At 45.2% G+C, this 70,614-nt stretch overlaps 2 protein-coding genes across 4 annotated transcripts; both read left to right on the top strand.

Moving 5' to 3' along the window:
- Nucleotides 1-2,697: 2,697 nt before the first annotated feature.
- CLSPN (claspin) lies at nucleotides 2,698-40,159 on the top strand. Of its 2 annotated transcripts, none has more exons than XM_007979433.3 (25): nucleotides 2,698-2,859; nucleotides 7,402-7,510; nucleotides 8,014-8,462; nucleotides 9,391-9,552; nucleotides 10,265-10,342; nucleotides 10,680-10,752; nucleotides 11,544-11,652; nucleotides 11,846-12,423; nucleotides 20,190-20,381; nucleotides 22,940-23,199; nucleotides 24,626-24,804; nucleotides 24,906-24,970; nucleotides 26,152-26,351; nucleotides 26,695-26,849; nucleotides 27,450-27,676; nucleotides 28,851-28,962; nucleotides 30,797-30,872; nucleotides 31,086-31,189; nucleotides 35,018-35,182; nucleotides 35,285-35,406; nucleotides 35,969-36,096; nucleotides 36,399-36,501; nucleotides 37,070-37,152; nucleotides 37,400-37,561; nucleotides 37,866-40,159. In XM_007979433.3, exons 1-25 carry the CDS (start codon nucleotides 2,836-2,838, stop codon nucleotides 37,974-37,976), a joined length of 4,026 nt encoding a protein of 1,341 aa, XP_007977624.3. In that variant the 5' UTR covers nucleotides 2,698-2,835; the 3' UTR covers nucleotides 37,977-40,159. The 2 variants fall into 2 exon arrangements, with proteins under 2 accessions (XP_007977624.3, XP_007977625.3); XM_007979434.3 differs by having other exon boundaries at nucleotides 2,699-2,859; nucleotides 22,940-23,172.
- A 15,592-nt stretch (nucleotides 40,160-55,751) lies between these two features.
- C20H1orf216 (chromosome 20 C1orf216 homolog) lies at nucleotides 55,752-60,994 on the top strand. Of its 2 annotated transcripts, XM_073007491.1 has the most exons (4): nucleotides 55,752-56,180; nucleotides 58,183-58,356; nucleotides 58,531-59,227; nucleotides 60,604-60,994. In XM_073007491.1, exon 3 carries the CDS (start codon nucleotides 58,536-58,538, stop codon nucleotides 59,223-59,225), a length of 690 nt encoding a protein of 229 aa, XP_072863592.1. In that variant the 5' UTR covers nucleotides 55,752-56,180; nucleotides 58,183-58,356; nucleotides 58,531-58,535; the 3' UTR covers nucleotides 59,226-59,227; nucleotides 60,604-60,994. The 2 variants fall into 2 exon arrangements, with proteins under 2 accessions (XP_072863592.1, XP_007977627.3); XM_007979436.3 differs by lacking the exon at nucleotides 58,183-58,356 and having other exon boundaries at nucleotides 55,757-56,180; nucleotides 58,531-60,994.
- The last annotated feature ends 9,620 nt before the right edge of the window (nucleotides 60,995-70,614 follow it).

Consider the following 70,614-nt stretch of genomic DNA (forward strand, 5'->3'; position numbering starts at 1 on the left):
AAAAAAAAGTTGTCAAGTTGTTAAGTGAATGAATTAATTAGTTCAACAAATATTCATCAGTTTTCCTACCTTGAACCTGGGATGTTCTAAGCCCTTTGTTCTCAAAGTGTGGTCTCCAGATGAGCAACACCAGCATCACCAGGGAATTTGTTAGAAATATACATTCCTGTGGGGCATGGTGGTTCATGCCCATAATCCCAGCACTTTGCGAGGCTGAGACATGCAGATTGCTTGAGTCCAAGAGTCTGAGACCAGCTTGGGCAACATGGTAACACCCCTTCTCTACAAAATAAAAAATTAGCTGGGCATGGTGGTGGACACCTATAGTCCCAGCCACTTGGGAGGCTGAGGTGGAAGCGCTGCTTGAGCCTGGGAGGTTGAGGCTGCAATGAGCTGTGATCATTCTACTGCACTCAGTGAGAAAAAAAGGAAAGAAAGAAGTATACATTCCTGGACCCCACTTCAGATATACTGAATCAGAAACTTTGGCACTAGGACCCAACAATCGCTGTTTTTACCAGCCTTTCAGATTATTCTGATGCATGCTCAAGTTTAAGAAAGATAATTCTAGGTTGCAATGATACAGAGGCAAAGAAAACAAAGTGCCTGTCCTCTTGGAATAACAACAGACAAATAGATATAAATAAAATTTCAGGCAAAGGGAAGTGTTAGCAGGGAAAGCAGCACAAGAGAAGGAGGGAGAACACAGAGGATGCTCAGGCAGGGTCTCTCTGAGGGGTATGAACTCTGAAGTCGCCTCAAGTCTGAAAATTGGCTCCACCAGTTTCTAGCCTTTTAAAAGTTTGGTTTTCTCATCTTCTAAGAAAGAGATAATAATATTACCTACAAGTTTACTCTGAAAATTAAATAAGATAACACTTATAAAATCCTTGCAACTGTTTCTGTCACTGAGTAAGGCTTCAAAAAACATTAGCCCTCCACATATGATGGGGAGTGCCATAGATGTATATTTGGGAGTCATTGATGTAGAAATTAATAGTAAAGTGGATGAAAAGGTGGATAAACCAGGACACAAAAGGAGAAGAGGATGGATGATGGGCTGTTTTTGGTGGCGGGGGCAGAAATGGGTTGAGAGATGGTGGGGAGGTAAAGAAATGAAGATGTGGAAAGGGAGCTTTTTTCTGAACCCAGCTAAAGCTGGAAATTTGGAAGAGGAGGCCAGTGGATTGGGTGATGAACCAACTACTTGGTATGCCTGTGACTGAGGAGGTTCTCAGGATGCAGGACTTTCAGTGCTAAAACTAGGAAAGTCCTGGGCAAGCTGGGCTGGCAGTGGATATGACCATGGAGGGTGAAGTGAGCAATAAATACTCTGACCTTTCTTTCCTGGTGGTCTCTCATCTCCTTACAGTCACCTTATAAAGTGCCTTTACAGGGGTCTGACCCAACCAGAAGCCAGAGGGCAAGGGAGCTGGGATAATACAGTCTAGAGAGGTCAGCCTTGTCTTAACACAAAACAGGGTAAAGGAAGGACAGAGAATTAACCTGGAAGGGCAAAAAATAATGGCCAGCACAGTGGCAAAACTGGGATTAGAATTGTTTGGGATAGGCCAGGTGCGTTGGCTCACGCCTATAATCCCAGTACTTTGGGAGGCTGAGACGGGCGGATCACGAGGTCAGGAGTTCAAGATCAGCCTGGCCAACACGGTGAAACCTCATCTCTACTAAAGATAAAAAAAAAATAGCTGGGTGTGGCGGCATACACCTGTAATTCCAGCTACTCAGGAGGCTGAGGCAGGAGAATGGCTTGAACCCGGGAGGCGGAGGTTGCGGTGAGCCAATATCAGGTCATTGCACTTTAGTTTTTAAAGACTAAAGGTCTTTAATAAATAAAAGTGGGCCAGGTGCGGTGACTCACGCCTGTAATCCCAGCACTTTGGGAGGCCGAGGCGGGGCAGATCATTTGAGGTCAGGAGTTCGAGACCAGCCTGGCCAACATGGTGAAACCCCGTCTCTACTAAAAATACAAAAATTAGTCAGGCATTGGTGGCGGGTGCCTGTAATCCTAGCTATTCGGGAGGCTGAGGCACGAGAATCTCTTGAACCCGGGAGGCCGAGGTTGCAGTGAGCCGAGATCGCGCCATTGCATTCCATCCTGGCTAACAGAGGGAGGCTCCGTCTCAAAAAAAAACAAAACAAAAAAAAAAAAACAGTGTGTGTGTGTATACATATATATGTGCGTGTGTGCATATATACGTGTGTACATATATATGTGTGTGTCTATGTGTGTATATGTGTGAGAGTGTATATGTGTGTGTGTGTGTGTGTGTATATATATTCAGTGGTAAGTGTCGTGTACAAAAGGCAGACAGGATCTAGCTGCTCCAGAAATGAAGTCAGTGGAGAAAATCCCACGGGGACCTTGGAATCCCTTTAAAAAGGTTCAGGTACAGGACACTCCCAGGTGCCCAGGAACCGTTTCCCAGCTCACTTCCCCCAGAAGACTCACCCCTCCAACTGCACTTCCTGCTTTGGCAAGTGTCAATGGTCAAAGACCACTGCTCGCCTGGTACCTATTGCCCGCCCCAGTGTACCTCCAGCTCCCCGAGGCGCCGCTACCAGCAGCTGCGACCCAGCCTGGGTTATTTGAGGTCGGCGGGAGGCGCTGCGTGATTGGTGGGTCGGAATGGGGCGGGGACTCGCTGGAAAGTCCCCTCTGGATTGGTGCAAACCATGGGGGTGGGACCTCCACTCTGGCTGGGCGGGAAAGCTCGAACAGCGCTGCCGGGCTGGAGACGGCGGGAGCCGCTGCTCTCCGGCTGAGGGAACCAGAGACAGCTCCGTCCCTAACGGAGCACCGGGGAGGCAGGAGTCATGACGGGCGAGGTGGGTTCTGAGGTGAGTTTACGCACACGCCCCCCCACCGGGGCTGCGAAGGCCCGGCACCGAGGGGTTAGGTGGGGCCGGGGTAGCCCCCGCTGACCCGGGGCGCCCGGGCGGGAGGACTGCGGCTACCGGCGTTCACCGCGTCGGCTCCCGCAGCCTCGAGACTCGGTCGGGATGGGTTCCGACCGGGCGTCCCGTCCCGCCGCCAGGCTTCCCGCGCTTCGGGCTCCGTGGCCGGGGAGCTCCAGGTCTCTGCGGCGCGCGCTGCCGGCAGCCCAGCCCCTCCTCAGCCGGTTCCTGCCGCCAGCCCTCCCCTTTGGCGCGTTTCCTGTCGCGGAAGCTCCTCCCCTCAGGGTGCCCTGAAAGCCAGCAGGCTCTGGCCGAACCGGGCTGCAGGGGTGCGGGGCGGGATTCTCCGCAAATACAGGACGAGGGTGTTAGGGAATTCCACATTGGGCCTGGGAGGGGCCCTGGAGGTCATCGCGCAGAGGCCCTTTGCGTTTTCCTACGGGGCCCCGAGTGGGAAGTCACCGTTGGGGCTCCTGGCTGGTGGCTCCTAGCTCCCTGGCGAAATTGGGCGTAGAAAACAGATGTTTCCAGACCTGTGTCCTTTCTGGGGCCGGATTCGGGCAAGGCACTCTCGCCTTAGGAGCAAAATTTAAAGGGGCGCCAAAACACTCAATCATCAAACTCATATTTTAATGCAGTTTTTTTTAAAAAACCGAAATTAATGCAAAAAAATTTTATGATTTGATATTGAACAAAATATCAGACGTTTAAACAGAGACAAGATCTGACCAGTCATTTGCACGACCTTGCCTTGCCTTACTCACCTCACCCTAATCCCGTCCCTGGTTCCAATAAACTTTATCTACAAAAGCGGGTGTATTATTTACCTCATGAGCCGTAGATTATTGATTTAATTTTTTAAAAAATATCGCATTAATATGTTATTTATTTTGATTACTGAATTTTTTGAGACCTCACCCCACCCCAACGTCAAATGTCACCCTGCCCTTTGACGTTGCTGCAAATTGCCTAGAAGAGAATCGTCATTCAAAGCAGCCCTATTCCTTGAGCTGTCTGGTTACCTAAATTCGGTTTCCACATTCACAAACAGAAGTAATAGTTTCACTGCTTTGGATTGTTGAGAGGATCGTCAGTGCATACATATTAATTCTCAGCAATCCCAGCACTTTGGGAGGCCAAGGCCAGCAGATTGCTTGAGCTCAAGATTTGGAAACCAGCCTGCGTAGAAAACATGGCAAAACCCCACCTCTACAGAAAAAAAAAAAAATACAAAAATTAGCCGGGTGTCGCCCGTAGTCCCAGCTACTCGGGAGGCTGAGGTGAGAGGATCCTTTGGGCCTGGAGGTCAAGGCTGCAGTGAGCCATGATCCTGCCACTGCACTCTAGCCTGGGTGACAGAGTGAGATGCTGTATCAAAAAAAAAAAAAAAAAAAAAAATTGTGCCAAGCATCCAAATCAATTTTATATATATATATATATAGATACGTTTTTTTTTTTCCGAGATGGAGTCTCGCTCTGTTGCCCAGGCTGGAGTGCAGTGGCGCAATCTCGGCTCACTGCAACCTCTGTCTCCCGGGTTCAAGTGATTCTCCTGCCTCGGCCTCCTGAGCAGCCGGGACTACAGGCACACACCACCATGCCCAGCTAATTTTTGTATTTGTAGTAGAGATGGGGTTTCACCATATTGGCCAGGCTGGTCTCGAACTCCTGACCTCGTGATCCACCTGCCTTGGCCTCCCAAAGTGCTGGGATTACAGGCGTGAGCCACCATGCCTGGCCAATTTAATGATTTTTTGAAGAACCACTCGGGTGAGGCCTTGTACCCTGTTACATTATTGATGTTCATATTTCTCCCTTTATTAATAAGTTGATTCAGAGCCCTGAGAACTCCAAGGAGGTAGACTTGGCATCTAGGATTAGCTTGGTTACTAACTGATCAAGTCATCTAACACACCTCTCCTCCTTAGGTTTTTATTTGCGACTTTTTAAACTGTCTTATTTAGAAATTTTCAAACCTATACAACTGTAGAAAGGATGGTATAATAAACCCATCACCTTACTTCAACTACAGTTTGAATATGTCTCGTCTGAAATGCTTGGGATCAGAAGGGTTTTGAATTTCAGATTCATTTTGGGTTTTGGAATATTTGCATACACTTAATGAGATGTCTTGGGGGAGGGACCCAAGTCTAAACATGAAGTTCAGTTATATTTCATATATACCTTACACACATAGTCTGAAGGTAATTTTTATAGCATTTTAAAATAATTCCGTGCATGAAGCAAAGGTTTTATTGCAGCTCATCATATGAGGCCAGGTGTGGAATTTTCATCTAGTGGCATCATGTCAGTGCTAAAATATTTTGGATTTGGGAGCATTTCAGGTTCAGATTAGAGATGTTCAACCTGTATTATCAAATCATGGCCAATCTTGTTTCATTCATACTACTACCCATTTTTCCTCTCACGGGATTATTTGGAGGAAAATCCCAGATATCATATTATTTGAGCCATAAATATTTTAGTGTGCCTATCTAACAGACAAGGGCTTTCCAAAAAAAGATAACTACAATATTATTACCACACCTAAGAAGTATCTAGTCAGTGTTCAGATTTCTTTGACTCATAGATATTTCATTTATTTTTATATGTCACTTTAGCATAATTATTTACATTTTTTTGAATCATCAGAAGTTGCATATTGCAATTGTTTATATTATATATATGTATATATACATATATAAAGCATACTTATATATGTGTATATACATATATGTATGTATTTTAAGATATACATATATAAAGCATACATTTATGTATATAGAAATATACAGGGCCAGGTGTGGTGGCTTATGCCTGTGATTCCAGCATTTTGGGAGGCTGAGGCAGGCGGATCACCTGAGGTCAGGAGTTCGACACCAGCCTGGCTAACATGGTGAAACCCCATTTCTTTTTTTTTTTTTTTTTTTGAGATGGAGTCTCGCTCTGTTGCCCAGGCTGGAGTGCAGTGCCGGATCTCAGCTCACTGCAAGCTCTGCCTCCCAGGTTCACGCCATTCTTCTGCCTCAGCCTCCCGAGTAGCTGGGACTACAGGCACCTGCCACCTCGCCTGGCTAGTTTTTTGTATTTTTTAGTAGAGACGGGGTTTCACCATGTTAGCCAGGATGGTCTCGATCTCCTGACCTCATGATCCACCCGTCTCGGCCTCCCAAAGTGCTGGGATTACAGGCTTGAGCCACCGCGCCCGGCCCCATTTCTACTAAAACTACAAAAAATTAGCCGGGCATGGTGGCACGCACCTGTAATCCCAGCTACTCGGGAGGCTGAGGCAGGAGAATCGCTTGAACCCAGGAGGCGGAGGTTGTAGGGAGCCAAGATCATGCCATTGCACTCCAGCTTGGGCAACAAGAGCAAAACTCCGTCTCGAAAAAAAGAAAAAGAAAAAGAAAGATAGCATATAGAAATATACATACATGTATAAATATATGGAAATATACATACGTACACACGTATATTCATTTACTTATGTATTAACTAACTTTATAGGTTTCTCTCCCTCTCTTTTTTTTTCTTTGCAATATATTGCAAAGGCCAGGCGCAGTTGCTCATACCTGTAATCCCAGCACTTTGAGAGGCCAAGGCGGGCGGACCACCTGAGGTCAGGAGTTTGCAACCAGCCTGGCCAGCATGGGGAAAACTTGTCTCTATTAAAATACAAAAAATTAGCTAGGCATGGTGGTGTGCGCTTGTAATCCCAGCTACTTAGGAGGAGAATCGCTTGAACCCAGGAGGCAGAGGTTGCAGTGAGCAGAGATTGTGCCACTGCACTCCAGCCTGGGTGACAGAGCAAGATCCTATCTGAAAAAAAGAAAGAAAGAAAGAAACCACCCAGTTTGACTTGTGGAGTTTCCCACATCTAGGTTGCATCTCTGTGGTATTATTCAACATGTTCCCCTATTCACTCTATTTCCTGTAACTTGGTAGTTAGATCTAGAGACTTGATAGGATTCAAATTTGATTGTTCTGTCAGGAATACTTTATAGCTAGTATTGGGTACTTCTATTAGGCAGCACATAATGTCTGGTTGTTTCTCTTTTGGTGATGTTAGCAGCCATTAATGATAGTTGCCGAGGTCTGTTATTTAATTGAGGGTTGATAAAACTGTGATAATCTAATTCTATCATTTGTTAATTCATTAGGATATTTCTCGAAATAGAAACTTCCCCTTATCAATCATATGGATATATGGGGAACAGTTCACACAGAAAAGGCATAATAAGTGCTTGATTCTTTTCATTCTTTTACCATTACTAAAGGAGTTGGTTCTGTTAGCATCCTTCAAAGGTGAAAAATGAACTTTTGTTTGTTTGTTGTCCAGTAATTCTAAATGTCATCCCTTCAAGGAACCATTGTATTTGGTTCTTTCCTTAGTTCAGGTTGATGATCCCATGATTTGTGTGTCATTATGTACTTGGAGCTTTCGGTCACCTGCTGGTTAATACAAAGTATGTTGTCATTTTCTAGGTTCACCTGGAAATCAATGATCCAAAAGTCATTTCACAAGAGGAAGCAGATAGTCCTTCAGATAGTGGACAGGGCAGCTGTGAAACAATTGGACCCTTGAGTGAAGGAGGTTTGTAATAGTAATTTTATTTTTAGGAATAGTATGCAGGAGCCTCAGTTGTAAGTAGATTGGATTAATTTCATTATTCTCTTGATTTATTACATTAATGCCCCATCCTTATTGTTTGTTTTATTATAAAAGCAAAATAACAGTGCTTGTACCTTTTTGAAACTATGTTACATTGTTGAATGTCTAATAGCTACCACATTGCCTGGTTAATTGCATCCATCCTATAATAAAAGGAATTTTAACACCTGCCAGAGGATTAGAACAACTTCACACATTGTAAATATACATAAAATTACATTTCCCAGTAAGAGACATTTTTCCTAGGGAAAATGTTTTTCAAAATGTATTTTTAGATTTGCTTTGCTACAATCAGTTCTTAATAGTAGTTATATAATTTCACAATGTAATATATCATTTGTATAACTGAATATATTTTTGAGGAGTAGTGGGACTAGGAGGAAGATCAAATGATGGTATAATTAAAAGAAAATTGTTTCTTCCAGATTCAGATGAAGAGATATTTGTAAGTAAGAAGCTGAAAAACAGGAAGTTTCTACAAGACAGTGATTCCGAAACAGAGGACACAAATGCCTCTCCAGAGAAAACTACCTATGACAGTGCCGAGGAGGAAAATAAAGAGAATTTTTATGCTGGGAAAAATACAAAAATCAAAAGGATTTACAAAACTCTGGCAGACAGTGATGAAAGTTACATGGAGAAGTCTTTGTATCAGGAAAATCTCGAAGCGCAAGTGAAACCTTGCTTAGAGCTGAGTCTTCAGTCTGGAAACTCTACGGACTTTACCATTGACAGAAAGAGTTCCAAAAAGCACACAAATGATAAAGAAGGAACTGCAGGAAAAGCAAAAGTAAAATCGAAAAGAAGACTTGAGAAAGAGGAGAGAAAAATGGAAAAAATTAGACAGCTGAAAAAGAAGGAAACAAAAAACCAGGTACATTTTAAAGAATAATTTGCTATTGCTTGGGTAGGTTAACATTTTAGAAAAGATTGCTGTTAGTACTTGAGGTTCTTTCTGCTTTCCAAATATTGCTTTGAATTGACTATTTTGTGTTGAGAATAATAGGGTATGTTATTTAAAACTAACTGGTCTTGGCCAGGTGCAGTGGTGCATACCTCTAATCCCAGCACTTTGGGAGGCTGAGGCCAGAGGGTCACTTAAGCCCAGGAGTTCAAGACCAGCCTAGGCAATAGAGTGAGATCCCGTCTCTACAAAAAACTTAAAAATTAGTTGGGTGTGGTGGCCGTAGTCCCAACTGTAGTCTCAGCTACTTGAGAGGGTGAGGTAGGAGAATCACTTGAGCCCAGGAGGTCGAGGCTGCAATAAGCTGTAATTGTACAACTGCATTCCAACAGGGATGACAGAGTGAGACCCTGTCTCAAAAAACAAAACAAAAAAATAAAACTTATTGGTCTTATTCTATTTTGGGTATGCAGAGGACATTTCCAAATAAATGGGTTTCTTATTTTCTTTATGAGCACATGGAGTAATTCTTTGCTGTCTCTGAGCTGATGAATATTAACTGAAAGAAGGCTTTTTAATGCATCTGTCAGTCAGAAGTCTTGTTTGCTAACTAGAAAAACCATCCTCAGATTTATAAACTAGTTGCTTAACAAGTATTTGACTTTTCAAAAAAAATTTACTGCTTATTAAGTTAGTTTTAGACAGTTGCATAAAACCACAACTTGGACTTCAAAGGATAAGTGTGAGTTAGGAACCAGTGAGAATGTTCTAGATTTTATATGCTTGTCTGTTGATGAAACATGGGCTTTTTCTGGCCTGACCCAAATTGCCATATGATGTTGTGAAATACTGGATTTTTAAATGATTGGATTATGCTTTTTGTTTATGTATTATCTAGGAAGATGATGTAGAACAGCCACTTAATGACAGTGGCTGTCTTATTATGGATAAAGACCTTTTTGAAACTGGGTTGGAGGATGAAAATAACTCTCCATTGGAAGATGAAGAGTCAATAGAATCAATAAGAGCAGCTGTAAAAAACAAAGTAAAAAAGCACAAGGCAAGTAAAACATGATTGCAATAAGAGTTAACCAACTGCCTCTGACCTTTGCTATATTTTTAATTTACTGTTGGTAAATTAATTTTTAATTTACTGTTGGAACCTTAATTTTTTCTTTTTTTAACTGAAGAAAAACGTGTCAATTGACTTAAGTTTTCAGCTGTTAATTTTGGAGACTTGCAGTACAAGTGATAGACGTGCTAACTTATTTGGAAACTAGTTCTTTGTTATTACCCTTTTAGGAATGCTGAAAAAAAAGACTAAGATACTTGACGGTGTAGTAAGATGCAGGTAAATAATAGGGAAGAGATGTAAATTTTGCAGTCCTATAGCCTTTGAGAAATGAACCCTATAGCGTTTCAGGAAGGGTATCAAAGAGAGGCATCAGTCAAAACATTGTTGTCCCGAGTATTTGGAAGCATAATTTTTCTTCCTAAGATTTTTTTTTTTAGCTTCCTGCGAGTTATTATCCCTCTTTAGGGAAAGATGTAAGCAGAGGTAAAAGAAATAAGGGTCCAAACTCCATTTGAGGTATCTAATTTGTTTTCTAAGCATAATAGGATGCTGTGTGTTTAATAATTTCTATTCGATGATTATTGATTTATTAATGTAGCATGATGTGGTGTTGGACGACAAAAGTAGACTTCAACTAAATCATCCTCTTATTTGAATTTTGTTTTTGTCCTAATAATCAACATGCCATTTCTTTTAGAAAACAGAACCATCTTTGGAGAGTGGGGTCTATTCATTTGAGGAAGAAAGTGAGTTATCAAAAGGAACCACGAGGAAGGTGAGGTAGAGCCCTGTATATTAGTCACATTGATCTCTTTACACAGGAGTTTATGGATTGCTTAGGGATAAATATTTTATTTTGTCTATCATATGTTTCTGTTACCCATCATACTGCTTTGTACATAGTAGGAACAAAATATGGATTGGATTGAACGAATTCTCTGAGACTTGAATGAATTCTCTAAGACTTTAAATGAATTCCTTGAGTTTATAATGCATTTGGCTTACTATTTCCTTTCCTCTTTTCTTGGAGAGAACAAACTCTTGAGGGATGAATATCTATCTTTCTGGATATTCATGTAATTAATGTAGTCTCACTTTTTGTTTTCTTTAAGGAAAGAAAGGCAGCCAAATTAAGTAAAGAAGCATTAAAACAACTACATAGTGAGACTCAGCGCCTTATTCGAGGTAATGCAACCCAGTAAACTTTGAGGCAAAATCACAATGTTTCTTGGTAAGCTCAACTTGGATGTTGAGGACTTTTATTTTTTTAACACTTCTAATATGAACTCAGATTATAATATCAAGTTTAGAATTTATCTTAGTGAAAGGCCATTGTTCTAAAGCCCTTGGAACATTAGTATAAACTGAAGAAATTTTCAGAATTGTAATGCGGGTAAGGAGGAAATTTAATGGTTGTCTGTGGACTGATTCTGTTAGGATTCTTTGGAGAGGTAGTAGTCCCTCTTTATTTGCAGTTTTGGTTACCCGTGGTCAGCCATGGTCCATGGAATTTAAAAAAAACATCTCTTTGTCCAGTGTATCACACTGTATACGTTACCTGCCTGTTAGTCAGTTAGTAGCCCTCTCAGTTATCAGATGAAAAAAACACTGCATGGCTTAGTACTATCTGCAGTTTCAGGCATCCACTGCAGGTGTTGGAATGTATCCCTGTGGATAAGCAGGGACTACTGTATATAAATTTTTAGGCCCCACAGAGATTCTGATTCAGTAGGTTTGAAATGGGATCCAAGAATCTGTATTTCTAAAACACTTCCTGGATCATTTTGATTTCATATCTAGGTTTAAAAGCCATTGGTCTTCAGGGAACTCTTCTGTACTTAGCTCCTGTGCCTTTGTTAAAGGGGAGTTTTCTATTTCTAGTGATGGCGTTGGTTATTATGTTTGGTTAACTGAATATGAAGTGACATTTCAGAATATACAGTATATATATTTGCATGTTTTATTCTGTTTTATAGAGTCTGCACTTAACCTTCCATATCATATGCCTGAGAATAAAACCATTCACGATTTCTTCAAACGTAAACCCCGGCCCACTTGCCAGGGAAATGCCATGGCACTATTGAAGTAAGAACACTCTTATTATTATATTAAATTATTATTATTATTTTCATGAACATTTAGTTTTGTAGCAAACATCTGGCATAAAAAGTTCAGATTTCTCACTCCCTTAAAACTGATTTAACTGATGTATACTAAGGGATGAGAATGTTTCACATTTAGGATAATTTTCAACTCCAGCTCATTTTCTCTTCTCTAGGTCATCTAAATATCAGTCAAGCCATCACAAAGAAATCACAGACACTGCAAATACTACTGAAATGAACAGTTATCACCACAGTAAAGGTTCTGAGCAGACAACGGGTGCAGAAAATGAAGTGGAAATTAATGCACTCCCTGTGGTTTCAAAGGAAACCCAGATCATTACTGGATCAGATGAGTCTTCCGGGAAGGATTTGGTAAAAAATGAAGAGCTAGAAATTCAGGAGAAACAGAAGCAGAGTGACATTAGACCTTCATCTGGGGACAGCTCGGTGGTGCAACAGGAATCCAACTTCCTTGGGAACAATCACAGTGAGGAATGTCAGGTTGGAGGGCTTGTAGCATTTGAACCTCATGCCTTGGAGGGTGAAGACCCCCAAAATCCAGAAGAAACAGATGAGAAAGTGGAAGAGCCTGGGCAGCAAAATAAATCATCAGCAGTTGTGCCACCTGAAAAAGTGAGAAGGTTTACTCTGGATAGACTTAAGCAACTGGGAGTAGATGTTTCCATTAAACCACGGCTAGGTGCTGAGGAAGATTCCTTTGTGATACTTGATGAACCTGAAACCAACAGAGGTAATCCTTTAAATTGTGGGGAGTCTCCCTGGTGTGATTATCCTGGTAGCTTTTGATTATTGACCACTGTCGAGGAGAGAGAACATAGGAGAAACCAATAACCACATGTGATCTTATCCTGCAGTTGTTCCAGATATGGGCAGAATCCCTTTTAGAGAAATTTGGCAGGGTATCAGAATGATCTAAGCCATGTTTAAAATGGAAGTCTGTTGGCCAGGTGTAGTGGCTAACGCCTGTAATCCCAGCACTTTGGGAGGCTAAGGTGGGCAGATCACGAGGTCAGGAGTTTGAGACCAGCCTGGCCAATATAGTGAAACCTGTCTGTACTAAAAATACAAAAATTAGCCCGGCGTGGTGGCATGCATCTGTAGTCCTAGCTACTTGGCAGGCTGGGGCAGGAGAATTACTTGAACCCGGGAGGCAGAGGTTGCAGTGAGCCGAGACTGCACCATGGCACTCCAACCTGGGTGACAGAGTGAGACTCTGTCTCAAAAAAAAAAAAAAAAATTGTTGATAGTTAATATAAAAAAGAGGTACATTGCTATTGTGTTATGGTATTTAGGAATTTATTATTTCTGCCTTTCCAATCTGAAATTAAGTTTTTTCTATAATCCTGAGTCAAATCTTTTTTTTTTTCTTTTTTTTTTTTGAGACGGAGTCTCGCTCTGTCACCCAGGCTGGAGTGCAGTGGTGCGATCTTGGCTCACTGCAAGCTCCGCCTCCTAGGTTCACACTACTCTCCTGCCTCAGCCTCCCTACTAGCTGGGACTACAGGCGCCCGCCACTACGCCCGGCTAATTTTCTGTATTTTTTAGTAGAGATGGGGTTTCCACTGTGTTAGCCAGGATGGTCTTGATCTCCTGACCTCATGATCCGCCCGCCTCGGCCTCCCAGAGTGTGGGATTACAGGCGTGAGCCACTGCGCATGGCCTGAGTCAAATCTTAAGACATTGATGAAAACATCGTTTAATTTTTTACTGCTGAAGAGAAACATTTTGGTTCACTTAAATTATCTGTGAAACTGAATTTCTTTTGTTTTCACTCATTCAACAAATATTAAAGTATCTACTATGAGTAAGTTGCTATGGGGCATACCAAGATAAATCTGATATTTAAGGTATACTTAAGATGCTTTTACTCTAATGGGGGAGATCAGAAGTATGCAAATAACAAGTACAAAGGAGAAAATGGTAAATGATGTCTTTGATAATGAATATGTCATTGATAATTGGAAAATAAATAACATGAAAAAGGAAAAGTATTTTCTTAACATTTAGAATAAAATACTGTAGGAATTCAGAGAGGGATAAATTTCTTCCAATGAATGGTTAGAGGACAGCTTGAAGAATAGGTGGATGTAATTACTTGTTCACTGCCTTCCCTTTATACTGTGAGTTGGGATCTCCTGCCTTGTTCCCTACTCTATCCCTAGTGCTTCCTCAGTGGATGACACATTGTAGGCACTTGTATTTATCAAATGAATGAATGATCTCTCAACACTGAACTCAAGTATTACCACGTTGAATAAATTTCCTGACTCTTAGATAGAGATGGATGCTCCTCACTCTGCCTTGAGGCAGTATGGCATGGTGGTTAAGAGCTTAGACTTTGTGGCCAGACGCGGTGGCTTACACCTGTAATCCCAGCACTTGGGGAGGCTGAGGCGGGTGGATCGCGAGGTCGGGAGATCGAGACCATCCTGGCTAACGCAGTGAAACCCCGTCTCTACTAAAAATACAAAAAATTAGCCGGGCGCAGTGGCGGGCGCCTGTAGTCCCAGCTACGCAGGAGGCCGAGGCAGGAGAATGGCGTGAACCCGGGAGGCCGAGTTTGCAGTGAGCCGAGATCGCACCACTGCACTCCAGCGTGGGCCATAGAGTGAGACTCCCTCTCAAAAAAAAAAAAAAAAAAGCTTAGACTTTGTAGCAAGACCAGGATTTGAATCTGGACTATCATAGCAATTGTTTAACATTGTATATGCCATTTGACCTCTTCAAGCATCTTTTTTTAAAAAAAGAGAAGAAAACCAGGCACAGTGGTGTGCACCTGTAGTTCCAGCTACTGGGGAGGCTGAGGCACAAGAGGGTCACTTGAGCCCAGGAGTTTAAGGCCATCCTGTGCAGCATATGAAATCCCGTCTCAAAAAAAAAGAAAAAATAAAGAAAGAAAAAAGCACTTTATGGCTTGTGGGCTATGGTGAAGATGTGTTGAAATAATGCATGCAAATGGATAGTTTAAAGAAGCACTCAAAAAGTTGTTGCTGCTTCTACTATTATTAGTGAAATGGTTCACATCAAGACTTTTTTTTTTTGAGATGGACTTTCACTTACTCTTGTCACCCAGACTGGAGTGCAATGCTGCGATCTCAGCTCACTGCGGCCTCTGCCTCCTGGGTTCAAGCAATTCTCCTGCCTCAGTCTCTCAAGTAGCTGGGATTACAGGTGCCTGCCACCACACCAAGCTAATTTTTGTATTTTTAGTAGAGATGGGGTTTCACCATGTTGGCCAGGCTAGTCTTGAACTCCTGACGTTAGGTGATCTGCCTGCCTTGACCTCCCAGAGTGCTGGGATTACAGGTGTGAGCCACTACACTCGATCAAGACTCTTTCATTAAACCGGGCACAGTCAGTGGCTTATGCCTGTAATTCTAGCACTTTAGGAGGCGGAGGTGGGAGGATTGCGTGAGCCTGGGGGGTCAAAGCTGCAGTGAGTTGTGAGCTGAAATTGCACTACTGCACTCTAGTCTGGGAGACAGAACGAGACCCTGTCTCATAAAAACACACACACACACACACAAAATTACCTTTCATTAAACAGCTTATTGTTGGCAGGTGCTATGTCAGCCACTATATCTGGTGTGTAAAATATGCTCAGTGAGTCTGTTAATTGAATGAGTTGACTTTGGAGATGGAGAGGATAGAAAGAGCACCTTGTCTCATTAAAAACACACACACACACACAAAGATTCTCTTTCATTAAACAGCTTATTGTTGGTAGGTGCTATGTCAGCCACTGTATCTGGTGTGTAAAATATGCTCAGTGAGTTTGATAACTGAATGGGTTGACTTTGGAGATGAGGAGAAGGATAGAAAGAGCTCTGCATGGTAGTGCATATTGGGAAAATGTGAAAGTCAGTTTGACCAGGGCTGGAGGTTGAGGTGGCAGAGTTGTGTAACAGAACTAGCACAGCTCCATTAGCAAAGAAGCATGAGAATAAGCTGTTATCTGGAACACTGAGGGAAAGTTTCTGTTCTATGGGACTAAAAGTTACCTAAACAGTCCTAGACTGATAGGAAAGGGAGAAACGTTTTTTGAGTACCAACTATATTAGACACTGGTACATTCTTTGTTAGTTGTCTTTCTTAATTTTCATAGCGCGAGGTATTATTTTGCAAAATGAAGAGACTGAGGCTCAGAGAGGTTAGGTAATTTTTCCAGCATTATACTTGGCTTATAAAGGGACCTACATAGTGGCTGGCCTATGGTGAGCACTTACTTTTTAACTTGGAACATGTTTTCCTTTAGAAATAATTGACATGAAATTCGGGTTTCCAGACCAGCCATAATATATATGAAGTTAGAATCAACATTCATTCATTCATGCAATAAATTGTATTTAGCACTGTGTTTGGTGCTGTGTATACACGTAAAACACTCCCTGCTCTTAAAGAAATTAAAATATAATAGGAGTGATAGGCAGGCAAACAGACCATTACAATACTGGATGGTAAGTGCTGCGATCAAGGTATGTAATTGAGGGTGCATTGGGAACCTAGAGGAAGGGTACCTTACTTGGAGCCTAGAAGTCAAGGAAGTTTCTGAAAGGAGCTCAGTAGAGATACCAAGGCAGAGAGGTGAGGGAGGACTTTTTTGGTGGAGGGGTTGGACCTGCAGATGTCAGAGACAATAGAAAGCACAGGGTGTTCTACCTGGCTGAAGTGAAGATAGCAAGGACATTGGTGATCATTGCCCAGATCATTCAGGGTTTTTATGCCATGCTAGGAGCTTGGACTTCAGCTCTTTGTAAGTAGAGGACCATTGAAACGTTTTCAGCAAAGGAAATGTTCAATCAGATACTCACTTTAGGAAGTTAAATCTGGTACCTGGTGTGGTGGATGCATTGGAAGGGGTTAAGAGTAAAAACAGTGGGAACAGCTCAGTTTCCTTACCTCATATAGGATAAGGTTTCCATGAAAAAATGCATGTAAATTTAAATTTTGTGATGTCAGAAATACATTACTTCTGTTGCTTGCAATAGCATATGGAATAATCCTTGGCTCTAATTCTACTTTCTGGACAAGAGTAATGTGAATGAGAACAGTTCTCATGCTGACTGCTATTTTAAGTCCCAGGTAATCTTCCCACCCAACCATTTCTCTTGCTCTAGTGGCATCCATAATAACCTGCCTATTTCTGTTCCCTTTTCCCTGCCACTACCTGTTGCTTTTAGCTTTACTGAACCACTGCAAAATAGGAGGCAGACTTATAGCTTGTCTCTCTACTCTTTTGTTTGCAATGTAAACATAGCATCCTTTAGAGTTGAGTTTTTGCTGCTAATAATGTTGGGGGCTCAGGATAAAAAGATTTCCTTCATTTTTCTCTTTTTCTAGTAAGACCATCTAGGGGAAAAAAAAACACACATCTAGATGCTAGTCACAAAAATACTGAAGTATGATTTGAGTACATTTTAGAAAATTAACCAAAGTTTCATGCCTATAGTCCCAGCACTTTGGGAGACTAAGGTGGGAAGATCGCTTTGAGGCCAGGCGTTTGAGAACAGCTTGGGCAACATAGTGAGTTCCTGTCTTTACAAAAATAAAAAACCCAGATGTGGTGACATGCACCTGTAGTCCTAGCTACTTGGGAGGGTGAGGTAGAAGGAATGCTTAAACCCAGGAGGTCAAGGTTGCAGTGAGCTGTGATTGCACACCACTGCACTCCAGCCTGAGCAACAGAGCAAGACCCTGTCTCTAAAAAGAAGAATGAAAAGTGGCCGGGCACAGTGGCTCACACCTGTAACCCTAGCACTTTGGGAGGCTGAGGAGGGTGGATCACTTCAGTCCAGGGGTTCAAGACCAGCCTGGACAACATGGCAAAACCCACCTCTACAAAAAATACAAAAATTGGCCAGGTGCAGTGGCTCACTCCTATAATCCCAGCACTTTGGGAGGCCGAGGTGGGCGGATCATCTGAGGTCAGGAGTTCAAGACCAGCCGGGCCAACATGGCGAAACCCCATCTGTACTAAAAATACAAATAAAAAATTAGCTGGGTGTTGTGGTGCACGCCTGTAATCCCAGCTTCTAGAGAGGCTGAGGCAGGAGAATTGGTTGAACCCAGGAGATGGAGGTTACAGTGAACTGAGATCGTGCCACTGCACTTTGGCCTGGGCAACAGAGTGAGACTCCGTCTCAAAAAAAAAAAAAAAAAAGTTAGCTAGGGGTGGTGGTACATGCCTATAGTCCTGGCTCCTCTCAGGAGGTTGAGGTGAGAGGATCACCTCTAAGCTTGGAGAGATTGAGGCTACAGTGAGAGCCAAGGTTGCACCACTGCACTCCAGCCTGGGCGACAGAACAAGACTCCATTTAAAAATAAACGATTTTATCATGGATGAGAAGGCCACCTGAAAATATCCAGTGTGCATCAACTCCAAAGGAACTTTCTCCTTGTAACTGCCAGCTATCATCACAGATTCCATTATGATATGAAGTGTTAAGCAGAGAGGTAACAGCTGGCGGAGGGAGAAAGACGGAAATTCTAAGAAATTGCAGTGGGGAAGAGGGGTAAATTTATAACACTGTTGGATTGCTAAACTTTGTATACAAGTTGAGCACGTGGTACTGGGGCTACAATATTTCCTTTCTCATTGTACCAGTTGTACTAGTGTAACAGTTTTCACCAAAAAACTTATTACTGTCGTGCTGCTTAATTGTATCACTGACTGGATTGTCATTTTATTTTCCCTTCTTTAAAAAAATTGACCTTGCCGAGACGGGTGGATCACGAGGTCAGGAGATTGAGACCATCCTGGCTAACACGGTGAAACCCCGTCTCTACTAAAAAATACAAAAAACTAGCTGGGCTAGGTGGCGGGCGCCTGTAGTCCCAGCTACTCGGGAGGCTGAGGCGGGAGAATGGCGTGAACCTGGGAGGCGGAGCTTTCAGTGAGCTGAGATCCGGCCACTGCACTCCAGCCTGGGCGACAGAGCGAGACTCTGTCTCAAAAAAAAAAAAAAAAAAAAAAAATTGACCTTGCCTGTATTTGGTAAGATTGCCAATAATGAAACGTTCAAAATAGGGAATTTGATCCCAGCACTTTGGGAGGCCAAGGTGGGCTGATCATTTGAGGTCAGGAGTTTGAGACCAGCCTGGCTAACACAGTGAAACCCCGTCTCTACTAAGAATACAAAAAATTAGCCGGGCATGGTGGCGGGCGCCTGTAGTCCCAGCTACTTGGGAAGTTGAGGCAGGAGAATGGCGTGAACCCAGGAGGCAGAGCTTGCAGTGAGCTGAAATTGCGCCACTGCACTCCAGCCTGGGCAACAGAGCTAGACTCCATCTAAAAAAAAAAAAAAAAAAAAGGGTCAAATTAGCCAGTCTGCTGGCACAGGCCTACAGTCACAGCTTCTCCAGAGGCTGAGGCAGGAGGATCTATTGAGCCCAGGGGTCAAGGCTGCAGTGAGCTGTGATGGTGCCACTGCACCCCGGCTTGAGTAACATAACAAGGCCCTGTCTCAAAAAAATTTTTTAAAAATAAAAAAGCAAGAGCCATTTTTAGCTTGTGGATAATACAAAAACAGGCTACCAGCTAGAATTTGGCCTGTGAGCTACAGCTTGCTGACCATTGTTATAGAAGCTGAGCTCAGACAACAAAAACGAAACTTTTCAGCTATTATGAAGTAACAGAGACTGGATTTACCTTCCTGCCTTAAACAACTAAAAGGTCAGACAAAATATATGAAGTAAGTTTTTCAGGCATTTAACAGGCAAAATAGAACAGTAAGCTCTGAGAGAAGAGAAACAAATGAGGTGAGTCCTATCATTGCCCCAGCTTACCTTCTGGAGAGTTTCCAGGCCACAACACATACAGAGTGAACCTAAGTGGAGCCTGGCAATCTCCCAAATTTGAGGAGATCACACCACTGCATTCCAGACTGGGAGACGGCGAGACTCCGTCTCCAAAAAAAAAAAAAAAAATTAGCTGGGCATGGTGGTGCTCATCTGTAATCTCAGCTACTCAAGAAACTGAGGTAGGAGAATCACTTGAACCCAGGAGATGGAGGTTGCAGTGAGCTGAGATCGCATCATTGCACTCCAGCCTGGGCAATAGAGTGAGACTCCGTCTCAAAACAAAAACAAAAAACAGCAATAACAAATAGGGAATTTTAAAAAGACGGAAACCCATGAAAAATTTAGCCCTTGAATAGATGAGATTATAATCTTTTTTCCTACCAGTTTAATGCTTTTAGAGAATTTTTAAAGAATGTTCAAAAGAATTGCACATATTTAGAAATTTCAGGTATACATTTCTGTCTGATTTTTTAAAGTCTGATTTTTGAAACGTTGAGGAAGAATAGTTGTGGCAGTCCATTAGTTTGGGATAAGTTGTATGAATTTGACTCAGGAGTTAATAGCAAGGGGTTTTTCGTTTCTCTGTGTGTGGTTTTCCTCATCATTGTTGAGCTAAAAAAAAACTTAGCTTATAAGTCTTAAAGGAAAGAGTTTTGAACATGGCAAACTGACACACTGGTTGGCGTTTGGGTTTAGAACTGGAAGCCTTGAAGCAGCGTTTCTGGAAGCATGCTAATCCAGCAGCCAAACCCAGGGCTGGTCACACAGTGAATGTGAACGTCATAGTGAAAGACGTGGGCACTGATGGAAAGGAAGAGCTAAAAGCAGATGTGGTACCTGTGACTTTAGCACCTAAGAAGTTGGATGGAGCAAGCCACACAAAACCAGGTATTTGAGCCCACAGGTTTTGTTTTTTGCTTTTTGCTTTGTATTCTAACAGATCTTCAAGGCTATTGAAAACCTTATAATGAAAAGTTGTAGAATCTTTTTCCTTGGAGACTTTGGACAGCAGTATCTCTGGCATGATTCACGTGTAGCACACCTAGAGGTGTGGGGTGGACAAGCTGGCTTTATTTTTAAAAAATTATCATTTGTCTTATTATAAAAAACAAATACCCATTATAGAAAAATATATAGAATAAATGAAAAATTTAATCTTCTATCAGAGACAGGTTCTATAACCATATTGTGTATCCTTTTAAACTCTCTTCTTTGCACATATGTATATGTATTTAAACAAAAACAGGGTCAGGTGCAGTGGCACAGGCCTGTAATCCTAGCACTTTGGAAGGCCAAGGCAGAAGGATCTCTTGAGCTCTAGAGTTGGAGACCAGCCTGGGCAACATAGTGAGCCCTAATCTCTACCAAAAAAAAAAAATTATCCAGGCATGGTGGCATGCACCGTGGCCCCATATACTTGGGAGGCTGAGACAGGAAGATCATTTGAGCCAGGAGGTTGAGGTTGCAATGAGTCATGATTGTGGCACTGCACTCCAGCCTAGGCGAGAGAGTGAGACCCTGTCTCAAAACAAAAACAAAACAACCCACCTAATAATGTGATCATAACATGCATTCTGCTTTGTGTTTTAGAAATGTATTAAGGACAGCTCTCACCGCCCCCCCCCCCCCGAAATCACAAATAATATATCACTTGGAAAACAGTTTTAAACACTGAAAAAAGCTATCAAATGAAAAATTAGTCTTCCCAAAGATAACTATTAACAATTTCTTCTATGTCCTTATAGGAGTATTTTTATCCATATACCATTTTTTGTGAATGTGTGTGACATTGAAAATTTACTCCCTGTCAGGCATTGCCCTAGGTTCTTTATATATTTTATCTCATTTAATCCTTACAACCCTATGAGGTAAATAACATTAGTATCCTTATTTTGTATGTGAAGAAACTGATATGCAGAGCACTTAAGCCACTTGCTCAAGTTCACATAGCTAATAAATGGTAAGACCAGTGGTCTAATCCAGACCACCTAACTCCAGAGCTCAGGATCTACTTTATATTGCTTTTGAGGCTTTTTTTTTTTATTATTTTAATAAAGAGTCTTGCACTGTTGCCCTGGCTGGAGTGCAGTGGCACGATCTTAGCTCGCTGCAACCTCCACCTCCTGGGTTGAAGCAATTCTCCTGCCTCAGCCTCCCGAATAGCTGGGCTTACAGGTTCCCACCACCATGCCTAGCTAATTTTTGTATTGTTAGTAGAGATGGGGTTTCACTATGTTGGCCAGGCTGGTCTCGAACTTCTGACCTCGTGATCCACCCGCCTTGGCCCCCGAAAGTGCTAGGATTACAGGCATGAGCCACTGCGCCCGGCCTTGAGGCTTTTTTTAAAATGACTGCATAATATTCCATTGAATGAATACAACATGACTCATTAAACCATACTCTTATTGACTGATGTCTTGTTTGTTCCAGTTGTTGCTGTTGCATACAGTGTTATATTATATTATAGTGCCAGATATATGGTGGTATATTAGATGCAAAATTCCTTGCAGTGGAATTGTCATGATATATATCACATTTTGATATATATCATCCAGTTGTCTTTCAGAATGGTTGTACCACTCTGAATCACAGTGTATGAGTTCCTGTTTCCTCTCAATAAGAGGTATTATCAAACCTCCTAATTTTTGCTAAACTAACATGTTGAAAATGTATCTCATTATTTTGATTTGTAGCTCTTTAATTAGAAGTGAGGTTAAGCATTACTTTTAATTTGTTTATTAACAATGTATTTTTATTTTTCTGTGAACTGGCAGTTCATATCATTAGCTCATTTTACTTTTGAGTTGTTTCTCTTTTTTTCTCTCTTTTTTTTTTTGAGATGGAGTCTCGCTCTGTTGCCCAGCCTGGAGTGCAGTGGTGTGATCTCGGCTCACTGCAAGCTCCACCTCCCGGGTTCACTCCATTCTCCTGCCTCAGCCTCCCGAGTAGCTGGGACTACAGGTGCCCGCCACCATGCGTGGCTAATTTTTTGTATTTTTAGTAGAGACGGGGTTTCACTGTGTTAGCCAGAATGGTCTCGATCTCCTGACCTTGTGATCCGCCCGCCTCAGCTTCCCAAAGTGCTGGGATTACAGGAGTGAGCCACCATGCATGGCCTATTTTTCTTTAATATAGGTAAATTTATCAATGTTTTTCTTCATGGCTTTTGAGCCATAGACTTTTGAAGCTCTACTCCCTACCCCCCTTTTCTCTCTTTTGAACAATTATTTTATAATCCCTGAGGAGTATACTATCCAGGGTGCAGAAATTCTCTTCGATACTTCAATTAATAATAATACTCTTGTGTTCAAATAACAAAAAGGCCCAGAAATACTAGAGCCTCAGATTTTCCTTTTGGGATATGACTAGAATACTTCTGGAGTTACCTAAAATGCATACCTAATTGTTGTATTATGTCTAAAGCATTTCTACATATTTCTGTTCAGGTGAAAAGCTTCAGGTGCTAAAAGCTAAACTGCAAGAGGCAATGAAACTCCGAAGGTTTGAGGAGCGCCAGAAGCGCCAAGCACTGTTTAAATTAGATAATGAAGATGGATTTGAGGAAGAGGAGGACGAAGAGGAAGAAATGACAGATGAGTCTGAGGAAGATGGAGAAGAGGAGGTAGTGAAGGAAGAGGAAGAAGAGGAAGAACTGGAGGAAGAGGAGGAAAAAGAAGAGGTAGAGGAAGAAGATGGAAATCAGGAGGTTTCTGGCAATTATGTTGTTTTGTTACCTTGTCATGGTGAATATGAGAGAAAAAGTCAGACTTATATAAGAGTATATAATAAGCATGTTCAATTGTATAAGAGGTTTTAAGGGCATGGTAAGGGTAACTACCCCACATATCCCTAAATCTTAGTATCTTCAGTTCTGTCAGTACCATTAAATATCCGTAGATCATCATTATGTATCTGAATACAGATATTCAGTGGTACTGACAGAATACCATTGCCTGGGCTTCCACCTGTTTGTTTATATATTTTAATATAATAATGCTAATATTAAAAATGGCTTTGTATTTGTAGGAAATTTTATGTTTGTTGTTTATTTAGGTTTCTCTATCAGATTAAAAAGCAGTCCTAACCTTGGCTAGATCAAGGTCTGGAGTAAATTCTCAGGGAGGCAGAGGCCTTTCTGAGTTATTTTCATTTTTTGTTGAAGAAGGCATTTGTAGAGGGGCCTCTTGCCCTTGTTCCGTAGTATTGTCTTCTGCCTAGGGAAAACAGGTGATGATACGATTGTTAAGTATTAAAAAGCTTTCCTTTTTGGGCTGGGCAGGGTGGCTCATGTCTGTAATCCTAGCACTTTGGGAGGCTGAGGTGGGCGGATCACCTGAGGTCAGGAGTTTGAGAACAGCCTAGCCAACATTGTAAAAATCCATCCCTACTAAGAATACAAAGATTAGCTGTGTGTGGTGGCACACCTGTAATCCCAGCTACTCAGGCAGGAGAATTGCTTGAACTCGGGCAGTGGAGGTTGCAGTGAGCCAAGATTGCGCCACTATACTCTAGCCTGAGTGACAGAGTGAGACTCCATCTCAAAAAAAGAAAAGAAAAAAGCTTTCCTTTTTGTATGCTGAGATCACTTATTTTATTTTATTTATTTAAAGTTTTTTGAGATGAGGGTCTCACTATGTTGACCAGACTGGTCTCGAACTCCTGGCTTCAAGTGATCCTCCCATCATTGTGGCCTCCCAAGGTGCTGGGATTACAGGCATGAGCCACCATGCCCAGAAACTTGAGTTAATATTTAGTTTTGGGTAAAGGAGAAAGAAAACAATGGCTGAGCTATACAGACTGTCTCAGTCTGTGCTTGGTTTGAGATCAGTAGTCATCCTGCAATCTTAGACTGATTAATTAACCTCTTATTGCCTCAGTAAAATGATAATCCAGTCGTCCTTTATAATCTTAGCAATTTTGGGAGGGTAAAGGATTAAAAAAATACAAAAAAGTTCTAGAAGTGTCAGGGAAAATTATGTTGATAATGGTCATATGGAACTTCCTTCAAGTTTGCCTTTTTGAATTTAAGATGTTATCAGTAACCAATCAGCCATATTTCAAGCTAACATTGTATTTGCTTTTAAAGTTTTTGACTTGTATTATTTTGTTTTGTGGTGGCATGATTGGTAAAGACTGCAGAATTCCTTCTTAGTAGTGAAGAAATAGAAACCAAAGATGAAAAAGAAATGGATAAAGAAAATAATGATGGCAGTAGTGAAATTGGCAAGGCAGTTGGCTTCCTCTCTGTTCCCAAGTCTCTCTCATCAGATTCTACTTTACTTCTGTTTAAGGACAGCTCTTCCAAGATGGGGTAAGTGATTCTCTCTAAGAAAATTTAAAATTGCCTTGGATTTGCCCCTCCTGTAAAAACTAGGAACAGATACTGAACCAATTTACTTTCTTATTTTACAGTTACTTTCCTATTGAAGAAAAATCAGAAACAGATGAAAACTCAGGCAAACAGCCTAGCAAACTGGGTAAGTAGTGATTCTTGTGCAGAACTTGACATTTCTTTTGTCCCTCAGCTTTGATATTTAAGGACTGCAGTACTGTAAGTTCCCATTTTTTAAAATCTGGTCACTTCCCAGTTTCATATGTGGCAATGAAAGGGGTTTATGAATTAGAATATTTTTCTTGGTCTATTTTTTTGAAAACTTACTTGCAGTTTATTTATAGTAGACCGTGGCACATAATGGCCTTAGTGAATGTGTGTTGATTGAGTGAGCAATGAAATATTTCTATATGTAGATCAAAGGAAGAGGTATAATTGATTGGATAGGCTGGGCGCGGTGGCTCATGCCTGTAATCTCAGCACTTTGGGAGGCTGAGGTGGGCGGATCACGAGGTCAGGAGATTGAGACCATCCTGGCTAACACGGTGAAACCCCATCTCTACTAAAAATACAAAAAATTAGCCGGGCATGGTGGTAGGCACCTGTAGTTCCCAGCTACTTGGGAGACTGAGCCAGGAGAATGGCGTGAACCCAGGAGGCAGAGCTTGCAGTGATACGAGATCGCGCCACTGCACTCCAACCTGGGCAATAGCGAGACTCCGTCTCAAAAAAAAAAAAAATAATAATAATAATTAATTGGATAATGAAGAGTGTGATCATAGGCATTAGGAAGGATAAGAGAAAGAAGAGAACTTTCTGCTGGACGCAGTGGCTCACGCCTGTAATCCCAGCACTTTGGGAGGCCGAGGCAGGCGGATCATGAGGTCAGGAGATCGAGACCAGCCTGGCTAACATGGTGAAACCCTGTCTCTACTAAAAATACAAAAAATTACCTGGGTGTGGTGGCATGCGCCTGTAGTCCCAGCTACTTGGGAGGCTGAGGCAGGAGAATCGCTTGAACCCAGGAGGCAGAGGTTGCAGTGAGCTGAATTTGCGCCACTGCACTCCAGCTGGGGCGACAGAGCGAGACTCCATCTCAAAAAAAAAAAAGAACTTTCAAGTGTCACTTAGCTCAGAGTAATAAGCCCTGATTATATAATGCTATCTTAGTACTGTAATTTACCTTTAACTTAATGTTTTGGAACATATAACTTGAGGGGTTTGCCTATGAATTTTATCTGACAGTTTCATCCTCAACTCTTTTTCCTAAACAAATCCACCTTATTTCTGTAATCATGAACTTAAAAGGTGTTTCTCTTTCTTTAGATGAGGATGATTCATGTTCATTGCTAACGAAGGAGAGCAGCCACAATAGCAGCTTTGAGCTGATTGGCTCCACGATTCCATCCTATCAGCCTTGCAACAGACAAACAGGCCGTGGGACCAGTTTTTTGCCTACAGCAGGAGGATTCAGATCTCCTTCCCCTGGGCTATTTCGAGGCAGTTTGGTCAGCTCAGCTTCTAAGGTAAGATGGTAATGGTTTTTCTAATCTCCTCCTCTCTTTGCTTCCCACATTGCTAAATAAAGTTTGTCCCAGCCAACCAACTCCCACCACTTTGGTACTGAGCTTATGTGTGTTCAGTTTAAAAAATCCACCCCCTTTGTGTATTAAAAACAAGCTTCATCCAGTATTCTTACTTTCCTGGAGGTATTTTTCTTTATGCTTCTCATTGCTGTGTATTGTCCTCCTCAATTGCAGTTTCCTGAGAGTAGCTTAAATATTGCAAAGAGCAACTTCTGTTGTTGTCATGACAATGAATGACACTTGTAAAATGTTTTGTTATTGTTTGTTTTTGTTTGGGTGCCAGAGTTCAGGGAAACTGTCTGAGCCTTCACTTCCCATAGAGGATTCCCAGGATCTGTATAACGCCTCCCCAGAGCCTAAGACACTTTTCCTAGGAGCAGGAGACTTCCAGTTCTGTTTAGAAGATGACACTCAGAGCCAACTGTTGGATGCAGATGGGTAGGTAGTTTTGTGTTTCTGTGGGTGGGAATGGTTCTGGGTACTGCTTAATTTTGTTTAAAAATAAGTAAGCTTCTGTCACTCCATCTGTGCTTTCTCTTCTGAGAAAGAGAAGGTGTACAGACCATTAGTATTACATTCTATAAGTTTGAACAAAGTCTGTCCAGAAAATAAACATAAATAGCTCTTGCTAACATTCTGGTCCTTCAATTTCTGTCTTACTTGAAATGCATAGATCTTGTATTGTAAGGTCATCAAATTTCCCTGTATCCATCCTACTATGTTATTATTGTTGGGTAAGGCTGAGAATTCACAGACTGGTGGCACATTACAGGACATAATGCCAAGCCCTGCTCTAACATCATCTGAAGCTAAAAGTTATCCTTTACACTTTACCTTCTGAGTGACATTTTATTCTTTCACAAAACTTTTCCCTCCCTCTTTAGATTAACACAAGCCTAAAGTTTGAATCTTTTGCTTTCTGGTTTGAGATTCAGCTTTTAACTGGTGTTGGAAATGAATTCAGAGGTTTTTCACCCCCTACTTTGCCATTTCTCTGAGGAATTTTTTACACTATTCGTTGTGCTCATTGGCTCTTAGGTTCTTAAATGTTAGAAACCACAGGGATCAGTACCAAGCTTTGAAGACTCGATTGCCATTGGCCAGTATGGATGAGAATGCCATGGATGCCAACATGGATGAGCTGTTGGATTTGTGTACTGGAAAGTTTACATCTCAGACTGAAAAACATCTACCCAGGAAGAGTGACAAGAAAGAGAACATGGAGGAACTTCTGAACCTTTGTTCAGGAAAATTCATTTCTCAGGGTAAATATCCAACAGAGAGCATCAGGCTTACCACACCCAAGTATCAGTGTCCTTGAAAAGAATTCCCTATGCGGGTGGGGTGGCTCATGCCTGTAATCCTAGAACTTTGGGAGGCTGAGTTGGATGGATCGCTTGAGCTCAGAAGTTTGAGACCAGCCTGGGCAACATGGCAACTCCCCATCTCTATGGAAAAAAAAAAAAAATTAGCTACACATGGTGACACGTGCCTGTGGTCCTAGCTACTTAGGAGGATCTCTTGAGCCTGGGAGGTGAAGGCTGCAGTGAGCTGAGATCACACCACTGTACTCCAGCCTGGGTGGCAGAGACCCTGCCTAAAAATAGAAAAAAAGAAAGAAAGAAGTCCCTTAACCTCAGGTGAAAAGTTCACAGAAAACAGGACTGTGATGGAATCTATATAAATTGAATTCACTGCTTAGTGCCCTGACATTTAGAAATTTTACTTTCTTAGAGTGGTAAAGTATCAACTTAAGAATACTTTAGGCCACACACGGTGGCTCATGCCTGTAATCCCAGCACTTTGGGAGGCCAAGGCAGGTGGATTGCCTGAACTCAGGAGTTTGCAACCAGCCTGGGTAGCAAGGTGAAACCCTGTCTCTACTAAAATACAAAAAATTATCTGGGCGCGGTGGCCCGTGCCTGTAATCCCAGCTACTTGGGAGGCTGAGACAGAAGAATTGCTTGAACCCCAGAGGCGGAGGTTACAGTGAGCTGAGATCGTGCCACTGCACTCCAGCCTGGGCAAAAGAGAGAGACTCTGTCTCAGAAAAAAAAGACTGCTTTAGCTTTGCCCATATGATATATCATTTATGATTAATGTATGTACAAAGTTTAGAACAGTGTCTGATGTATAATAAATTTCACATAAATGTTAACTTACTTCCTGTCCCCTGCCCCCAACGCACACAACTGCTATACTGAACATAAGCTCTATGAGATCTGGGATAGTGGTTTGTTCATTACTGTATCCCTGGTGGCCTGGCACATATGGCACATAGTAAGCACTAAATAAGGATTTGTTGAATGAATAGATGGTAGGTTCTTCTTGGCAAGCTTACCTTAGAACTGTATCGAGCTGGCATGACTTTAGATGGCTGGGAAAAGAGTATAAAGCTATCATTCCTTGGTGACACATTTTTTCCTTGTTGTGATGTAGATGCCTCCACTCCGGCCTCATCAGAGTTAAATAAGCAGGAGAAGGAGAGCAGCATGGGTGATCCAATGGAAGAAGCACTTGCTCTTTGCTCAGGCTCTTTTCCAACAGACAAGTAAGTCTCAGATTGCTGGGAACTTGGGAAGGCCTGGCCTTTTGATAAAATCAAAATAACTGATCATCTTAAGGGCTTTGCACCTTTTCTGAGAATCTTGCAGTGGATTTGAGTCTCATATATGCCTAGTAAGCAAATTATAATGCTTTGGTGGAGAACAGGGTAAAAAAGGCAAGAATATGAAAGATATTTAATATCATTAATAGGGAAATGCCAATTAAAACCACAGTGAGACACCCATTAAGATGACTTTTATCAAAAAACCTAAAGAGTGTTAGTGAGAATGTGGAGAAATTGGAAACCTTGTGTACTATTGGTGAGAATGTAAAATAGTGCAGCTGCTAGGGAAAGTATGATGGCTTCTCAAAAATTAAAAATAGAGGCCAGGTGCGGTGGATCACCTGAGGTCAGGAGTTTGAGACCAGCCTGACCAACGTGGTGAAACCCTGTCTCTACTAAATACAAAAAATTAGCTGGGCATGGTGGCACATGCCTGTAATCCCAGCTACTTGGGAGGCTGAAGCAAGAGAATTGCTTGAACCCAGGAGGCAGAGGTTGTAGTGAGCCAAGGTCATGCCATTGCACTCCAACCTAGATAATAAGAGCAAAACTGTGTCTCTAAATAAATAAATAAATAAATAAAATAAAAATAGAATGACCATATGATCCAGCAATTTCACTTCTTAGTCTATACCCCAAAAAAGTGAAAGCAGGACTTGAACAGATATTTGCACCCCCATGTTCAAAGCAGCATTATTCATAGTAAGTAGTCAAAACATGAAAGCAACCTATGTTTATTGACAGATGAATGGGTAAACAAAATGCGGTATATATATATGCAATGGAATATTCAGCCTTAAAATGGAAATGCTGGCTGGGCATGGTGGCTCACACCTGTAATCCCAACACTTTGGGAGGCTGAGGTGGGTGTATCACTTGAGCTTAGGAGTTTGAGAGCAGCCTGGATAATATGGCAAAACCCCATCCCTATAACATGATTGTGCCACGGCACTCTGGGCATCAGAGCAAGACCCTGTCTCAAAGAAAAGGAAGTTCTGACACTTGCTACAACATGGATGAACCTTAGGATGTTATGCTAAAAGAAATAAGCCAGTCACCAAAAGACAAATACTGTATGAGTCCACTTACATGAGGTACTTAGAGCAGTCAAATGCATAGAGACAGAAGGTAGAATGGTGGTTGCCACAGACTGAGGTTATGGGGAAATGGAGAGTTTAATGGGTATACAGTTTTAGTTTTGCAAGCCGAAAAAGAGTTCTGGAGATTGCTTAACAATATGAATGTACTTAATACTACTGAATTATAGAAAGATCGTTAAAAAGGCAAATTTTATATTATGTGTATTTTACCACAATTGAAAATTAAAAAAATTTTCTTCCTGTTTCTTGAAGAGATTTTTGGTGATAATAGAAGTTTTAAATTTGGCCAGGTGAGGTGTCTCATACCTAGAATCCCAGTACTTTGGGAGCCCAAGGCGAGCAGATTGCTTGAGCCCAGAATTCAAGAAGAACCTGAGCAACATGGTGAAATCTGTCTCTACAGAAAATACAAAAATTAGCTGAGCATGGTGGCTTTGTACCTCTAGTCCCAGCTACTCAGGAGGCTGATGTGGGAGGATCACTTGAGCCCTGGAGGTGGAGGTTACAGTGAGCTGAGATGGTGCCAGTGTACTCCAGGTGGTGTAAGAGACCAAGACTGTCTCAGAGAAAAAAAAAAAAAAATTACACAAAACTTTTTTTAATTCCTAACTTGGCTGACTACTTGTAGTTTGCTTTCAACAACTTATTTATTGATTCATTGATTTACATTTTAGGGAAGAGGAAGACGAGGAGGAGGAATTTGGAGACTTCCGGCTTGTCTCAAATGATAATGAGTTTGATACTGATGAGGTGAGTATGAAGGGAACAAAGTAATCATAACTGAACTCCACGTATTGCTGCCCTCAAGTGTTTTTTTCCTCTCAGTTCTTGAGAATTCTAAATTTGGCATCTTATCAGAAACAATTTCATAGAGTGAGGTGTTTGGGCAGATGTTTATAAATCCTTTTTTCATGGAGGACACATTTTATTCTGCTTAATTTGGATATGATGCTGATTTTGTAGGATGAACACAGTGACTCTGGTAATGAAGACCTGGCACTGGAAGACCATGAAGATGATGATGAAGAAGAACTCCTGAATCGATCTGAGAAGTTGAAAAGGCAAATGTAGGTGTTATTAATATGTCCATTCCTTCAGGTGTATTTAAAAGTTGGTCACTAGGCCAGGCATGGTGGCTTGCACCTGTAATCCCAGCACTTTGGGAGGCTGAGGCAGGCGGATCACCTGAGGTCAGCAGTTCAAGACCAGCCTGGCCAACATGGTGAAACCCTGTCTCTACTAAAAAATATAAAAATTAGCAAGATGTGATGGCAGGCGCCTGTAGTCCCAGCTACTCGGGAAGCTGAGGCAGAGAGAATTGCTTGAACCCAGGAGGCGGAGGTTGCAGTGAGCCGAGATCGCACCACTGTATTTCAGCCTGGGTGACAGAGCAAGACTCTGTCTCAAAAAAAAAAAAAAAAAAAAAGTTGATCACTTAATATGTCCTGTGTGCTAATAACTGTGCTTTACAGTCATTAACATATTATCTTATGCTGGGTGCAGTGGCTCAGGCCTGTAATCCCAGAACTTTGGGAGGCCAAGGCCGGCGTATCACTTGAGGTCAGGAGTTTGAGACCAGCGTGACCAACATGGTGAAACCCTCTCTACTAAAAATACAAAATACAAAATAAAATACAAAAATTAGCCAGGTATGGTTCCAGGCGCCTGTAGTGCCAGCTACTTGGGAGGCTGAGGCAGGAGAATTGCTTGAATCCAGGAGGCGGAGGTTACAGTGAGCTAAGATTGCCCCATTGCACTCCAGCCTGGGTAATACAGCAAGACTCCGTCTCAAAAAAAAAATATGAGTGAGTACTATTCTCATTTTACAGTTGAAGGAACTGAGCCTCAGAAAGACTAAATTTACCCAAGATCACATAGCTAGAAGGTAGCAGAGGCTGGATTCAACTTAGATTAGGTAAAATCTCCCCTAACAGTCAAGTTAATAGTTTGCCACTTTTTTTTTTTGAGATGGAGTCTCGCTCTGTTGCCCAGGCTGGAGTGCAGTGGCACGATCTCCACTCACTGCAAGCTTCGCCTCCCAGATTCACACCATTCTCCTGCCTCAGCGTCCTACATAGTTGGGACTACAGGTGCCCGCCACCGCGCCCGGCTAATTTTTGTATTTTTAGTAGAGACGGGGTTTCACCGTGTTAGCCAGGATGGTCTCGATCTTCTGACCTCGTGATCCGCCCGTCTCAGCTTCCCAAAGTGCTGGGATTACAGGCGTGAGCCACCGCGCCCGGCCAGTTTGACACTTTTTAACTTAAATCCTCCTGCCTCAGCTTCCCAAGTAGCTGGGACTACAGGCATGTGCCACCACACCTGGCTAATTCTTTTTACTTTTTGTAGAGATGGGGCCTTGCTTTGTTCCCAGGCTGGTCTTAAACTCCTGGCCTCAAGTGATCCTCCTGCCTCAGCTTCCCAAAGTCTGGGATTACAGGCATGAGCCACCAGGTCCAGCCTTTTTTTTTTGAGACGGAGTCTTGCTCTCCAGGCTGGAGAGCAGTGGCATGATCTTGGCTCACTGCAACCTCCGCTTCCTGGGTTCAAGTGATTCTCCTGCCTCAGCCTCCCAAGTAGCTGAGCCTATAGGCGCGTGCCACCACACCCAGCTAATTTTTGTATATTTAGTAGAGACGGGGTTTCACTATGTTGGTCAGGATGGTCTCGATCTCTTGACCTCACAATCTGCCTGCCTTGGCCTCCCAAAGTGCTGGGATTACAGGCGTGAGCCACCCCACCCAGCCGGCCCAGCTTATTTTTTTGATATGTTGTTCTGGTCATGAAAGTAAAATATTTATTTTAGGATATTTAAAAGAATACAAACCGGGTGCGGTAGCCCACGCCTATAATCTCAGCACTTTGGGAAGCTGAGGCAGGTGGATCACCTGAGGTCAAGAGTTCGAGACCAGCCTGGCCAACATGGCGAGAACCCATTTCTACTAAAAATACAAAATTAGCCAAGCGTGGTGGCCAGTGCCTGTAATCCCAGGAGGCAAGGCTGGAGAATCGCTTGAACTGGGAGTTGGAGGGTGCAGTGAACTGATATTGTGCCATTGCATTCCAGCCTGGGCAATGAGAGAAACTCCATTCCCTCCCAACCCCCCCAAAAAAAAGAATACAGAGAGATATAAATAAAAAGTTATCCATGTCCACCATCCAGGATATAAATGAAAGTTAGTTAGTTCCTCTTAATCTTTTTTATGCATATATTTTTATATAGTTGAGATTTGTACAATCTTTTTATGTGTATAATTTTGCATTTTTTTCTAATTAGCATATCCAGAAACATTTTCCTATGATGTTAAAAAGTTTTATAAAGACAATTCTTATAGGTATTTAATATTATATGTGAATGATTTGGAATTCACATATAGGACATCATATTGATCCCTATTAGATTTATATGGTTGCTTTTATCCCATAATTTCATTCTGTTAAGATTCACTTTGGGTTCTAATTTGTCACCTGTCAAATTAACTCTCATACAGCTTTAGGTCATCCATAGATTTTTCTAAGGTAGTGGTTCTTATCTGCAGAGCTCTTTGTTCAAATAAAATCTTTTAAAGAATAACAGATGAAAGTTGAACTGTTCAAAGACAGTAAGTGGGAAGTTTGGGAAACTTAGTGACTAGTGACCCCTGAAGGAATTTTCCAGGAACCCTAGGATTTAGAACAACTTAGCTTTAAGAAAATACAGTGTAGGCTGGGCGTGGTGGCTCACGCCTGTAATCCCAGCACTTTGGAAGGCTGAGGCGGACAGATCACCTGAGGTCAGGAGTTCAGGACCACCCTGGCCGACATGGTGAAACCCTGTCTCTACTAAAAAAACAAAAATTAGCCAGGCATGGTGGCACGCACCTGTAATCCCAGCTACTTGGGAGGTTGAGGCATGAGAATCGCTTGAACCCAGAAGATGGAGGTTGCAGTGAGTCGAGATGGCGTCTCTGCACTCCAGCCTGGGCGACAGAGCAAGACTTCATCTCAAAAAAAAAAAAAAAAAAATACAGTATAGGTCTTTGATAAAAATCAGTTTTTAGAAGGCCACCAAACTTCTGCCATTTTGGACCACATGGGACCAAGATGATTTTGAATCCAGGGTGACAACAGATTTGTTCTTGGGGGAGCTGAAGTCAAAAGAAGTAACTAGTAGTCGTTTTGATTACCAGGAGCTCTGAGCCTCAGTCTTCCTTCTGATGTGGGGGTCAAGATTTGTTAGGCTGTAAGAAGGTCCCAGTTTATTACCTTTCTACACCACACCATCTCTAGTTTGTCTAGTAAAGCTGGTGTGCTCAAATGCAAAACAAAATAGTTTGAACCTTCCAGCAGGTATTCTAATACAGGTAGAAGAGATTAAGAGTTTTCTGGCTTTCAAATCACCCAATCTAAGTTGAATCCAGGCTCTGCTACCTTCTAGCTATGTGACCTTGGGTAAATTTAATCTTTCAGAGGCTCAATTCCCTCAACTGTAAAATGAAGAGAATAATAGTATCCATTCCTAAGATAATATGTTAATGCCTGTAAAGCACAGTTATTAGCACACAAGACATATTAAGTGATCAACTTTTAAATACAGATGCTCCACATCTTACAATGGGCTATATCCTGATTAATCCATCCTAAGTTGAAAATGCACTTTCAGCTTATCTAGCTGTAACTCCATCGTAAATTGAGAAGCATACTAAGTGCGTATCACATTCATGTCATCGTAAAGTTGAAAAATCATCAAGTCAAACCATCATAAGTAGGACACTATTACCAAAAAAATTTAAATATTATCAAATGTATTATGTTTATTATTATTAGAAGTGGCTCTGTGTTCTGCTTTTCTCTGCTTTCATATTCTGTGAGTATATTCATTGTTGCATTTTCTAATCCTCAAAATTGCTTTCTAGGAGGTTGAGGAAGTACCTGGAGGATGAGGCAGAGGTGTCAGGAAGTGATGTGGGAAGTGAAGATGAGTATGATGGGGAAGAAATTGATGAATATGAAGAGGACGTAATTGATGAAGTACTTCCTTCTGATGAGGAACTACAGAGTCAAATCAAGAAAATACACATGTCAGTATCCCAACAAGCCCTTCTGAGTAATAGGGTACGTCTTAAGCCCTATAACCAGCCAGAATGGTCCTTGTTTTGAGCACCCTATTTCTTCTGTTGCAGGAAAACTATGTTGGATGATGATAAGCGACAGCTACGTTTATACCAAGAGAGGTACCTTGCTGATGGGGATCTGCACAGCGATGGTCCTGGGCGAATGAGGAAGTTTCGATGGAAAAACATAGGTATCCTGGTTGTTGTCTTTAAATGCAATCAGTTATGGGCTGGGTGTGGTGGCTCACGCCGGTAATCCCAACACTTTGGAAGGCAGAGGTGGGCAGATCACAAGGTCAGGAGTTCAAGACCAGCCTGAAAAACATGGTGAAACCCCACCTCTACTAAAAGTAACAAAAATTAGCCAGACGTGATGGCATGCACCTGTAATCCCAGCTACTCAGGAGGCTGAGGCAGGAGAATTGCATGAACCCGGGAGACAGAGGTTGCAGTGAGTGGAGATCACACCATTGCACTCCAGCCTGGGTGACAGAGCGAGACTCCATCTCAAAAAAAAAAAAAAAAAAAAAAGGCAAACAGTTATAATTCACATTTGTCCAGTTTCAGATGGCAAGTGGCAAGCAAAACTATAACAGGCTATGTGAAGACCTAGTTGTAACTGTTGTTTTCTGTTAGAGGATGGGAAAAGTTTACATCATTATGTAGTAAATGATAAGGGTTTATTTTTTGTCTGTCCAAGCACCCTCTCCTGTGAGGACTGCCGAATGCTGATTACCTTCACTCTTTGTTTAGATGATGCTTCCCAGATGGACTTGTTCCACAGAGACTCTGATGATGATCAGACTGAAGAACAGCTTGATGAGTCAGAAGCCAGGTGGAGGAAGGAGCGAATTGAACGAGAGCAGTGGCTTCGGGACATGGTAGGAGTTCATCTACTCTGACCCTAGTTTATGAGACTGTCACTTAGCTTGTCATGATAGTTTCAAAATCTTAGGCAATATATTGCTATCTTTTTTAATCCTCGAGCTATCTTTTGTGTTTTGAGAAGGCTATACCATGGACAGTTCTCTTCGTGTTTGTCTAAGATTAATTTTTTTTGTCTAAAGCAGCAAAGGCTGCAAAAAGGAAAACAAATATCCCAGGAACTCTAGATTCACAATCCAGGCCATACTATTTAGGAAGGCTATAGACTTTTTTTAATGCTGTATAATTTTTTTTTCAGGCACAGCAGGGGAAAATTACAGCTGAAGAAGAAGAAATTGGGGAGGACAGTCAGTTTATGATACTGGCCAAGAAAGTTACAGCCAAAGCACTGCAGAAGAATGGTGAGCTCTTGTTTCTCCTTAGGGTCTAGCCCCCTGGATTGTTAGTGGTAGAGCTTTGGAGGTGACTAACCTTCAGGAGCTATTGCAGCTTAATCATAAGCTTGTGTCTAATACTGTCTTAAAGAGGTTTCTCAGAGGTGGTGGGAGACCGTGTACTTAGACCTTAGACTATTGGGCAGTAGAGACTGTATTTGTGAGTATATGTGGCTGGTTTTACTTTATATTCTAAGGCTCAGAGTAGTTAATTCTGGCTTTCTCTATTTAGTTGCCCAGAATTGTATACCCAAGTGTTAGAGGTGGGATTTGAATCCAGGAATATTTAACTCCAAAAAGCTCTTCACTATTCCATACACTTACCACTTCTGTTTTTCTTAAATGATTACTGTTCAACTTAGTTGTGTCTCTTCTTGGAGCCAATTATTATAGTTTCAAAGTCACCATTATATAGAACAGAGTTCCCATGGCTTTAGCATATTGATTTAGTTATAAGATTTCTTAACTTGTTTAGAGTTAAAAGTAATTCTAATCAGCTTTTCCCAGAATAGGCCTCTCTGTCTTTTCTTTCCAGCCAGTCGCCCTATGGTTATTCAGGAATCAAAGTCTTTGCTCAGAAATCCTTTTGAAGCCATCAGACCGGGAAGTGCTCAACAGGTTGGTTGGGAACCTTGTTAATCTGACATCATAGTCTACAGGTTATAAACGCCCAGGTCCAGCTTAGGGAATAGCCTCTGTCATTGGAGGAAGGAGGTGGCTGCAGGGAAAGAGTTAATGTCAAAGAGTCTGCTATTTCTTTTCTATTTGAATAGGGTAGGAATATGTACCCTCAATATCTAGGGGGAAGCAGGGAGGGAAAGACTTTTCATTCTTTAGTGATACCAGATGACTCTTCTTTCCTCAGGTGAAGACAGGCTCACTGCTAAACCAGCCCAAAGCTGTGCTTCAGAAACTGGCTTCTCTCTCTGACCGTAACCCCAGTGCTCCTCGAAATTCAAGAAACTTTGTCTTTCATACACTTTCTCCTGTCAAGGCTGAGGCGGCAAAGGAATCGTCTAAGTCTCAGGTATGGAATTTGAGAACTAATATGGTGGCTTCCCAAACCAGAATTTATTTATTTATTTACATTTAAAAACAAAAATTCTGGCTTAACCTCTTTATGCTGCAATGTTGAAATTTTGCACTCCCCGATAAGGTACAAGAGAATTGCTACCCCTAGTAGGTAATCAACTTTTAAACTTGCCTAGAAAGTTTATCTTTCTTTTTTTCTGTTGTTAATCATCCACAATTTATGAGTTGCTTGAGAGCTAATTGAAGGTAAGTACTTGTATGAAGGTCTTAAGCTGGCTCTGACTCCCTCTGCTCTCTAGGTAAAGAGAAGGGGTCCATCTTTCATGGCTTCTCCTTCACCTAAGCGCCTCAAAACAGAAGATAGCACTTCAGGATTGAAGCGAAGCATCTTCAAATACTTGGAGAGCTAACACCATCAAAGTTGCCAAAATCTACATTGAGACTGCTTTGAGAAGTTCCTAGCACTGAAAGTTGGAATTGACACTCAAGCCAACGATCCTTCCTTCCTTCATAATCAATGCAATAAGATTGCAGACAGAAATTCCTGTTCTTTCTACTGCACAGCTCTGGACATCTCTTTTCCTAGTATTATTCCCTGGATTGGCCACTGATCTCAGTTCTGCAGTATTTACAACATCAACAACTCATGGAATACTTGGGTGAGGTTTGTTTTTTTTTGAGATGGAGTCTCACTCTGTTGCCCAGGCTGGAGTGCAGTGGCATGATCTCGGCTCACCGCAACCTCCGCCTCCCAGGTTCAAGCGATTCTCCTGCCTCAGCCTCCCAAGTAGCTGGCATTACAGGCGTGTGCCGATATGCCCAGCTAGTTTTTGTATTTTTAGTAGAGACAGGGTTTCACTATGTTGGCCAGGCTGGTCTTGAACTCCTGACCTCAAATGATCCACCCGCTTCGGCCCCGCAAAATGCTGGGATTACAGGCATGAGTCACCGCACCTGGCCTTGGGTTAGGTTTCACTTCTTCTGTTAAACATTTGACATTTTATCCTAGCAGCTTTCTGGGTTAATATCTCTTTGTGATAGAAGTGGTTGGAAGAGGAAGAGTAGGGAAAAGTGTGACATTACAGATTAAACAGTGAAAATCAGTTCCACAATGACTCCTTTACACCTATAATATGTGTACCATGATGACCAGGGTTCAGTGAAAGAAAGATTTCTTTTCTTTTTTTTTTTTTTTTTTGAGACAGTCTCACTTTGTTGCCTAGTCTGGAATGCAGTGGCGCATTTTGGCTCATGGCAGCCTCTGCCTCCCGGGTTCAAGTGATTCTCCTGTCTCAGCCTCCCAAGTAGCTGAGACTACAGGCGCATGCTACCACACCCGGCTAATTTTTGTATTTTTAGTGGAGACAGGGTTTCACCATGTTGGCCAGGCTGGTCTCGAACTCCTGACCTCAAGTGATCCAGCTGCCTCAGCCTCCCAAAGTGCTGAGATTACAGGCATGAACCACACTGTGCCTGGCCAAAAGAAAGATTTATTAGAGGACCTAGGAACCAATAGATGGGCTGCTGTGTTATTCTTACCCCTTTCATTTTCCTGTATGCTTCTTCCCAAGCCAGCATCAAATTTTGAATTAATTTTTGCTGCTTAATAAGGACTTAAACTGGTACCCAAGTCAGAAAGACTGGCTCTAATTTTCTGGAGCTTGGGGATGAAGATAAAGCGTTATATCCAGTGTTTGTCCACCACAGTCTATGAGGCAGAGAGACCTTCCCTGGGACTGAATTCTCAATTTGAAGCACTGTTGTTCAAAGACCTCCCTTCTGGGTCTGACAAGAAGAAACATAACCATTATTTATTGCATTCTCCTGGCTTACATACATTGCCCTCACTAGTCAATCGACATTTCAGTATTTCATTACTAATTCTGAGAGAAGACCACCATGGAATTTTAAAAAATATTATTGAAGAGAATTGCCATCATTCTCCATTTGCCCTGAACTACCACAAGCTTCTTAGAATTTTAGACAAATGTTTTTCCCCTCAGAACTGAGCATCAATACTGCTTTCAAAAAACATTCCATGTGAATACTGTGGTTTCAGTGTCAGGACCTGGACTTGGGAAGGTGGAAGAGAGTGTGCAAGTTTTTTATTGGGAGATGGGAACACCAATTTAATCGATGCAATTAGGTTGTAGGTTTTCTACAGTTTTTCTTTTCTTTCCTCTTTCCTCTTTTCTTTTCTTTTTCTTTTTCTTTTCTTTTCAACATAGGCTGGCTCTGTCTCCTAGGCTACCCAGGTTCCAGCAATTCTCCTGCCTTGGCCTCCTGAGTAGCTGGGATTACAGGTGTCCACCACCACACCCAGCTAATTTTGTGTATTTTCAGTAGAGATGGGGTTTCGCCATGTTGGCCAGGCTGGTCTTGAGCTCCTGACCTGAGGTGATCCACCCGTCTCAGCCTCCCAAAGTGCTGGGATTACAGGTGTGAGCCACTGCACCCAGCCAGTTTTTTAATACTCAAGATGTTGACTTTGACAATACTTATGTTTGTATATTTGTAATCTTATAATGGGGGAAATGTGTATAAAGATGTTTTAATATGTATGTAGTTTTTCAATAAATCTTAATGCCTTGAAGATTTGCTGTCCAGCTTCAATGTTCATTCTTAGGTCAGTGCCTATCTAACCTTGAAGAGCATTTCATTTTCAGGTTATCTCCATCCCAGGGAAACCCTCTGGGTCTAAAATGAGAGGCTGCTGCAATTGTCCCCTCACTGGCTTCTCAGTCCTAGTGAATTGATCAAGTTAACTTACCAAGTGGTTTGGGTTCAGCTCAGGTGAAGAGGATAATTGAGTTTACATAAATGGTACCTTCTATTATAACTCTTTAAAAAAAAAAAAAAAATTTTTAGAGACAGTCTCATTCTGTTGCCCAGGTTAGAATGCAATGGCACAATCATAACTCACTGTACCCTTGAACTCCTGGGCTTCAGCATCCTCCTTCCTCAACCTTTGGAAGAGCCGGGCCACATTACAGGCACATGCCACCATGCCCAGTTAATTATTTTATTTTAGTAGAGACAGGGTCTTGCTGTGTTGCCCCAGCTGATCTTGAGCTCCTGGCCTCAAGTAATCCTCCCACCTTGGCCTCCCAAAATGCTGGGGTCACAGGCTCAGCCACCATGCCCAGCCTGTTACAGCTTTGATTGGCCTTTCTCTTTAACTGAGTTTGTATGTACTTCATTTTATCCATGGGTTCAAGATAAGTATTTTTGCCTTTTTCTTTGAACTCTCTAAACAGTGCCCAAGGCAAGGTGGCCTTTGCTGGGCCAAACAGAACTGAGCAGGAAGGCTAGATATTTCTCCCCTCTTGTTTCCCTACATGTCTTTTAGGGAGAGATGGAAAAGACAATTGGAATTGACAACTGAGGATAAGAAAATTCAGCCAGGTGGCGGTGGCTCACGCCGGTAATCCCAGCACTTTAGGAGACTGAGGTGGGTGCATTGCTTAAACTCAGGAGTTCGAGACCAGCCTGGGCAACATGGTGAAACCCTGACTCTATAAAAAAAAAAAAAAAGGAAAGGGAGGGAGGGAGGAAAGGAAAGAAAGAAAGGAAAGAGAAAGAAAGAAAGAAAGGAAAGAAAGAAAATTTGTGCCTGAGAAATCCAGGGAGAAAATGGTTTCTGGGCCCAGCATGGTGGCTCACATCTGTAATCCCAGCACTTTGGGAGGCCGAGGTGGCTGGATCACCTGAGGTCAGGAGTTGGAGACCAGACTGACCAACAAGGTGAAACCCCGTCTCTACTAAAAATACAAAAATTAGCCAGGCGTGGTGGTGGTAGGCGCCTGTAGTCCCAGCTACTTGGGAGGCTGAGACAGGAGAATTGCTTGAACCTGTGAGGTGGAGGTTGCAGTGAGCTGAGATCGCGCCACTCTACTCCAGCATGAGCAACAGAGTGAGACTCCCTCTCAAAAAAAAAGAAAGAAAGAAAGAAAATAGTTTCTGATTGAGGCTCCTGGGAGAAAGCCCTCTTTGGAGAAAGAAAACTTGAGCCTTAAACTCTGGGTTACTTTTCCTTATGCCAGGATAGCTGCTATAAAGTAAGCTAAGCCTTGATCTTGGTAACAGCATTGAAATGGACAGTTTTGATCTGACCCTTATGCCCTTTGCCCAAAGCACTGAGCCAGCAGTATCAGCTATGTTTTAATGAAATTGAAGCCCCAGGACCTGACACTATGGCTCGCAGGAGGACTCAGCTCCACTAGCTTGGAAATTACATATTTGGAGGGATCAGAGCCCATGAGTGTGGGAGATAGGGTATGCTCAGTGTCAGTCAATCTTTTTGTTTCTTCCTTGTTCCATACGCTTGAGTAGGGATACATGGTATTAACCTTAAACAGGTCTCTAATTTCATCTCATTAATTCACAGTTGCACAGCCATACTAGGGTCTCTTCCATAAACCATAAGATTTTATTCACCAAAGCTCTAGAGACAAGGTGCTCAGATCTCTGGCATCCCTCATTTTCTCAACTGCTTCTCTGCAAACTTCTGCTCACTTTGAGAGTTTCTAATGCTCAGGCTGGAAGACTTTTTAGGGGGTGTTTTTGGTTTTTATCTCCTAGGGTTATGTCTAATCACTCTTGGGGCATCCTGTCCTGAGATTTGTGCACCTAAGGATAGAGTATTTCTGGGAGGAGTGTTCCCATGATACTATTTGATTATGTCATCCTTGAGATGGTATTGTATCTTCTACCCTTATATCCTACTCATGGCCTGGCACACAGTTTGGAATGTAGTGGTGCCTACCACAGTTTGAATAAATAACACTACACCTTTCACAGCCTCTGTCTATAAAATGAGGATAGTAAGTCATGGCTGTCTCAGAGTTGCTGGGGGGCTTCAGTTGGAAAATGTATGTCAGTGCATTATGTCAAGTGCCACTCTGTAAGCATAAGAAATTGCCAGTAGCTCCCAGAAAAAAAGAAATTCACCTCCTTTGAGAATGAAAGAAAGAAATTACCACTATCACAATTATATCATATTTTGTAGGCCACCTTTTTTTTTTTTTTTTTTTTTTTTTTGAAACGGAGTCTCGCTCTGTCGCCCAGGCTGGAGTGCAGTGGCCGGATCCCAGCTCACTACAAGCTCCGCCTCCCGGGTTTACGCCATTCTCCTGCCTCAGCCTCCCGAGTAGCTGGGACTACAGGCGCCCGCCACCTCTCCCGTCTAGTTTTTTGTATGTTTTTTTAGTAGAGATGGGGTTTCACCGTGTTAGCCAGGATGGTCTCGATCTCCTGACCTTGTGATCCGCCCATCTCGGCCTCCCAAAGTGCTGGGATGACAGACTTGAGCCACCGCGCCCAGCCTGTAGGCCACTTCTTAAAGGCCCATTGTTTCTCAAATATCTCAAACTTGGCCGGGCACGGTGGCTCATGCCTGTCATCCCAGCACTTTGGGAGGCCAAGGCAGGCAAATTACTTCAGATTGGGAGTTCGAGACCAGCCTGACCAACATGGAGAAACCCTGTCTCTACTAAAAATACAAAATAAGCCGGGCATGGTGGCGCATGCCTGTAATTCCAGCTGCTTGGGAGGCTGGGGCAGGAGAATTGCTTGAACCTGGGAGGTGGAGGTTGCAGTGAGCCGAGATTGCACCATTGCACTCCAGCCTGGGCAACAAGAGCGAAACTCCATCTCAAAAAAAAAAAAAAAAATCTCAAACTTAACATGAAAATGTGATTTTCTCTAAAAACCTGCTCTTCCTCCTGTATTTGCCATTTCAGTAAAAGGTACCTCCATATATCCAGTCACTCAGACTGGAAACCTGAAGAGCATTCTCGACCCCTTCCTTAATCCTGTAATCAGACAGTCTCCAAGTTCTGTTATTTCTACTTCCAAACTGCATCTTGAATCAGCTCATTTATTCCAGCTCTATGGCCAGCACCCTGGTCCAAGATTCCATAATTTCTTTCCAGGGTCCTACTATAGCCTCCTGACCTCCCCACTTCTGTTTTTGCTTCCCTTCCATCTAGTCTGCACAGCAGCCAGAGGTGACCTTTATATAAATATAATTTGGAAGATGATATTTCCCTACTTAAAATCTTTTAATGTCTTCCACTGCACTCAAAGTTCAAACTCCTCATGGCTAATACATGATATAGCTCTGCCTCCCAACCTCCTGTCTACTCTTCTTTCTCATGACGTGCAGCCTCAGGAGCATCTAAAGTGTCCTCTTTTCCTGGAATGCCCTCCTCTACATCCTCCCTCTTTGTCTGACTGATGCATAATTTTCAGTGTGTTAGCTTAAGCCTAATTTCCTCAGAGAAGCCTTCTCTGACCATTAACATCCCTTTCTTAATTAGGTTACCTTTGTATAAGTTTCCTTTTCTTTTCTTTTTTTTTTTTTTTTGAGACGGATTCTCGCTCTGTTGCCCAGGCTGGAGTGCAGTGGCACGATCTCGGCTCACTGCAACCTCTGTCTCCCTGGTTCAAGCAATTCTGCCTCAGCCTCCCAAGTAGCTGGGGTTACAGGCATATACCACCATGCCTGGCTAATTTTTATATTTTTGATAGAGACGGGGAAGGTGTTAGCTTAAGTCTAACTTCTTCAGAGAAGCCTTCTCTGACCATTACCACCCCTTTCTCTAATTAGGCTATCTCTGTTTAAGTTTCCTTTTTTTTTTTTTTAAATACGGATTCTCACTCTGTTACCCAGGCTAGAGTGCAGTGATGTGATCTTGGCTCACTGCAACCTCAGCCTCCCGGGCAATCAATTCTCCTGCCTCAGCCTCCCAAGTAGCTGGGGTAACAGGTATGCGCCACCACACCTGGCTAATTTTTGTATTTTTAGTGCCCAGCTAATTTTTGTATTTTTAGTAGATACGGGGTTTTGCCACGTTGACCAGGCTGATCTCGAACTTCTGACCTCAAGTGATCCACCTACCTTGGGCTCCCAAAGTGCTGGGATTACAGCTGTGAGCCACCTCACACAGCCTTAAGTTTCCTTTTGGGTCTATCATCATGATGTGTTACCTTAGTGTTTGTCGAGGCTTGCTTTCCCTGCTAGACTGTAAGCTCTGTGAAAACAGACCATATCTGTTTAGTTGAAAAATGTATGCTTTGGGTAGCACCATGCCTGGCACATAAAATAATTCAGTGAATTTTCTGAGCAGTGAGTCATGGGAGACCTGGAAGAGCTAATGGTGAAAAGCATGGAGTTGAATTATATACAGGGGAGCTTTCTAGTGTAGGACAGAATAGAGGTGGAGAGCTTTAGTCCTTGCTCTTTCTGCAGCTTGTAAGCATCATGACTTTGGGTAAGTCATTCTCAACTTTTTTCCTCAGCTGGAAAATGGAGCTCATGTGAAATGACTTGGTTTAGCTCACAGGGTATGGTTAGGATCAAAGGTAAAAATTAATGTGAAGTGAATGTGCATATTTCAGAGGCTGCACTAATGCAGGCTAACCTACTGCTGAGGAATGGGTAGAGCTGAGTGGGAAGGAGAAGCCAAGCCCCAACAAAGCTCCATAGTCCACCACTGGTGGCTAGCTATGTGCTGAGACTTGTTATAGCAGTAGAAATGGAGGCCTGCATGTATGCTTGGACTCTCCAGTGAACTGGGAAGATAGACATGGCTTGTGTATGGCTGGTGTCACCTCAGATTTTACCTTTTGAGACCAATGTGCCTGGTTTCTGTCCCCAGTAGTTGTATCGTCTTGGTCTGTATCATCCACATCCTTCCCATCCCCTCTTTTTGTCCTCTCTCCTCTCACCTTAAAGGTTTTTTCATTTTCAATTTATTGATTTAGTTCTTCCCTGTGGTGGGATTCATAATGGGAAAAGGGAGTTTGAAGTAGCTACAGCCTAAGGGTGATTGGAAGGAGTTATGGGGCTGGACACCTGAGTTCCTTCCCTTCATTTTAGAGAGAACCATAGTCCGTGGTATTCTTGATGGCTGGTGGGCTAGAGGTAGGGCTGAAGAGGCAGCTCCCAGCTCCAGGCTGGAGAATTATTGCCTAGTCCAAGGGGTAGAAAGTGCTGGGGCAGGGTTGGGAGTGAGCCATGGTTTGGGTTTTTCAGCCCTCATCTCTTTTTCTCAGAGGCTGAGGGAAGGAAAAAGGCTGACTGCCCACCCTTCTGTTTGTTTGTCTTGTCTAATTTAACTTACGTTATTTATCAAAAAGACAGGTTATTTGGAAAACCAGATGGACCTAGGCAAAAATCATCTGGGTTTTCCAAACATGAAAAATTAGGTTCTGGGGGCCCAGGAGGGAAGGCGTGTGTGTGTGTATGTCTGTGTATGGTTGAGGGGAGGGTGAGGTTGAGTGAATGTCTCTGTAGTTAGACCCAGAAATTGTTCCATGACTTCCAAGCATACTCCCTCTTTCATTTTCCTTCAGGTTATTTATGATTAGAATCTAAATGAGAAAATTAAGATTTTAATGTTGGTTGCTGGATGTCTTAATTGACCAAGGATGAGAACCCATCAGGGCTATAGAAGAACAGCAGCTGACAGTTTTCTCTATCTTTCCAGCCCTCAGCCCCTTACACAGAGTGGGCAGGTTAGTGAGAGGTACAGGGTACTGACAGTTTTCTGAAGCAGAAACCTGTGCCTCTTGTCCCTTCAGCGTTATTGTCCCAAAACAGTTGCAGCAAATATGGAGGTTAGACATTAGGGAAGAACTTACCGTCTCAACTTTCTGATGATCAGACGGCTAAAAGAGCACTGAGGATCCAGGGCTATCTCTCCATTGACTTTCCAGGGAAGGAGCTAACCCAGCTTCCTTTTGGGCAATGGTGGCTTGCTCTGTAGCTACAACCAGGAATTTGTAAAGCTTGTAGTTTTGGGCCAGACATGGTGGCACATGCCTGTAATCCCAGCACTTTGGGAGGTTGAGGGGGGGGGATTGCTTGAACTCAGGGGTTTGAGACCAGCCTGGGCAAAATGGTGAAACCCCATCTCTACAAAAAATACAAAAATTAGCTGTGCACGGTGGCATGCGCCTGTAGTCCCAACTACTTGGTAGGCTAAGGTAGGAAGATCACTTGAGCCTGAGGGTTGTGGCTGCAGTGAGCCAAAACTGCAGCATTGCACTCTAGCCTGGGTGACATGGTGAGACTCTGTCTCAAAAGAAAGAAAAAGAAAAAAGCTTGTGGTTTTGTTACCTTGGGCAGCAACATCTTTAGGCAGGAATTAAAGCAGGAGGCTATTGAGGCACAGCTCTTGGCTGCCAGAGAGGAAATGTTCTGGCTGAAAGTAGAAGGCAAGCCATCCCGTTCATACACATATGAACACGTACAGAAGACATCCAAGACCCTTTCTGACCTAAGAAATCTTTGGTGGCAGCAACAGCACTTGTCCCATTGTGAGTGGCATTTTTTCAAAGTGTCATTGGACTGTGAAAGCTACTTAATAACTTGATCTCATCTGAATAATCTGAGTTAATACTAGCTTCACAGTTGTGAGGATTAAATAAAAAAAAATTTGTAAAGTGTCTGCCTCAAGGCCTGGCACACAGTAAATCTCAACAAATGCTCGTTGAATGAATGAATCCATGAATCTGAGCATTAAGGCCCCCCTCACCGTTTCCAAGGATCAGTGCATAACAGCCCTGGTAACTGAGACTTGTAGACTGTCCCAACTGAGCCTGCAGCCTGAGGCATGATCTAAACCTGCTGTTTCTTTGGCAAATATTTGATGACTTATGGTATGGAGGGTGGACCCTTCCATGAAGGCCTTGTTGACCCAGCTGTTGGAAGCACTATGCAGACAGCCTTTCAGGGTGGGAATTGCCTCAGAAAGCACCTTGTCCAAGGTCAAGGATAGCCCACATCCAATGGCAACAGGTGTATAAAGGCCTGGCCTTCTTAGCTCATTTTGAGTCAACTCTCAAGGGCCATTCTAGCTTCAGAGCTCCCTGTGGGGTTGGCTGAGGCTGTCACAGGCTTGTCCTGTAGATCAGCTTCTTTCTCTGCCCACTCCTGCTCATTTTCATTCTTCCACAGCTATTGATCCCAAAGGAGGTTCTTAATAAACATCCAGCACATTAAACATTCTCAGAGTTAGCTTCCTGGGAAATCCAAGCTGTGAATGCACTAGTCCTGGTGGCCAAGCCTTTAGAACAACAAAGAACGGAGACTCCTTTGCAATGGATTTCCAGCATTGGCGGTGTGGATACTGTCTCTTTATGCCCACCAGAGGGCAGCAGCATCCTAGCCACCTGCCCTCTTGAGGCTCTAGGAGTGGGCTTGAAGCCCTTTCCCAGGCTACTTCACGCCCCACACCAGTATTGGGCAGGATCACTTAAGGTGTCCACCCTCCCAACTAAAACAACAAACTTTCTTAAACTGTTCAGGCCTTAGTTTGTTAGTCTCAAGCTCCTGCACCACCAGCACTGAAGGCCAATCCGTCTTCGCACTGCACCCCTTCCCCTGCTCCCCAGCCGGCAAGCTCCGTGCCTGGGATCTCCCATCCCTCACACTTACCACCCCCCACAATAGATTTGTTTTCTGTGTGACAAGGTAATTACGAGCTTGCGGCCAGTAGGCCCAGGGGCCAGTCTGAGGATGGTCACTTCATTCTGGCTCTCCCTGTTCTGCCAACGGTATTGATTTTCAGTTTTATTTATTATGATGATGTGTGTGTGTGATCTGGCCCTGGTGACACGACATATGGAGGCAAGAGGGCGAGAACAAATTTCCTCTTGTCACAATTTGACTTCTTGAAACCGCCCCCCCACTCCGGCCCAGCATTGTTTATCTACAGGTTTTAGCATCTTTGCTTACCTGTCTTCATTCTGCCCCCTCATCCCAAAAGATTTCCAAGAGATTCTTCTGGGAATTGGAGCCAGATGGATGTGGCTACAGGAAGGAGGAAAGGGTCTGGGAAGAGGAGTGACAGCAGCAAGCGCACTACCTTTTGTTAGCAGCCACTAACTCATCCGGCAAACATTTACTGCATTCCCATCACCTGTCAGTTACTCCTGGGCTAAGCTCCCCAGCTCCCCGCTGGAGGCCATCCTGAGATGGGCTTTGCTATGCACCGTTTTTTTTTTTTTTTTTTTTTTTTTTCTGTCTGCATCTGTTTCTGTGGCTGTGAAATGGGTGTGAGGAAAACCTAGCCAGGAAGCTTTCAGAGAGAGTGAGGTTGAGTTTGGGTGCAACCAACTCAAAGAACGATGCTTGCCTGAACTTAAGGCTACTTAAGGCCTCCCGTAATGTAGTCTACTTCCTTACAAGGAAGAGGAAGGGTAAGCTTGAGGCAAAACATTACAAGGGGGAGGGGGCACTCTGAACTGCAGTGATTGCCGTGGGCATCAGCTGAGGCTGATGGCGATTTGTGGGGCCATGTTTCCCCAGCCTGTCTTCTCTGTGCGTGCCAGGAGAATGAATAAATCATTGTTCATGGGCGGGATGCAGCTGCCGAGCTCCTCCCCTCGGCACATGCCCCGACTCCAGCTCCTCCATTGAGGGCTGCTGGAGCAGAGCGGTTTATACACCCAGCTCCCCAAATCCTATTGAGGCCTCCCTCTCTGCACGAGCCACCGGCTCCAAGCCCATTCAGCCCAGCCCTTTGTGCTGGGGGTTAAGTGGTTACATGTGGGGGGCACCCAGAAAGGAACTGTCAGGCCTTGAAATGCTGTGCTGATACAGTGGCCTCCTACTGATGAATGGGGTGGGTGGAGGAGAGGTGGGCGGCCGGAGGGTGGGGTGGGGGAGTGGGCATGGGGATTATGGAGCCCACAGAGGCAGCTGCTAGGAAGGGGGTGGAACAGGCACCCCCTTCTCTCATTCCTCCTTCACTTCATCTTCTCCATCTAGCTTACTCCCTCTGTTGTGGGCCCTGGATGATCAAGAGCCTTGGGACCTTGGATTTGGCTTTTCTGGTCTCCTGGTGACCGCTTGAGTGCACTGGAGAGAAAGAGTTTATATGACCTTTCATTCTTCCAGCAGCTCCGAAAAGACCTGTTTCTCCCTTTTCCCTTGGAAAGGGTGGGTGAGAAGGGGAACAGGGTCGGGGACAGGGGGAGGATTTATTTCCTGGGTTCATCTGGTGCAGTGGATTTGCAGCTGTGCCCTGCTGAACTTTAAAAGCTTCCCTGAAGTTCCCTCAGAGCCCTTAGGTGGAGCGTTTAGGGGAAGAGAGATCTCAAACTGGATATATTGGAAAGATTTTGTTGAGGAAAAAGAAATGACTTCAAGGCTCTAGAAATGCTTTAAAACTTCTAATTGTCAGTTTATAGCTGGGAAAACAGCCAAGATGGAAGATAGGGGAATGGGCATATTTTACCTAAGGTAAACACACGTAATTTCTTGATAGACTAAAGAGGTGCTTTACCTTTAAGAAGCAGTAGAGACATGGATGAACAAAACAACTAAGCCACCAGCTTCCTAGGCCTTCCTTTCCCAAGATGAACCAATTCTGGGGAATAATTCTCATTCTAATCTGCCTTAAAGGCTCTTTGGCATGTCAAAGGTCCTCTGGGGTTGTGCCTGGTCTTGGGAGCCCAAGTAATGACGTTCACCGCTATGTTATTGAACAATTTTTAGGGCATATTATTTTATTTAGCCCAAAAAGCTTAAAATGATTTGATTTGCCTAAGTTCCCAAAGCCATGTGGGGAAGTTGACAGATGATGTGACCTCAGGAAGAGAGAAGAAAGCAAGTTAGCCACGTAGTTTGTCATCCAGGATTTTGCTTTGTTCTGATATGGAAACTCTGAGGGCTTCCTCAGCTATTTCCCTGCTTCCACCAGGATAGAGCCCAAACTCCCTGGATGGTGGTCAAGAACTTTCACAACTGGGCCAACTTTATCTTCTAGCCTCACCTTACCTCCATTTCCCACCGAGCTCCAGCCACACTGGCCTACAGGGTGTTTCCTGAACTCACTCTGAAAATGCAGTCTCCTATGCCTTCTCTTGCTTTCTCTTAGTGAGCTCTTATTCATCCCTCAAGGCCTGGCTCAAATATCACCTCTGTGCTAGCTGGGTGTAGTGGCTCATGCCTGTAATCCCAGAATGTTGGGAGGCCAAGGTGGGAGGATCACTTAAGGTCAGGAGTTCGAGATCAGCCTGGGTAACCTAGCAAGACTCCCATCTCTTTTAAAAAAAAAAAAAAAAGTCACCTCTGTGAAGCCTTTCCTTACCCTTTTTTGGGCTGACTACTTTTGCCTCCTGGCTCTGTTGCAGGGCCCATTACATTGTTATAGCCCATTCTTCTGTCTATTCCTTTTTTTTTTTTTTTTTTTTTTTTTTTGGAGACAGGGTCTGGCTCTGTCTCCCAGGCTGGAGTGCAGTGGTGTGATCTTGGCTCACTGCAACCTCTGCCTCCCAGGTTCAAGCAATTCTCGTGCCCCAGCCTTCCAAGTGCCTAGGATTACAGGCGTGTGCCACCATGCCCGGCTAATTTTTGTATTTTTAGTAGAGACGTGGTTTAACTATGTTGATCAGGCTGGTCTCAAACTCCTAGCCTCAAGTGATCTGTCCGCTTCGGCCTCCCAAAGTGCTGGAATTACAGGTGTGAGCCACCACACCAGGCCTTCTGTTTCCCTTTCTAAACAAAGAGCTCCCCAAGACCACAACCAGTTCTGATTCTGCTCTGAATTCCCAACACAGTACCTGGCACAAAATAAGCACTCTGTAACTGTATGTGTAAATGAAGGGGTGGGAAGGGACAAGGTCTTTGAAGCTGAAACACCTTGATCCTACCCACCCCTTTCTTCCTGAGAATACTGACATTGAGAAATTATCTACCTATGAATAACCCTTATGCCTGTCCTATTTCCTGGATGAGAAATTCCTCTCATCTTCTCTGGCCTCCTTGCCTGACACCTCAGGCCCTGGGACCAGGATCTGGCTACTCACTGCTAGCCTCTCTTGGCTCTGACATCTGTCTGTTTGCCAAGAGGCTTACCCACTGTCCATCACTGGGTCTTGATGGCATGGCCTTTTGCAAAGCCCTGTTCAGGCTGATACTGGCCATCTCTGGAGATTTCTGTGTCCCTGCCACTTAAGTCCCTGGCATATATGTGGGTAGGTGAACACAGCCACAGACACCCTTTCACTTGGGGGTGAATAATTCTCTGGTGTCCTCACTGGAAAAGCCTCTGGTGAATGAATAACAGGCATCTCTACAGCTGCTTTTTTGTCTTCCTGTGGACATGGACATCCCTGCCTTCCTGGAGCTTTTTATTCTTCAGGCTTTGAGCTCTGAAAATTATGGAGTGACCAGGACTGCTGTGTGAGCACTGGCTGTATTAATTATACAGTGCTAGAGTATTCCTTACAACACTGCCCTTGATTAACAAAACAGGCTACAGGCTGGGTGCGGTGGCTCACACCTGTAATCCCAACGCTTTGGGAGGCCGAGGTGGGCAGATCACTTGAGGCCAGGAATTTGAGACCAGCCTGGGCAACATAGTGAAACCCCATCTCTATTAAAAATACAAAAATTAGCCGGGTGCAGTGGCACATGCCTGTAATCTCAGCTACTCAGGAGGCTGAAGCATGAGAATCCTTTGATCCTGGGAGGCGGACATTGCAGTGAATGAAGATTGCACCACTGTACTCCAGCCTGGGCAACAGAGTAAGACTCTGTCTCAGAAAAAAAAGAAAGAAAGAAAGAGAGAGAGAAAGAGAGACGGAAAGAGAGAAAGAAAGGAAAGGAAGGAAGGAAGGAAGGAAGGAAGGAAGGAAGGAAGGAAGGAAGGAAGGAAAAGAAAGGCTATAATCTGATTCCCTTCAAATGAATTCACTTGACTTAGCAGGTTTATATTATTTAGGAATAACTAGCTTTAGACCAGGTGTGGTGGCTCACGCCTGTAATTCCAGCACTTTGGGAGGCTAAGGCGGGCAGATCACCTGACGTCAGGAGTTTGAGACCAGCCTGGCCAACATAGTGAAACCCTGTCTCTACTAAAAATACAAACATTCACCAGGTGGCGGGCACCTGTAATCCCAGCTACTCAGGAGGCTGAGGCAGGAGAATTGCTTGAACCCAGGAGGCGGAGGTTGCAGTGAGCTGAGACTATGCCACTGCACTCCAGCCTGGGTGACAGAGAGAGACTCCATCTCAAAAAAACAAGAAGAATAACTAGCTTTTTAGAACAATGGAATTGATGACTCAGCTATTCCAGGTCAGGGTGCTGCCCTGCAGAGCACGATATAGGCTTTATTTATTTTATTTTTAGTTTTAGTTTTTTGAGACAGGGTCTCACTCTATCACCTAGGCTGGAGTGCAATGGCACGATCTTGGCTCACTGTAACCTCCGCCTCTTGGGTTCAAGCGATTCTCCTGCTTCAGCCTCCTGAATAGCTGGGATTACAGATGCACACCACCATGCCTGGCTAATTTTTATATTTTTTGTAGAAACGGGGTTTCATCATGTTGGCCAGGCTGGTCTCGAATTCCCAGCCTCAAGTGATCCGCCCGCCTCGGCCTCCCAAAGTGCTGGGATTACAGCTGTGAGCCACCACACCAGGCCCAATATAGGCTTTAAATCAATGTATATAATGTTTTGTCCTTTGCAGCCAGAATGCATAGGAAGAAGAGGTAGAGGTGGTTGTGGCACCTTATATGATTGTACCAAAGGACTAAGAGTTTTCTTCCTGTCTCTGAGATTCTGGGTATTGCAGGTCAGAAGGTGATAGCATCAGCTGGGCATGGTGGTTCATGCCTGTAATCCCAGCACTTTGGGAGGTCGAGGCGGGCGGATCATTTGAGGTCAGGAGTTCGAGATCAGCCTGACCAACATGGTGAAACCCTGTCTGTGCTAAAAATACAAAAATTAGCTGGGTGTGATGGCACGCGCCTGTAATCCCAGCTACTCGGGAGGCTGAGGCAGGAGAATGGCTTGAACCTGGGAGGTGGAAGTTGCAATGAGCTGAGATCGCGCCACTGCACTCCAGCCTGGGTGACAGAGTGAAACTGTCTTGGAAAAAAAAAAAAAAAAGATGGTGATAGCATCGTGGGAGGAACGTTTCTAACCTAGAAACACAAAGATGATTCTCTTGGATTTCAGGCTCCTGGTATTACTAGAGGAATAGAAGGGGGTGGTCACAGTGTAGACTGGACTGATAATGGCTCTCAAGGAGAAAGGGAGTTACTGCTACCTAATAAGGGTTGAGAGGTGGGTGAGTGGAATCCAGAGACCCTGGGGTCACCACCTTGTGCTATTGTATTAATCAGCATTCTTTTGATTGTCAGTGAAAGATTTCCACTCAAGTTAGGCTTGGCAAAATAAGGCACACAAAACTATAAATTTAGATTCAGGAAACAGGGTCTGCAACATTATCAGAACTTCTGTCTCTCACCTCTGTTTCTTCCCTGCCTCATCTTCCTTTAATTTCATTTCAGAAGATCCCAGAGAAGGACTCCGACTGGCTCACCTGGAGTGGAGTTCCTATCCCTTGATTCTTCAGGCTTTTATTTGACCCATATGGTTAAGCTGGGAGAGACAGAGTCCAAACAGAGGCAGAGAAAGGCTATTCTGGGCAGAACAAACAATTTATGACTTTATGGCTCTGTGGTCTGGGGAGAACTGCGTAACCCTAGATCACCAAAGCTGAGAGCCTTTAAGAATGAGGATTTGGGCCGGGCATAGTGGCTCACGCCTGTAATCCCAGCACTTTGGGAGGCCGAGGTGGGTGGATCACAAGGTCAGGAGATCAAGACCAACCTGACCAACATGGTGAAACCCCATCTCTACTAAAAATACAAAAATTAGCTGACGTGATGCATACACCTGTAATCCCAGCTACTCGGGAGGCTGAGGCAAGGGAATCGCTTGAACCTGAGAGGCAGAGGTTGCGGTGAACCGAGATTGTGCCACTGCACTCCAGCCTAGGCAACAGAGTGAGACTACATCTCAAAAAAAAAACAAAAAACAAAAACAAAAAAACAAAAACAGTGAGGATTTGGATTTGGGTCACCCCAGGCTGAAGGCCAGGGGAACCTGAGGTGGATAAGGGAAGGGAGAGAACTTAGGCTACAGGATCTGATGTAGAAATGAGGCTGACATCTCCACCTGTATTTTCTTAGCTGGAGGAGTGTGCAAAGTTTGAATTACTTCTGCCTTCTTCTTATTTCCTTTTCCCTCTTAAAATAGACATCATAATCATAAAAATTTCTTTTCCATTTTCCATTTTTGCATATAGGATTTCTTGGTGTGATTTATTTTGCCAATTAGTCTCTAGGTTGCAGAATGGTGACTTGGAATCAAGTTGAAACTGGAAGAGGGTACCTCATATATTAGGGTCAGCAATTACTGAACTCTGTTCTCTTTTATTCCAAACAGGGTCCCCAACTTCACATTTCCCTAGGGTGCAAAAGAGTGAGGGGGATCAAGCTTCAGTAGAGTGGAGCTCTGAGAAGAATTCACTGGAGTTTGGAAGCCAGGACCCTTTTTTATAACCTTGTTCCTCCTCACCTGGGCAAAAGCACTGGTGCCCACTGCACAGGCATCATGGATGGGCTCTGTGTCCTGTGGAGAGCCCCCATCCCAGGTACAGGACATCAACCCTGGGACCTGTCCCAGGCCGGATCTTCTTCTTTCTCTCTCTCTTTTTTTTTTTTTTTTTTTTGAGACAGAGTCCCACTCTGTTGCCCAGGCTGGAGTGCAGTGGTACAGTCTTGGCTCACTACAACCTCCACCTCCCAGGCTCTAGCGATTCTCCTGCTTCAGCCTCCCGAGTACCTGGGATTACAGGCGCCCGCCACCACGCAGGCGCCCGCCACCACGCCCAGCTAATTTTTGTATTTTTAGTAGAGACGGTGTTTCACCATGTTGGCCAGGCTGGTCTCGAACTCCTGACCTCAGGTGATCCACCAGCCTCGGCCTTCCAAAGTGCTGGGATTACAGGCGTGAGCCACCGCGCCCGGTCTCAGTGACTTTAGTCAAGTAAGCACAAAAAGGAATATATAATTCCAAATTGTGATAAATGCTATGAAGAAAAGGAATGTGCCCTAACATACAAGCGGGAACGAATGCGATCTAGGGAGTCAGAGATTTCTCCGAGAAGAGAGCTGAAATAGGAGTAAATCGAGAAGGTAAAGAGAATGCTAGAACGAGGGAACCGTGCGTGCCAAAGCCGCGTGGCGGAAAGGGGCGTGCGGGAGGGTAGCTGCGGAGAGGGAGAGTAGAGGACAAAGCCGGAGAGGCAGACGGAGGGCAGGACTTGCAGAGCCTCGCGGCTGCTGCCTTAGGGGTTGTCCCGGCTGTGGGGAAGTCATAGAGGAGTTTAAAGCCGGAAGGTGGTGACTAATCAGATTTCACTTGAAAATGGCACGGTGTCTGCAGTGAGGTGAACTGATGGCAAGGGCCCAGCGAACGCCAATAGGAGAGAGCACCGGACCTGAAAGACCTGGGTCAACGCTGCCCCGCGCGGGGGCGAGGCGGTTCCGGCGGAGAGCCTAGCGCGCGGCTCCGCGGAAAACCGAACCGGCCCACGTGGGCCCGGCCGCTCCGCCCCGCCCCGCCGCGCAGACGCTGCCTGACTCCGCAGTCCGGGCCTCTAGCTGGGCGCGCTGCCCGGGAGCCCCGCACCCACGCTTGGACCGCGGAGACGCCCAGGCCGAGGAACCCCCAGCTCGGGGACCAGACACCACCAGGGCCGGGCGGAGCCAGAGCCAGACGCGCCGGAGCGGGCGCCTCTAGGCCGTGAGTCGGAGGCGGGGGGCTTGGGGCCCAGCCGCGGGAAGCGGGGAGTCACAGCGGCCTCCTTCGAGGAGACTAGGGAAGGATGGTCTCTGTCTCTTGGGGTGGTTTCCCACTCCCGCAAGGCCAGGAAAGGAGGCTGCCTCCTATTTGGGCGGAGACCTAGTCCTGGGGTGTCGGGGTTCCTATTTTACTATCTCTGAGAACCCTGTGATCCCTAGCACCACCCCCACCCCATCCCAGCTTCCTTCATGGCCCCATCCAAATATAGGAAAAATTAAAAATTGGGGCGAGGGGAGATCTGTAGGCACCTTCCCACAAGCCTTGCTTAGAGGGCGATTACAAAGGAACTGTTCCTACACCCTTCTTCCCAGGACTTCTGCCCGTTGCTGGGGATGGGGAGGGTCCATGCCACCTATGGAGCGCCTCCCAGTGCCGGCTCCACTTACAATATCCTTCCTCTTCATGCTCTTAAATTGTTCTAATCCCAGTGCTGTTTGGTCAGTAGAATCCCTTTGTCAATTCAAACCCTAATTTTGGTTAGAAGCAGGTTATGGAGGAGAGAAGAGTGGTGTGGTATGCCCGCCCTCCAGGGCCTCAGGATGGAGCAAGCTAGGGACAGGCACACAAGATAGTGGCTGTGTTCCAGAGGCATTGGGAGGGAAGTGGGCAGGCTCAGAAGAAAAGCTTGTCACTGGGGAAGGCTGGGCTCCCTGGCTGGGGTAGGAGAGGGAACTGAACCCAGCTCTTCCAGCCCTGGGGAGTCAGGAGTAGCTTCCTGAGCATGGAAATTCACTGCAGTCTCTTCTCCCATTCACTCGCTTAGCAAGTACCTGTATGCACAGACAGCCTGGTTCTGGGCTCTATGCTGGCTGACTCTGGGGAATATGATGGAGGATATATAGGGGAGGTCCAAGCTAGATTACAAACTGCTATTACAAGATCATTGCCACAAACCAAAACTGCCAGTTAAATAGACATTCACTGATCGTCGACCATGTATGCCAGAGACAGACACAAAGTTGGATAAGACAGTGTGTACCCAGGGCAGTGGGGACCCAGAGGAAGGCATAACTAACCGTGCTTGTTTATGTAATATTGATTGTGGCAGTATCAAGACAGCTTCAGAGACATGGGTACATGGAGATATGGGGATATTACAGCTGATTTTGAAGTACAAAAAGGAATTTGCTGGGTGGAGAAGGGAGGAGCTTTGAGGGGAGGGGAGAGGAAGGATATTGTAGGCCAAAGGAATACGGTAAGAAGAACAATGGTGTGTTTTGAGATCTCTGGGCAGTTTGCTGTGATGGGAGGGTCAGAGTGGCAAAAGGCAGGTATGGAAGGGTGAGCAGAGGCCAGATCAAACAGGGCCTTGTAGGCCACATAGAGGTTTAGCAGGAGTTCAGAGAGGGCATTCTGAGTGGTGACAAGTGAAATTTACATTTGTAACTGGAGGCAGAGAGATCAGTGAAAAGGCCGAGGCAATAATCCAGGTCAGAAATGACCTGGAAGAGGAAGAATGGTCAGATTGTGGTTATCAATGAGATGGGAGAAGGAAGGAGAGTGAGGAGCCCAGGATGCTCCTAGCCTTCTGGATGGAGGGTGGAGCCATCTTGCTGAGGATACTGAAGGAGAGCTTGTTTGGTTATGTAGAATTTTGATGGTGGGGGGCAGGGGGTGGAGGGGGATGAAGTCTCACTCTGTCACCCAGGCTGGAGTGTGGTGGCACAATCTCAGTTCACTACAACCTCTGCCTCCTGGGTTCAAGCACTTCCCTTGCCTCAGCCTCCCAAATAGCTGAGATTACAGGTGCCTGTCACCAGGCCTGGCTAATTTTTGTATTTTTAGTAGAGATGGGGTTTCACCATGTTGGCCAGTCTAGTCTCGAACTTCTGACCTCAGGTGATCTGCCTTCCTCGGCCTCCCAAAGTGCTGTGATTACAGGCATGAGCCACCGCACCCAGACTGGTTATGTAGAATTTGAGGAGCCTATGATTGGTTGCAGGGTTGGATAGCAGTTAGACCTGGGCTGAAGACAGATCCGAGAGTCATCAGCATATGATGGTCCTTGAAGCTACAGCAGAGAATGAGGTCCTCTGGAGAGAAATGTGCAAAATCAGAAGACAGCCTGGCTCTGAGGACTGAGGAAAACCCTCTGCAGGAGACTGAGAATGAACAGGTAGACAGGGAGGACGAAAACCGTGAAGGGAAGTGTCACCAGAGTCAAGACAAAGGGCTTGACAGGGAGTGGTCGGGCTCTTGCTTTCAGCCTTGTCCCTGCAGCTAAGTTGCCCTGACTTCAGGCACCCCACCCTGTCCTACTGTGACTCAGTCTCCTGCTTTCCCTTTACAGACCAGATGTTCGCCATCCAGCCAGGGCTAGCTGAGGGGGGCCAATTCCTGGGGGACCCACCTCCTGGAGTATGTCAGCCCGAGCTCCAACCAGACAACAACTCCAACTTCATGGCAAGTGCCAAGGATGCTAATGAGAATTGGCATGGGATGCCAGGCAGAGTGGAACCTATCCTGAGGAGGAGCTCCTCTGAGTTGCCCTCTGACAACCAGGCCTTCCAGGCCCCTGGATCCCCTGAGGAAGGGGTGCGCAGCCCCCCAGAGGGGGCAGAGATTCCCAGGGCTGAGCCTGAGAAGATGGGTGGTGCTGGCACAGTCTGCTCCCCTCTGGAGGACAATGGCTATGCCAGCAGTTCCCTGAGTATCAACAGCCCTAGCAGCAGTCCTGAGCCTGCCTGTGGGACCCCGCGAGGCCTTGGCCCTCCTGATCCCCTTCTGCCCTCAGTGGCCCAGGCTGTGCAGCACTTACAAGCCCAGGAGCGCTACAAAGAGCAGGAGAAAGAAAAGCACCACGTGCACTTGGTGATGTACCGTCGCCTGGCACTGCTCCAGTGGATCCGGGGCCTGCAGCATCAGTTGATTGACCAGCAGGCCCGACTACAGGAGAGCTTCGACACCATCCTAGACAACCGGAAAGAGCTCATTCGCTGTCTCCAGCAGAGGGCAGCACCATCCAGGCCCCAGGACCAGGGCTAAGGGTGTGTCTCCACAAGTGTGCAAGGGTGTATGTGTATATTTGCAGGCATGTGTGAGGTTGTGCACTAGTAAGTACATAATTATTTGCTGGCATGATTGCAGGTAGGCATGAGTGTGTATGTGCTAACATGTAGGCTGGTGTGTATAGGAATGTGTGAATAAACATGTATAAATGAGCTTAAGTGTGCTGTGTGCACATGTGCACACACAAGCTAATTTATCTGCAGACCTATATGTGAGCATGTAAGAGTGAACATGTGTGTGTGTAGTATGTAAGAAGACTGAGGAAATCTGTATGTACGTGTGTAGACAGGTACCCAGCAGTGTGTGTATATGCGCATGAGTGAGGATGTATATGCAGAAGATGTGTGTGTCTATGAGTGAGTTTGAGTGTGCAGGCTTGTGTTGGGTGTATGTGAGGGAGCCCTTGTGTGTGCAGGGGTGCCCGTGTGTGGCTGCAGGCATGGGAGGTGTATGTTAGGAGCATGTGTGTTTGCAGGCAGACTCATGAGCAGGTGTGTGCAAATACATATCCAGCTGCACTGTGGGGTATCCACCCACACCTTGTGTTCCTCATGGCCTACCGCAGCGTTTCTTCTCCACTGGGTCCCACTGTTCCCTGGAGACAAAGGGCTAGCGTGCTATCATTTATCTGAGGGTTGTGGCTGACCCATTCTCCTGGGATTCCCAGGCCACCTCTCCTTTCCTTTCCCTCACTTAACCCAGACTTGCTCAGCTGAGGCTATCGTCCATGATGTTGGCTTTGCTTATAGGAGGTTTAGTGGCTGCTCTGGCCTGCCATGGCATTTTGGCTGCAATTTTGTCTGGCAGTGGGTGGAGAACTGGTATCAGGAAGGGGAACCAGGAGTAGTGATGGAGATGATGGTGGGGGTGGGGACAGAGAAGGACATAGGGGACTGTCCCTCTTGAACTCTGCCTTTGGGCACATGGGAGATGGGGACAGGGGAGATGACAATAGTGGAACCCTGTGAAGAATAGAAGAATGGGAATTCTAAAATACCAATTCCCAAACAAACCATCTCTCCACTGGGAAAGGAGCTGTTGCAAACCCTGTTGATTTAAGCTTCTGATGAAAAGCAATGTATGTTAATAAGCCTGCAAGGAACAGACAAGATGTTCCAAAGCTGATGAGGAAAATATCACTTCCCTGTCTCTGCCTCTACCTTGCTGTGCCTCTCTGGCTTTAGAAGCATTGGATGTCGAATTGGTTTGGTTCATTTCTCTGAAGTCGGACTGTCAGGAGGAGCCAGAGGTTGGCTTTCTGGGATGGGAAGGGGGCAGTGTCAGCCTAAGCCTCTGGAAATGCTTAGGATGCTGAATTTTAACCCCTTCTTTCACTGTATGGCCCTTCAAACAGGGATTGGCAGGCTCCATGAGTTACAGAGTGGGTGAGCCTTGGAAAGAACCAACGACTAAGGTAGCTGAGCTCTCTTGTTCCTGGGAGCCAAGAGAATGCAAGATCCTGGTGGGTGAGCATTGGTATGAAGAGGGAACACTGGTTGGTGAACACTGGCATGGAAGTCACTGATGCAGCCTCTGGCCCTCAGTTTTCCTATCGGCAAACTGGGGGGCTCTTCCTGTCTATCTCTAAAGAGTTTCATCCCTGACAGGTGGATGAGTGAAAGATCCAGGGAGTGGGGGTGAGGGGTGGGCCCTGAAGACTTTTTGTCTGTAGCTCTTGCATATTGAGTGTGTAAACCCGGCCTTTGGACCAACGCAAGATGAATAAACTGGGGCAGAGAATTAAATTTGTTGAGTATGTGTTTTTCTTCTACCTGTTGTCTGGTGGCCTCTTTTCCATACCATCTGAGATCCCCTTTTGAGTAGGGTCCTGGACTAGGAGCTAGGGAGGTGATTTTGGGGAAAGACACTGAAGAATTTAGACTGCTGTGCCTGGCGACCCGATGGGGTGGAGAAGTCTCTCGGGGCCTCCCAGTGTGACATGGGAGACTTGACTTCTACCCTGAGAGCCCCAAATGGGATTTTCCTTGTCCTGTGTCACCTTTGGGCCTAAATGAATTGTGAGGGACACATACCATACACACTCGCACATACTCAACTGTACACTGGGCAGAGCACAGTGGCTTACACCTGAAATCGCAGCACTTTGGGAGGCTGAGATGGGTGGATCACCTGAGGTCAGGAGTTCAAGACCAGCCTGGCCAACATGGTGAAACCCCATCTCTACTAGAAATACAAAAATTAGCCAGGTGTGGGGGCGTGTGCCTATAATCCCAGCTACTCAGTAGGCTGAGGCAGGAGAGTCACTTGAACCCGGGAGGTGGAGGTTGCAGTGGGCAGAGATCATGCCACTGCATTCCAGCTTGGCAACAAAGGGAAACTCCATCTCAAAAAAACAAAACAAAAAACTGTACCCTCATGTCACCACTTCCCTGAAGGGCACTCTATGACTATGAATTCAGGTCCTTAGATGGTTTTGACACACATGTAATTATAACATACAGTCATCCTTTGTTATCTGAGGGGATTGGTTCCAGGATCCCCAGGGATACCAAAATTCACAAATCTGAAATACTGTATTTTATTTTTATTTGAATTTATTTATTTATTTATTTATTTATTTACTTTTGAGACGCAGTCTTGCTCTGTGGCCCAGGCTGCAGTGCAGTGGTGCTATCTCGGCTCACTGCAAGCTCCGCCTCCCGGGTTCACGCCATTCTCCTGCCTCAGCCTCCCGAGTAGCTGGGACTACAGGCGCCCGCCACCTCGCCCAGCTAGTTTTTTTGTATTTTTAGTAGAGACGGGGTTTCACCATGTTAGCCAGGATGGTCTCGATCTCCTGACCTCGTGATCCGCCCGCTTCGGCCTTCCAAAGTGTTGGGATTACAGGCGTGAGCCACCGGGCCCGGCCGATTCTTTATTTTTGGAGACAGCGTCTCACTCTGTCACCCAAGCTAGAGCGTAGTGGTGCAATCACAGCTTACCGTACCCTTGAACTTCTGGGCTCAAGTGATCCTCCCACCTTAGCCTCTGAGTAGCTGGGACTACAGGCATGTGCCACCACACTCAGCTAATTTTTAAGTTTTTTTGTAGTGATGGCTTCTTGCTATATTGCCTAGGCTAGTCTCAAACTCCTGGCTTCAAACCATCCTCCCACCTGAGCCTCCCAAAGTGCTGGGATTATAGGTGTGAGCCACTGTGCCTGGCCAACATATTTATTTTAAATCTCACAAAGTATACTTCTCACTGAAACAGTTAATAATTCTTGTCATCTCCACACTTGACACTTGAACAGAAATAGTATTGAACCAATTTTAGCAAATTGCACTTACTAAGAGATGTTTTGGCAAAGGGCTAAGGCTAAATTTGAATGGAGATTTCTGACAATGAGACTTTTGTCAAACCTTTAGCGCATAAGAGAGTGAATTTTTTTAAGAAACCTTTTTTTTTTTTGGAAAGAGTCTCACTTTGTCGCCCAGGCTGGACTGCAGTGGTGTGATCTTGGCTTACTGCAACCTCCACCTCCTGGGTTCAAGTGATTTTCCTCCTGCCTCAGTCTCCCAAGCAGCTGGGACTACAGGCACATGCCACCACGGTTGGCTAATTTTTTGTATTTTTAGTAGAGATGGGTTTTTGCCATGTTACCCAGGCTGGTCTCAAACTCCTGAGCTCAGGCAGTTGGCCAACCTCAGCCTCCCAAAGTGTTGGGATTACAGACGTGAGCCACCGTGCCCGGCCAGGAGCCCCTTTTCTAAATGTGTTGGGGCTCTTCTGAGCACAGCCCCTGGTGAAGAACAGAGACCCTAAAACCAGACACCCTGGATTTGAACCTTGTCCCCATTGTTTTATGTTTTCTTGACCTTGGGCAAGTCAATTAATTTTTCTGTGCTTTAGTTTCCTCATCTTAAAATGGGGACAATAGGCCGGGCGCAGTGGCTCACGCCTGGAATCCCAGCAGTTTGGGAGGCTGAAGTGGGCAAATCACAAGGTCAGGAGTTCGAGACCAGCCTAACCAACATGGTGAAACCCCATCTCTATTAAAAAATACAAAAATTAGCCGGGCATAGTGGTGCGCACCTGTAATCCCAGCTACTCAGGAGACTGAGGCAGGAGAATCACTTGAACCTGGGAGGTGGAGGTTGCAGTGAGCCAAGATTGCGCCACTGCACTCCAGCCTGGTGACAGAGCAAGATTCCGTCTCACAAAAGAAAAAAAAAATGGGGACAATAGTAATAACTACTTTTCAGGGTTGCTGCAAGGCTTAAATAAATATCTAACATATAGAAGACTTAGAACTATACCTGTCACATAGTAAATTACATTAAAGAGTTATTATTATTATAAATCGTACTTTTATGGTACATACAACTTTTTCATAGAAAAACATTTTTTCATATGAAATTTGAATCCAAAATATTTTTTTTCTTTTTTTGAGACAGGGTCTGACTCTTTCGCCCAGGCTGGAGTGCAGTGGTGTGATCTTGGCTCACTGCAACCTCCGCCTTCTGGGTTTGAGCAATTCTCGTGCCTCAACCTCCCGAGTAGCTGGGATTACAGGTATGCACCACCACGCCTGGCTAATTTTTTTGTATTTTTAGTGAAGACGGGGTTTCACCATGTTGGCCAGGCTGGTCTCTTAACTCCTGGCCTCAAGTGATCCACCTCAGCCTCCCAACCTGCTGGGATTACAGACATGAGCCGCCGCGCCTGGCTGAATCTAAAATTTGAATGTCATCTTTAGAGGGCAAGGGGACTTTTAAAAAATAAAGCTGCCGGCCGGGCGCGGTGGCTCAAGCCTGTAATCCCAGCACTTTGGGAGGCCGAGACGGGCGGATCACGAGGTCAGGAGATCAAGACCATCCTGGCTAACCCGGTGAAACCCCGTCTCTACTGAAAAATACAAAAATCTAGCCGGGCGAGGTGGCGGGCGCCTGTAGTCCCAGCTACTCGGGAGGCTGAGGCAGGAGAATGGCGTGAACCCGGGAGGCGGAGCTTGCAGTGAGCTGAGATCCGGCCACTGCACTCCAGCCTGGGCGACAGAGCGAAACTCCGCCTCAAAAAAAAATAAAAAATAGGCCGGGCGCGGTGGCTCAAGCCTGTAATCCCAGCACTTTGGGAGGCCGAGATGGGTGGATCACGAGGTCAGGAGATCGAGACCATCCTGGCTAACACGGTGAAACCCCATCTCTACTAAAAATACAAAAAAATTAGCCGGGCGTGGTGGCAGGCACCTGTAGTCCCAGCTACTCGGGAGGCTGAGGCAGGAGAATGGCGTGAACCCAGGAGGCGGAGCTTGCAGTGAGCCGAGACAGTGCCACTGCACTCCAGCCTGGGCGACAGAGCAAGACTCTGCCTCAAAAAAATAAAAAATAAAAAATAAAAAATAAAAAATAAAAAAAATAAAAAATATAAAAAATAAAGCTGCCTAATATTCCTTTCCAGAAAAGAGCTCTCTGAGCTGAGAAAAAGATTAAGGTGAGACCAAGGGAATATGTGGTGAATTGTATGTTTACAGGACCCCTGCCAGTCACTGAAGGTCAGGGACGCCCTTTGGGGGTGATGGGTTTGGGAAGGAGATTGGCAAGAATAGAGCCACATGGTCAGGCTTGGTGGCTCACGCCTGTAATCCCAGCCCTTTCGGAGGCTGAGGTGGGCGGATCATGAGGTCAGGAGATCGAGACCATCCTGGCTAACACAGTGAAACTTTGTCTCTACTAAAAAGTACAAAAAAAAATTAGCTGGGCGTGGTGGCGGGCGCCTGTAGTCCCAGCTACTTGGGAGGCTAAGGCAGGAGAATGGCGTGAACCTAGGAGGCAGAGCTTGCAATGAACCGAGATAGCGCCACTGCACTTCAGCTGGGGCGACAGGGCAAGACTCAGTCTCAAAAAAAAAAAAAAAAAAAAAAGAATAGAGCCACAGCCAGGATGGCAGAGTTTGGGGCAGGGAAACAGAGGCACGACTCCAGTGGCTGAACCAACTCAGCCAAGAATTGTGGTTCTCCATCAGGTCCACTGGCCACGAGGCCTGATCATGGGAAGTGCTGAGGTGACTGCAGTACCTCCTATGGGCAGACCTGAGCTATACCCTCTAGACTCAGTTTGCTCCCCTGTGGTAACTATAAGGGCTGAATGAGGAAATGGACGTGAAGATGCTCTGTGTGCATTAAGAAGATTGTGTGCCTTCCCTGCATGAGGCCCTGAGGAGCCTGCTCTTGTCTTTGAGCAGCTGCGGTGTGCACCGGTAGATGAGACTTGCATCCAAAAGCCTAATGCAGGCTGGGCACAGTGACTCGTGCTTGTAATCTCAACACTTTGGGAGGCTGAGGCAGCAGGACAGCTTGAGCCAAGAATTTGAGACTCCATCCCTACAAAAAGGGAAAAAAAATTAGTAGTCATGGTGGTACATGCCTATAGTCCTAGCCACTGAGGAGCCTGAGGCTAGAGGATTACTTCAGCCCAGGAATTTGAAGCTGCAGCAAGCTATGATCCCACCACTGCACTGAAGCCTGGGTGAGAGAGCAAGACCCTGTCTCAACCCCCTCCCCCATAAAAAAACCCCAAAAGCCTAATGTACAAGCCACTCGTAACCTAGGAGAGGGGAAATGCAGGACTGGCTTCTGTCTAGTTTTCAGTCAGGGACTTCTATACGTGGATGTTGTCTTAAAGTCATTGGGTCAGGCACGGTGGCTCATGCCTGTAATCCCAGCACTTTGGGAGGTTGTGGCGGGTGGATCATTTGAGGTCAGGAGTTTGAGACCGGCTTGGCCAACATGGTGAGACCCTGTCTCTATGAAAAATACAAAAATTAGCTAGGCATGGTGGTACATGCCTGTAATCCCAGCTACTCGGGAGGCTGAGGCAGGAGAATTGCTTGAACCCCGGAGGCAAAGGTTGCAGTGAGCCGAGATCGTGCCACTACACTGCAGCCTGAGTGACAGAGTGAGACTGTCTCAAAAAAAAAAAAAAAAAAGTTATTGGGGTGGGGATTCCTTAGTCTCTGGGACAGTGAGAATAGGAAAGGTTCATGCACTTGGTAGGAGTTTGGCCAGTCAGCTACCTCCACCCCTTGACCTTTCTCACCAGAATAAAATCCCATGACCAGGAGCAAGGAAGTCTAACCCAGGTTTTGGGTGTGACATGAGTTGTCTTGCTTAGTAGGAGACATAGGGTTGAGATTGGAGCAGAGACCCAGAGACCAACACAGGGCACACAGCAGAGGCCTGACTAGGCTGCAGGTACAGGACCAAAAGCATGGAAGGGATTAGCAGAGAGGCCTGTGAGGCTGGGTCCACTGAGAACTTGCTTGTTCTCCAGGGACACCAACTAGGTCAGCCCCATCAAGCATGGTCAGAGTAGATGGGGTTAAAGCCTGAGTGCAGGGAGGCAGGAAATGAACTGGGAACTGAGTAAGAGGGTAAGGCATTAGAGGACTGCAGAAGGCGGCTTCAGAATATCATAGGTGGGCTCTGGATTGTTAGGGCTCTGTATAATGGCTATCTCTAAGAAGACTGAATGCCCCCTAGTGGCAGCCTGTGACCTGTCTTCCTGCCTCTTAGGGCTTCAAGCCTCACCGGAAACCCTGTAGGTTTGCTCCTACTCACAGAATTAACAGGTGACAGGAACAGGAGAGGCGAGATCTGTAAGGCCCTGGTCAAGGAAGGCTTCCTGGAGGAAGAGGAGCCTGAAGACCCAGTAGAAGTGGAGGCAAAAGAGGATAGTGATTTCTAGTGTAGAGTGGACCCAGGTGTCTTGGATCCTCCACTTATTAGTTGTGCCTCACTTTTCTCAACTGTAGAATGGGAACAATGGGAGTACTTATCTTACAGGTTACCTGAGAGTTAAATAAGTTAACAGATGTTAAGGGCTTAGACCTGAGCCTGTCTGGCTCAAAGGAAGTAGTCCACAAATGTTAATTGTTTTTATCTGACTAGGAGAGGACAAGAAGGCTCTCAGAGGTAGGAGATAGGTGGAGCAGTTGTTCTTTATATTAAAAAGCATTGCTAAAGGGCCTGGAATCCCAGACCCAAGAGTTTAAAGGATGCAGGTGGTGAGAAGAGGAGCCTGAGATGGGGATGTTCTGGGATCTGAGCCAGACCTCAAATCCACACTGGTATACGTGCTCACGCCCACCAGGCACCTGCAGACGCTCAGGCACCAGCCCCCACACCCGTTCACACACGTACACATGCACCATGGTTCGTTCACACTCACATGCACACCCGGGGACACAGACCCACATACATACTCCCTCCTCCTCCCTAGCCCTGGCAGAAATGACTGGACCCAGACTGGGAAGGTTTCTGCACCCCAGCCCTGGCACCAGACTGCCAGAAATGCGGCTGCATTTCCAGTCCAACCCTGTAAGCTTCTCCAGCCGAACCTTATCCTTGCCCAGATCCCCCCTCCTCCCAGCCCTACTCCTGCCCCCAACCCGTAGGCTCTGAACCAGTCGATTCCCTAATCGCTCCATTCTCATTTATCACCCATAGATTTGAGAAGAGATTTGTCGGGTGGAGACCGGCGGAAGGGGGAGAGGGTGGCGTTGGAGAAAGGGGGGTGCATCCTACTAAGGTCTTAGATGTCGCAGGCGGGGGAGGGCTGGGTCCCCCGAGGGCCTCCTCACCGTGAATGAAAGGGGGCTTGGGCTGTGGGATGGGAGCCGTCCGAAGGGGTCTGGGCGTGGCGGGGAGCTGTGACCTCGCCCCAGGAGGGGGCTCCAGGCCTCCGCGCGGGGGAAGAGGTAGCTGGCGGGAGCGCGGCGCTCAGCTGGTGCTCGGCGCTCCCCGGGCGGGGCTTGTCCCCGAAAGGCGCAGACAAAGGGGGCGGCCTCCCCGGAGCCCCGCGGCGCCTCGAGTGGCGCGGGCCGGGGGCTGCGCACAAAGCGGGGGCGGGCGGGGCCGAGCCCGCCCCACGCACCGCCCCGCACCGACTGTTGATCCACACAGTCCCGAGCGCCCTTTACTGCCCCTAATCCCAACAAGCATGAAAACGGCTGGGGCCGGCCCGCCAGCAGGCCCTTTGTCCTCGCGGGTCCGGGGCAGCTGCAGCCCGGACCCCTCCCCCTTTTGTGTCTCCTCCCCCGCGGCCCCCGCCCCCACCCACCTCAGCTGCCGGGAGCGCCCACGCCGCCCAGGGCTTTGGCCTCCGGCGCGAGGGCGGACAAAGCGGGGAGGGGAGGATTAACCCGGGTCTGCAGGGCGGGGTGGGGCCACGGAGGAAAGGGCTGTAGGGGGTAGGGGGTCGGGGTGGGAACCTGGTGATGGGACTGGGTTTGTGGGTGTGTTCTTGAGTGGTGCGAGTTAGCACCGGCCCCCAACATTCAGTGACAGCTCTCAGGGCGAGGACCGCTCCCTAGACCTTGATGCCTCCCTGAGCTGACGTGGGACCGCTTCCCTTCACACTCCTGGGATCTCCTCCACCCCAGGCCTCAGTTCTCACCCACTGTCGGGGCTCCCAAACCTCCGTCTCCAGCAGGGGCTTTGCCGTCAGCCCCACCTGCAGCACATCCTCCCGCCCACCGGACAGCTCCACCCACGTCACCCGCAAGCACCTCAGGCTTCCCACGTTGGAAGCCGAGCTCATCTCCCCAACCACAACCTGCTCAGTCTGCTCTTCACCTGGAGTAGGGGGAGCCTCAGGCCCTCCCACCACACTCCGTGCCAGTCAGGTGGTAAGCCCTGTCCCATCTGCCTCAGCCCCTCTCCTGTTCATGCCCTCTTGGCTCAGGCCACCGCCAAATCTCATCTGGACACCTGGAACGGTTCCTGTCTGACCGGCTCCCATCCACGGGACACAGTACTCTAGAGTGGGCTTCTGAAAGGCAAATACGGCTCCATCCCTCCTCAATTTAAGATCTTTCCAAGGCTCTCCAGGGGCTTAAGTTGCTCAGCTTGGCTTGCAAGGGCTTTGCTGACTGCTTCCTGCATTCCCGCTGGCCCAGTCTTCCCCAGGGTCTGGTGTTTCACAAATCCACAAAGACCTTCCTTAAGAGCCTTCGTGGCGGGGCGCGGTGGTTTACGCCTGTAATTCCACCACCTTGAGAGGCTGGGGCAGGCGGATCACTTGAGCACAGGAGTTCGGGACCTGTCTGGCCAACACGGCGAAACCCCGCGTCTACTGAAAGTACAAAAATTAGCCGGGCGTGGTAGCGCAGGCCTGTAATCCCAGCTACTTGGGAGGCTGAGGCAGGAGAATCGCTTGAACCTGGGAGATAGTTGTAACAGAGAGCCAGAATTGCACCACTGCACTCCTGCCTGGGCCACAGAGCGAGCCTCTGGCACGCACACGCACACACACGAAAGAAGGGGGTAATGAAAGCAAGTATCATCTACTTTACAGAAGCAATGTGAGTATTAAATAAACAATGCTCTTGAAATTGCTTTGTAAATTGCAAAATATTTTACTACCAAATGTGGTTTTTTTTCCTTGATTTTTTTTCACTCTAGGATCAAATATTTTTATTTCAATAATTGACCATTTGTTTTCTAAACAGGGAATCAAACTTTTGTGCTCTTTTGGATTTTGTTTGTTTGTTTCAAGACAGGGTCTCAGGCCAGGCGTGGTGGCTCACGCCTGTAATCCTAGCACTTTGGGAGGCCCAGGTGGGCAGATCACCTGAGGTCAGGAGTTCGAGACCAGCCTGGCCAACATGGTGAAACCCCATCTGTACTTAAAAATACAAAAATTGCCAGGCGTGGTGGCGCACGCCTGTAATCCCAGCTACTCAGGAAGCTGAGGCAGGAGAATCGCTTGAACCTGGAAGACGGAGGTTGCAGTGAGCCGAGATTGCGCCATTGCACTCCAGCCTGGGTGACAGAGTAAGACTCCTTCTCAAAAAAAAAAAAAAAAAAAAGATCTTATTCTGTTGCCCAGGCTGGAGTGCAGCGGTGCAATCATGGCTCACTGCAACCTTGAACTCCTGGGCTCAGGTGATCCTCCTGCCTCAGCCTCCTGGGTCCTGGGTAGATGGGACTATAGGCAGGTGCCACACACCCAGCTAATTTTTTTTTTTTTGGTAGAGATGAGAGTCTTGCTTTTTTGCCTAGGCTGGTCTTGAACTCCTGGCCTCAAGGGATCCTACTACCTTGGCCTCCCAAAGTGCTGGGATTATAGGTGTGAGCCACTGCACCTGGCCCTTTTGTGCTCTTTTGAAACTAATTTTGATGGAGGCCACTGAAATGGTAATCTTTATTGTGATTATTAATAATTTAAAAGAAAGTAAAAGTTGTTTATGTTAACAAAATTGGCAATATTTTCCACAGGAAGTCCTGCCTCTAGAGTCCCTCTTTTATTTCTCAAAAGCCATTGTGAGCATTCCTAAAATGCTCTAGGACAGGATGGGAGGAAGATGTGATGGGAATGGGAACTGAGAATGGAGAAGCGGATGGGAATGAGGTGGAGACAGGGGC

The sequence above is a fragment of the Chlorocebus sabaeus genome, chromosome 20 (assembly GCF_047675955.1).
Source record: "Chlorocebus sabaeus isolate Y175 chromosome 20, mChlSab1.0.hap1, whole genome shotgun sequence".
NCBI lineage: Eukaryota > Metazoa > Chordata > Mammalia > Primates > Cercopithecidae > Chlorocebus > Chlorocebus sabaeus.

Coding starts and splice junctions, on each gene's coding strand:
- CLSPN (XM_007979433.3), top strand. CDS start 2,836: ATGACGGGCGAGGTGGGTTCTGAG. Junction 23,200..24,625: donor AAGAAGATGGAAATCAGGAG/GTTTCTGGCAAT, acceptor TGATTGGTAAAG/ACTGCAGAATTCCTTCTTAG. Junction 35,407..35,968: donor GTTTCGATGGAAAAACATAG/GTATCCTGGTTG, acceptor CTCTTTGTTTAG/ATGATGCTTCCCAGATGGAC.
- C20H1orf216 (XM_073007491.1), top strand. CDS start 58,536: ATGTTCGCCATCCAGCCAGGGCTAGCTGAGGGGGGCCAATTCCTGGGG.